Here is a 67,455-nt window from a genome sequence, read left to right on the forward strand (position 1 = left end):
AGGCCAAACTATTGAAAACTTGTTCATTCGAAATTTTAATTTTAACTTGGGAAACACCCACTTATATTTGGAGAATTTCTATTTTATGTTGGAATGTGATTTTCATTTGTTGATCACTGTTAATAATTACAAAAATCATGTATTTAAAATTTTGGATGGTCCGAATAATGTATGTATCGATATGAACAAATAAAACAAACTCTCTTCATCCATTTTTTTTTATTTTTCTTTGACTTTTGTGGAAATTAAAACAAATGTTTTGGTTTTGACTTACTTTATATTAAAAATTGAAAAATATTTTATAACATAGATGACGTTCAATATTTTTTTTACCTTTAAATAAAAAAAATCATGAAAAACAAATTATAATTAGAGTATTAGATGTCTTGAAAAATGGATTTCGTTTAGGGACATCCCAAAAAAAAAGACAAAGAAAAAGAGAGGAGAGAGTAATTTCGATGAGTTTGATGAAATATGCACAATATTTGACTTTAATGTCAAATTTAATTCCAATTTGTTAAGTTGATAAATTATCACAAAAATGTTCACATTGACTAAAAGAAAAAAGCGAAATGATATTGTTCTTCCTCTGGGCTTAGGCAAGGCCCAGTTATCAGTTGGGAACTTTCAGAGCCGAATTCTCAAGTCAGAACCTGAGAAATTTCATGGTAACCAAAACGAAACCCACAATGACCCAAATAGGCAAATAAAGTAGAAAAAACAGGTTGTGGGAAAACCCCCAAACTGCCCCTCTAAAAAGGCAATCCCTCTCCCAACCTTGTCTTGCTACAAAGGCCTCCCTCCATCCCTCCCCTGTACATACAAGAAATCCAACCCTGTCCGTACAATTCTCTCCACACCTTTGGTTTTTTTTTTTTTTTCCTCTCTGCAAATCTTCTATTTTCTTCGACCAAAATACTAAAAATAAATAAATTAAAAACGAAGAAATGGGGGCTGGGCGAGAAGTTGCAATATCACTAGATGGAGTGAGGGACAAGAACGTGATGCAGCTGAAGAAGCTCAACACTGCTCTCTTCCCTGTTCGTTACAACGACAAGTACTACGCTGATGCTCTCGCTTCTGGCGAATTCACCAAGCTTGGTCTGCTCCTTTTTTTCCTTTTTCCCCCTCATTCTTTTGCCTAGCCTTTTCTGGGTTTTCCTTGTTTCGTTTAAAACCAATGTTAATTTCTCTTCGTTTAGCCCATGTTGTTTGGTTTTGTCTTTCCAATGGATTTTTTGAATAATGGGTTTTTCGTTTCTGTTTATTAGTATATACCATCTATTGGGAAATTTATTGTAGCTCTCTTTTCCCCCCCACATATGTGGTTGTTATCTTATTATGGGATTTTGGTGATTGTTTTGTTGGTTTTGGCTTCTGCTTTTTGATTGTGGGGTTTTAGTTCTTTGCATTGGAAAAATGCTGGTTTTAGTGGGCCACTTTGATTTGTATTGACATCTGATGATACACATCATGGAAAAGTAGTTTAATAAGGTTTAAATAAAAAGAAAGCTTAAAATTTAGAGGATGTAATGAAGTTGAAACTTCCTTTTCATATATTCTCTTCTTAAAGACCCAAATTGCTAGCCTAGATGTTTAAGTTACGAGTGATGAAATTGGCAGAGTCTTGCTAGCAAGATTGTATTAATTATCAGTTTAGTGTCCTCCCATGTGATCATTGTTCAAAGTAATTTATTGTTAGATTAAAAAGTTTCAGGTTAGATAACCCAACATAGATTGAACTGCGCGTTCTAATTATTGTGTTACATAGCATTTGAGAACTAAAGCTTTTCTTTCCCTCAATCTTGAACTTTTAAGGCTTATTGAACTTAAGAAATGGGTGTCAACATTCTTACCATTCATCCTTTTTAACATGTGCCATTGACCATAGAATACATCGTTACTTCTCTTGTTGCCCTTGTGGTGCCAAAGACTCAAATATGTCACTAATCTTAATTGGTATGCTCAACTCTTCTATTGGTCCTGCACATATTATGAAATGTTAATACATCCATTCTTATCCTACCATTATTTTTTTTTAATTTCTAGGTAGTAGCTATCGTTATACTTTTTTGGGTAACTTCTAAAAGTCGTAAAATCTTAGACTAAAGATTTCCTGATTCTGAATAGGAGGTACTTGCTTCTTCAGCCTGATGATCTATATCTGTTTACAGAAACAGTAAACATTTCAAAACCTGTTAATCATAGAGAAGAATCATCCTATCATTTTCTTCTGTATACAGGATTGAAGTTTGAGTAGTTCTATTCTTGTCTAACTTTATGTTATTATGAAATGCGTAGAACATGCGATGGTGTCTTTGTCACAGTGCCTACAACGATGGATATTATGTTTTATTGTTTGTTTCTTTATGGTGCCTTGATAGTTAGAAAGATACAATTTGTGATTTTCTACAAGTATTTCATGGCTTTTGGAGACAAATTTGGTGACCTTTAATGTCCATAAATTATCATGGTATCCTAACAATCACTGCTTTGTTTGCTAATTCAGCATATTACAGTGACATCTGTGTCGGATCAATTGCCTGCCGGCTGGAAAAAAAGGAAGGTGGGGCTATCCGAGTGTACATTATGACATTGGGTGTTTTAGCACCATATCGTGGGCTAGGCATTGGTGAGTAGACAAGCAAATTTTTTTACAAGTGTAGGTCTTGTAAGGGAATTAATGGAAAAACCTTAAGCCATGCTTATTGTTTTTTAAATTGGTTATTTTTTTTTATACAGGGAATGGTCAACTATCATAAAAGATTCATCAACATGATGGTTGAGAAACTTGTTCATACATAATTAAAAGGACCCTGCTGGCTCCTTTAGATGGGGGAGAAGGGGAATAGGGGTGCTGTACCACAGAGCTGAATGCTTTGTTGGTGACAAGAATTAGTTAACTTAAGTAACCACCCCCAGCATGTTTCACGGAAATTATGTTTCCCTTGGTTCTGAATAAAAAACCATAGTTTGTTAGAAATACTTGAATCTTCAGTTTTCTGACTTTTCTCTTTTGTTGGATGGTTTTCTTAAAATCTGGGATTTATGTAGGTACGAAGCTATTGAACCATGTTCTTGATCTCTGTTCAAAGCAGAACATACCAGAGATTTACTTGCATGTTCAGACAAACAATGAAGATGCCATCAACTTCTATAAGAAATTTGGATTTGAAATCACAGAGACAATCAAGAACTATTACACAAACATTGACCCCCCTGACTGCTTTGTTGTTACCAAGTTCATCACTCCATCTCAAGTGAAGAAATAACAGTTCACAGCTAGTACTGTTCTCAGGAGTTATTGGTTATTGTTGTCTTATTGGATTTTATTAATTTATATACTTGGGGAATATTTTGATGATAAGGATGCTGTAAAGCATTAGTGACATGAGTTATGGCATTAATGAGATGAGTTATGATCGGTTTATCTTTGTGTCCTACTTTAAACTTATGTGTTGGAATATTGTTATTGTCTTGTTCAACACTCTTTTTGCTTGTATAACTGAGCATCTGTAGTCTGCCCCCAACAAGTTGCAATCAGTACATTTTTCCTTGTATCAGTCTGAATGTGATCCCCATTGATAAAACATAATATCCTTGATTGTAGGCACTGTGACGAAACATCATTACATGTTCCCTGTTACCATCTTTCACCATTCGAAATTGTAAACACTGGTAAATGGTTAATATGATGGAAATATATGTTTTTTCTACATCAATTTAATGTCCTCAATTGAAAGATCTATGACTATGCCCTCAGCAAGAATGGTTTTGGCTTGTATTGTTCGAGTAATGTACATGTAGCAATATTATGTGAAATAATTTTTCTTCACATGGGAGTTATAGAGTGGCTGGTTACAAAAGATTAGATTTACAGGTGACCTTGTCACTGTCCTATTTTTGGATAGATAAGACCTTCAACTTCCAGGAGGTTGATCTTGCATGGTTACTGGCTTGATGGCCTTCCATTTATATAGGTTCCAACTTGTAATAAAGGAATATGGGGCTGAGGAAGGGAACCGTGGCCCAAATTCACACAAGCAATTTCTCATGGAACAATCAACTTGCCAAATGACGAAGCTTCTACTCAATGCCCTATCCCATGTGTCAATGGAGAATCAGAATCCAAGTAAATTTATTTGCAGACTTTATAGCTTAGATTTGCACTCCACGCTAACACAGATATTCCAAATTGCTATGATAGGCTGTCTAGTATTTATGAGGTGTCCAAATAAATCCATAATTAATAAAACTTAGTAGGCTACAAAAAGATTGTAAAAAGAAAGCAAAAAAAATAAAAAAAAGAGAATATTACATTTAATTCTTATATTTTGAGAAAAAAGTTTAATACGGTACTTGAATTTAAGAGATGTTTAATATAGTACTTTATTTTGTATATCAATCTAATGATTTGTATCAAAATGCATCATATGATCAAATAAATGTCATATTATTCTTTGATCATAACACATGATTGACATGCGACATAATTTTATTGTTAAAAAATTTAGGTTTCTCTTTTTATAAAAAATTTGAAATTTTGAAAAATAAAATTATTTTAAAATTTTATTTTTTAAAAGTAAAAAATTTTAAAAAAATAATTTATTTTCTTTCTCTCGCTTTTCCTTTTCGTCTCTCTAGATGTTGCATTTTTCAATGGAATCCAGCCATTAGCCAATAAGATCTAGCCGACGACAACGCCAAAATGCTCGATGATGGGCCGAAATTAGCCATTAAGAGGAGAGACAAGGAAGGACAAGAGAGCGAAGTTAAGAAAGAAAAAAAAAAAAAAAGGATTTTTCAGATTTTTTTTTTTTCATTTTCAGAAAATAAAAAATTATTTTACAAACAATTTATTTTTTTTATTTTATTTTTCTTTTTAAACCTTTCACATGAGTAATTGAAACAAGAGATACTGCATTGAATATATTTTTAATACAAGTATCAGAGTAGATAGGTTCTTCAAGTATAAAGATTAACTATATTATCCTTAGAATAAAAACATAAAACTAGGAGACATTTGAATAGATGAAATACATGAACAAAGGAGCCAACAATTACTGCAGCTCCCTAACCTCTATACTTTATATATACAGGGTCAAATTTACAATGTTTGACAAGGCTGGACCTGATACACGTGGTGATGATTCATTGCACTATCTACATAATGGACACAAATAATTCAGAGTAGCTGCACTAATTGTTATCAGTAAGCCAAACCGCCAGCAAATGCATCCCCATCATGAAGTAAACTCTCTGTCAACCAATAACCATCCCATGAACCACCAATCCTCTGCCAAAAACAAGCTACTAATTGATATAGGATCAAACCAAAGTGTTTAGTTCTGATTTCTAATAACAAGCGAGATTCCGAAGTTTATTCTCAGTAAAAAGATTAGCAAATTCCATATTTATATAAAAACTCAGTAATTTTCTCAACTTAATTGACCATGCAGCATGATCATAGTTTGGAGATACACTACCCCAACCCGTATTTTCCCCTGTTTCTTCTCACATGTTTGACAACAAGCACAAAACATTAATTTGATAAACCATTAAAAGTTTTCTAACTGTTTCCGCATGTGACTTGACTTTCTGCATATGAACATGAATACACAAACTTTTATTTGATTCAATAATCATTCAAACTCTTAAAAGCACCAAATTTGCTACAACTATTGATAAGAGAGAGCAAAAGGGTTTTTACCTATTAAATATGATAAACATTGAAAGATCCGATTGAATAAGAAAGTTCAAAACATTTCTTACTAATGAAGTCCTTTAGAAACCAAAGATGGGGACATGATATATGCAAATGCTATTATCATTTCCTAGGAAGAATTGCAGATGACTAGTAAAAGAGGTCAACTAACAAACCTGCACCATTGTAAATTCAAATATTTCTTCCTCCTCTGGGCGACTTCCAAGTATCCAAACCCGTTGTTTGAATCGGTTCTGTTCAACAGTTCGAAAACACAACAACATGCGGTTAGAAAAACATGGATAACAAAGATGGCAAAGGTCTAAAGATAAATCACAAACAAACTGCTTCAATACCTCCTTCACAAACAAACTGCTCAAGATCTTTCTCTCCTTGTGACCAAGCAATACTCGATAAGTTGAATGGTGAAAAATTCGCCTAAAGCGTTCAAACTGTATTTCAAAGGAAAAAAGCATCAACACCTATAGCACCTCAAATCATAAAATTTTGAAAAAACATTAACTGACCTGCCCTAGATCAAAGAAGGGTCCAAAATATTTAGACCTTTCAAAAGGATCAAACCCAGCAAACTGTCAATTGAACGTAAAAAATTAAAAACAGCCCTTTAATAGCCACAAATTTCCAAGGGAAAAGTGCAGAATGGTGTCGTATTAGGAATTACCCTGTACATAACCTCGATCCCGTAATCCTGTCGAGGTTGGTCATTATACTTCAATGCATCAAGTTGGTGTTTGACAGCTTCTTCTGCACTAAACTATAACAAGAGTTTTAACTTACTTACTGCTTTCAGAGTTACTTTTACTACATTTGCTCTCCGCTTCCGGAAGCAAAATGTGAATGATGCTTTTGCATTCAAAAGCAAGTACTAGAATTCTTGAAGAAGAATCAAAATTTAATTACTGTAAATTGATTCCGATAACCAAATACATAATTTTAATAATTATCTTAGAACTCGGCTTTACGGGAACTTTTAGAAATAAAAAGTAAATAACAAAAGCCACAATCAATCCAACCTTTGTTTGCATATATAAGTATATAATTGCGAAGCTTGAAACTTACAGTTAGCCTTGGGCCAAAAGGCCTTTTCCTTCGAGATTCGAGCCTGAAATTTTTTTTTTTAAAAAAGTATGAATTATAGTTATATATTTACCGTGAATATATAAGGATTGAGAAACTGAAAATTATAGTAGTTAATGGCTAAAAGAAATTTATAGTTATTGGAAATATACCAATCAGCGGAGAGGAAATCAGGGACGTCAGCAGAAGAAGAAGAAGAAGCTCTGATGAAGCCATGGCTGAAGATTTTGGATCTTTTGGGGAAGGGAGACATGGATTTTGGAGTTGACAGCGAGCAACATAACGACATCGTTTTTGCTTATCCTCCTGCCTCGGAAATACACGTCGTCTTGTCTTGCTTTGCTGTCTTTCCCTCTTTTCTAGTTCCCCCTCGTTCGTTGGGAGTGTCGATTTGCGGGAAATGAAGATGAGGCGGAAGTTGGATTGGATTAATCTTGACCGTTTATTGTCGACGAAGGAAAATCCGACGGTTCGGGACCCATGAGTTCGCTACTAAATAAAAAGATGTTCACTTCTTCTTTTTTTTTTTTTGAAAAACACCTACTAAGACTTTTATTTGAGGATAGTCACAATTTAAATGTTTATATTTTTATCATAATAATCGAATATGAAACTTAGGGCTGCTTAAAATCATTCCGAATCGAAAATAAGTTTGATTCTTTTGGTTCGATTAGAACCAGTTTTGAGATATTTGATTTTGTAAATTCGATTATTTTAATAAATTTGATTCAGTTTTTTATAATTAAATTTTTTAACCAAAATATTAGTTAAATCTTTTAGATCTCAATTCAAAAGGTAAAATATTTTAAAATTTACAAATTTAAAGAATAATATCATGTGAAAGGGAAGATTTTTCTTTATGAATCTATTTTTTGATATCCTAGGGATTGCAAATTAGTCAAAAGCTGACGGCTTCCCAGCAGAGCTCTAGTCCAAACGAGGCAAAATTTGCCTTGAAAATTAAGTTTTCAACTTTCTTATATTGATTTTATAAATAAGAAGAAGAGGATTTGATTGTTTTTTCTTTTTAATATTGTCAATAAAAAAAGGGCAGAATTCCCTATTTTTATTTAAAAAAGGAAACATTAAGGACTCAGGTCTCCTTATCTTTACACGTTCTGACTTGTAAATTTAGTTAATGATTGAAAAAACAAAGCGAGGGTTGATCTGATAATGTTATTGATTCTTAATTTAATTAGTTCAATTTGATTAAAAGATATAAAATGATATTTGATTAAATGGTTAGTCCTTTAATTAGTAATTAAGAGTATAAGAATTTAAATCATATCGCTAATAAAATATGTTAAAAATAAAAATTTTAAATTCAAACAAAAAGTTTTAATCAGTTCAAAAACCTAATCAAAATGATTTAATCGAAATGTTAACCAAGTCTGGTTAATTGCTTTTTGTTTGATCGAATAGGTTACCAATTTTCGATTCAATCGGTTTGATCTAACTTAAATATGCAAGAACTAAGAAAAGAAAAAAAATATGAGGTCGATTCAAATTATGTTTTTCTTAATTATTTAAATAAAGTCCTTTGATAAAATATATGTTACATTCTTCTTTATACTTTATATACTTTCGCTAATTATTGTAAAAAGAAAAAGTATACTCTTTTCTGTCATATATTGATATTGGATTTATTTCTTTTATCAAAATTTCAATTTTGATCCTATTTTATTTTTAACTGGTTGTTTGTTACTTTTTTTAAATCATTTTAAATATGTATTTATTAAAATTTAAATTAACAACATATTTAAAATAATTTGAATTAAAATTTAAAAAATGGATTAAAAATCATATCATAACATTATATAACAAGAGGGAGTACTACTATTACTGTTTTAACTTGATTAAATGCTCGAATTGAGATTAAACATTTAGACACTTTTTTATTTAAGGGAAAAAAATCATTTTAAATATGTATTTATTAAAATTTAAAAAATGGATTAAAAATCATATCATAACATCATATAAGAGGAAAAAATACTGCTATTTTTTTTTCTATAATTGGAAAATAGGGAATTCGAACTTTACTTTTTAAGTAAGTGATTATACACTAACTAATAAGTCAATGCTCAAGTGCAAGTACTACTATTACTATTTTAACTTGACTAAATGCTCAAATTGGGATTAAACATTTTGACACTTTTTTACTTAAGGGCCAAACATTTCGACTGTAGTTATCAAGAGTTAAATGTTTTTGGTTTTAGTTAAGATAAGAGGTATCCAGTGTGTGGTCTACACGCGCATGATGTAAACATTAAATTTTCAATATAACGTGTAACAACTATATTTTTTAACATGATATATAATAATTAAATTTTTAATATGACGTTTATATTTTTAACATAATGTATAACAATTAAATTTTAAGACATAATGTGTAACATTACATTTTTTAAAGCTACCATGTCATTAGCTCATGTGATTTTTTATCAAATGTGATACACGTTTCATTTGCTTATTAATTTAATTCTTAGTTATAAAGAATAAAAAATATTTGACTTTTAATTTTTATAATTAAAATATTTAATTGTTACTTAGAAAAACTTAAAGAGGAAATTGTGAGAGAAGGACCTCGTGATAAGGTGATTTCAGAAATAACCACCCATATAAAGTTATCTGTTTCTACCCAAAAATAAACATGAGTACACCAAAATGTCTTTAAAAACATCGTTTCAAATAAATGTTCAGTTGTTTGAGCTATTTGCCTCCCGCTAGAGAGAAAATGAAAAACACTAAAAATAAAAACACGCAGCTGTTTGGGCTCGGTCATCTTTATCTGTCTCAACTCTGGCAAGTCTCTGTTGAGCACCATCGTTGTCAGCTCTCTCAGATCTCTGAACTGTATGAGCTCTGTCAACTCTCTGTTGAGCACCATCGTCATTGGGCTGTGGTCTATCTCTCGGCATCTGGCGACATTTTCGTAGATTAACACACCCTATAGCAGAGATGACATCAAGGTACCTGTTATTGGGTTTATTTCTGCAACACACTTAATTTTCTAAAATATTTTGTGTAAATGATAAGATGGATTATAAACATTGCCCAGAGTTGTTACACGCCATGCATCTATAACATGAGTGAACTGTTATTTTAGCGTGTCACGGCTGTTACTGGCGTGTTGTGGGTTAACTAGTTATTTGGGTTGTTAGCGTGTCACGGCTATTCCTGGGGTGTGGTGGGTTAACTGAATTTATGGGTTTTTGGTGTGTCATGGTTGTTCTTGGTGTGTCGTGGGTTAACTGATTTTTTAAGTTTTTAGCGTGTCACGGATGTTGGTGTAACCAATCAGTAATTACAGTGATTGGCGTGTCACGATAGTGATGCATGGCGTGTCACGACAGTGATGCATGGCGTGTAACGATACTGATTCATGGCGTGTCACGACAATTGACTTGATATGCATGACGTGTTATAACATTTTACGTTATTTGCATGGCGTGTAACAACACGACTGACAAATTTTTTATCACGGCATGTATTGTATAAAATGATTGACAATTTTTTTTTTCAAAATTTCAGTGGGGTTCCAATTGTGCGACTTGTGATAAGACACGGTAGTCAGTGGGTGGATGGCATTTACAAGGGTGGTGAGTCACGAATGTGAGGGGTTATGAGTGATTTGTGGTTTGTGGGCTTGATGAAGCTGGTTGAAGATGTTGTTGGGGTAAACTTAGAAATTGACGAGATTGAGTTAAATTCATTGATCAATACACCCGGAGAGCTATCACGGCCAATTATCAAGGACAATGAGGATGTGGCATTAATTTTGCTATAATAGAGGAATGTTCTGGCTGTGTATGTCAGCATTAAGGGACGCCAAACAAATGTCTTGTCACATGGAAAAGTTGGACAACATGGTAATCAGCTCAATCAAAATGAGATTTACAATGCTTCACGTATACCACAACATTCGGTCCGTAACCCACAACAATGGCAATTGAGGTACGCACAAGAGTTTGTGCAGCCCGGTAGACAGACGACATTCACAGAACAGTTGGCTGCACAATTTCGATCAGAATGTGCATCAAACCAATTTCTTGCTTCTCTTGAACAAATGCAACGATCGGGTGAAACTGTAGAATGTGTAATGCCATTGTCAAATGAGAATACGACAGTTGAGGACAACAATATGAGGTTAGAGGGTGACACTGCGACGCTGGAGTATAATACTGCATTTGATAGGGGAAATGAGGATTTGTTCGCTGCCGGTGAAGATAGATTTGATCACACTTCAGATGATGGGCTTGAACAATCGCAAGATGACAGTTCAGACGATGACTGTCTTTATGATAGTGACATTCCAATTTGCAATAATGTTGAAGGCGAAACGGAACCTGTTAGAGGTGTTGATGTAGGAGATGTTCAGTGTGATGACCCCATATACAATAATCCCATTGCTGGTGAGAACGAGATTCGTTCCCTTGATACATTGCTCGATGATAGTGATCAGGAAAGGGGAAATGCAAAGATATCTCGTACGTGGGTAATTGCAGGTGCAGAAAGGTTCCCCTTCCAAACAATTACCACTGAGGAGTCGACATGTGCCGAAGATCGCTTATACAAAGGAAGAATGTTTTCCTCGAAGGCCGAGTTGAAACGAGCTTTGAACATGCTGGTTATAAGAGAGAAGTTTGCGATAAGAGTAAAAAGGTCATGTAAAGCTCGTTATGAGGTTGGTTGCAAGGATAAGGCATGCAAGTTCAGTGTTCGTGCAACGAAGTTACCTGATAGAGAAGAATATTGGAAAGTTCATAAATTACATAAAGTACACACCTGTACCGTTGATGGTTTGCAAGGGCGGTTTCCAACTACGAGTGCGAAGATGATTGATGAACTTATTTCACACAAGATTCGGGCTAATAGAGTAGCATTAAGACCTAAGGACATAATTTGTGAGATGAGGGTTCAGTGGGGATTGGAATGCTTGTATGGTAAGGCTTGGCAAGTGAAAGAGTATGCGAAGAGGCTTGTTTTTGGTCCACCGGAGGAGTCATTTCAGCTACTACCATCATATTTTTATATGTTGGAACAAGAAAATCCTGGCACAGTGACTGCAGTGGCTACTGATGAGGAAGAGAGATTCAAATATTGTTTCTAGTCATAGGGGCTTGTATTCGGGGGTTTAGGGATGTAATGCATCCTACGGTTGCAATTGATGTGACACATCTAAAAGGCAGGTTCAAGGGTGTTCTGTTTGTCGCTGTATGCAAAGATGCGAACGAGTGTATATATCCAGTTGCATTTGGCATCGGCCATGTTGAGGACGAAGACTCGTGGACGTATTTCTTAGCAAGTTGCGTGATGCGGTTGGTTGTCCTGAAAACACTATGTTCATTTTTGATCAGCATCTCGGCATTAAGAAAGCAATCCAAAATGCATACCCAGAAGCGCACCATGGTTTATGCGGTTACCACTTGAAAAAAAACTTTAAAAACAAGTTCAAGCGCGACGATATTTGTATGTTTTTCACCCTTGCTCGAGATTGCTATAAGGTGGTCGATTTCAACAGACATATGAACCAGATACAGCAGATTTACTTGGGAGCCCACGCGGACCTTATGAGAATAGGGCTTGAGAAATGGGCACATGCATGTTCACCGGCAAGGCCATACTAAATGATGACATCCAACATTGCAGAATGTGTTAACTCATGCTTGAAGCATGCAAGACAAATGTCGATCACTGTTTTGATCGAGTTCATCAGAGACATGTTCCAGCGTTGGTTCCATGAACGGTACGAGGAGGCCGTCAAGGTGACGTCGCCCTTCAGCCCTTGGGTTGCCAAGCAGTTAAGTAAAAGGTTCAATGATGCACATCGCTTTCTAGTTAAGCCTATCAATTGAGTGGAGTTCGAAGTTAAAGACGGGAAGATGGACGGACTTGTAAACCTGTCTAGGAAGACATGTTCATGTTGTGAGTTCCAAACAGATTTACTACCATGCAGCCATGCCGTTGCAGCAATAAGGTCAGAATATCTTTATTTCTTATTTGAACAGTAATTGACATAGCATTTACATTGTGCTTGAAGATTGAGTTTTTAGTATTTTTCAGTAAATGCAATCGTGAAGCCATTGAATTTTGCGCTGACAACTACAAGACAACCATTTTCGTGGACGTTTATTCAAGATCCATTAGGCCGGTAGGGCATCTTAGTGAGTGGGACATCCCCCCTCATGTGAAACAAATTATCTTCTTACCCCCACCTTGGCGAGGCCAAGCAGGAAGACCTAGGAAGAGAAGGATTCCATCAGCTGGTGAAGGCAGCCGAGCACGGAGATGTTCGTAATGCAAGAGGTACAGGCATAACAGACAGAACTGCCCATACCCATTTGCAGTTCCATCCATAAATCCGGCACCATCTCCAAGTCAATCGACAACTCCACGACTGCGCCGACCCAAAGCATGTTCAAGTTGCAGACAAATTGGTCACTCACACAACAACTGTCCAATACGAAAGACAATGTCTGAAAATGTAGGGTGTGTTGTGAATGAAGACAGCCTGACAGCCTAACTAAATGTGTCTGAAAATTGTAGTTGAATTCGTTTTGCTTTACGGATTTGTTTGCTCGATCATTCTATGAGGCACTTTTAGTTACGGACTTTATTGCCAAACATTTCAGGCAGATAAGCATGTCAAGGCCTCTATCTGATCAAGATCGTGTTAAAGTACATTCTTACATTGTTTGTAAAAATGTTTCCAATTACAATCTCCATCAGACAAGAGCCATGTATTTGCTTATCTGCCTGAAATATTTGGCAACAAAGTCCGTAGCTAAAAGGGCCTTATAGAATGACCGAGCAGACAAAATGTCAAGATCCTCATACTATATGCGTTGGATATGCAAAACATGGTACAGATGCATCAGTGAGTTAAGCCATAATGTGCAACAAGGTATACAGAAGAAATAAATAAGAAATAAATGTGAGACACGCCATGCATAACAAGTAAAATGTTATGACACGCCGTGCATATCAAATAAAATATTGTAACACGCCATTCATAACAAGAAAAATGAAATGACACGCCATGCATAACAAGCAAAATGTTGTGACACGCTATGCATAACAAGATAAACTTGGTGACACGCCAAGGATAACAAGTAAAATGTTCTGACACGCCATGCATAACAAGAAAAGGTTGTGACACGCCATGCATAACAAGTTAAACGTTGTGACATGCCATGCATAACAATTAAATTGTTCTGACCCGCCATGCATAACAAGTTCTGGTGTGTAAATTTAGACGTACGATTTAATAATGGCAGGATATAATTTTGGCCTGAAAACAACTGGAAAAATAAGGGAGGATGGATATAGAATAATTTCATGCTAGAAGCAATTAGATGGATGGAAAAATCTATATATTCAATGTTAATCAATGTAATGTTGTGTTGGTGCAGCCGGTGTGCTTGGAAGAGAAAGACGACGAACCTGAAAATTAATTAATGCCAAACTGGGGTGACATGCGATGGCCCAATTCTTATGACACACCGACTGGAAGTAGATTAATGGCGTCACACGCTAAGTATCTGGAGATTTATGGCGTGACACGCCACAACCCAATTGTTCTGACACGCTGAGTGGAAGCAGATTACTCGGCTGACACGTCGAGTGTTAGTGGATTTACGGCATCACACGCTGACTTATTACAGAATTTTGGGGTGACACGCTGAGTGCAAGCAAATGTATGTTGGGACACGCTGACTGGTATCATGTTTAAGGCGTCACACGCTGACTTCTTCCGACTGTGTATCAAATTAAATATATTATATATAGAAAAGGAAAAAAATTCTTGGTATCAAATTAATTGTGTATAGGTAAAAAAATTAATTATGTATCAAATAATTGTACAAAGTATATTGTGTATACAGAAAGAATTATATCTGTTTACAATGAATTGTATACAATAAATTGTGTATACAAAAAATGTGTATAAAATGAATTGTATAAAAAAATTTATGTGTACCAAAAAAATTGTACAGACAAGGGCTTATATGTTCAGGGTTCGCTCTCACAACTGTTGGAAAAAATTTTCAGAGCATATTGTCAACGCATTTTTGCAATCATATTCTGCTTAATTTCGATATTTTCTGATTACAAAATATGCTCGATGTACCTTATCATGAACATACCGCAGCTGACACTATCATTCTGCCGATGCACTTTAGCTTTTGGTAAATGAATATCCAATGGCATTGGCGTCAAATCCCGTCTCTTCCGAAGTATGTTATTGAAATAACCAGCTTGGTGGCAGATGAATGGCATCATTGTCGTCAAGGGTGTCATCTGACCCGCACGAACTCCGTTATCCTTAGCATCTGAAGTTATTGCTGAGTCCACGACCTTGATCGTCCACCTCACCAAGTCGATCTTTGCAACCACCCAATGCCCACCAACGTTGCAAGGCGCGAGGATGAAATCAACATCTTCTCATTTTTTGGCATACGTTGGCCTTTCACCCTCCACATAGCCCCGCAACTCATCTGGAATTTGCATTTTGGCTCGGGCATCTTCTGTTGGAAATTTGGTGTGTAGCATACGGATGGTGTCCTGTGAAAGATGTAAACATTAGCTTACACTTCACGCAATCAAAAACTTAGTATTTATAGAATTGAATAATTTTCAAATAAACTTACGAAGAATATCGTGTCAACCATGCATGCACAGGTAGTGTACAGCTTCGACTTCGGCCCTGTCATTTGCTTGCAGAGTAGGCTGAGGCATGCGTCGATATGTTCACTTGTCATTTCCTCATTGGGATCCTCTAAGGTTATGAAAAAGTCAGCCCCTTGATCCCCTAAGATGCCGACGTTACGCCTGCATATGTAACATAATTAATTTCATAAGTCTTGGTGGATAATTGTTTCATTAAAAAATAATATTTGTAATTTTATTTACGAGCTTACCTCGTGGACTCCTCTTTCTTGAAAGCTTCGTAGTCTTCTACGATTTTATCCCTCACATCTCGACGGGTCATTAAGGGGTCGATGAATGGGCTTGCCATGTATTTGCTCGCCATTTTCAGCCGTGCCCGCTCAGTTGGGTCTGAAATTTCTACTGCACCATGATGGACAACAGATGACTCTAGTGACGATGACCGTATCTCAACTGCATCAAGAGTGCTCTCACGATAAAGAATGATAGCTCCTGCTGCTGCGTCGACGAATGCATCGACCGGAGGAAGATGCTCTCCTTCAGCATCATCTGACTGAAGGGTGACATCCATTGCCACAGCTTCTTCGACGACGTCATCTACATGAGTTACGTGCTCTCCCTCAGCACCAAGAACGTCATCGTCAATGTCAACACCAGGTTCATGATTCTGTCCATCATCGTGCTCCAAACCAGCACTGTGAGATGGACCGCCCTACAAAATTGGAAAAACCTTAGGGAGCTCATAAAATACCACAACTCATAAACTGTAAAATGTTGTGACACGCCATGCATAACAAGATAAACTTGGTGACATGTCAAGGATAACGAGGAAAATGTCATGACACGCCATGCAAAACAATTAAAATGTTGTGACACGCCATGCATAACAAGATAAACTTGGTGACACGCCAAGGATAACAAGCAAAATGTTGGGACACGCCATGCAAAACAATTAAAATGTTGTGACATGCCAAGGATAACAAGCAAAATATTCTAACACGCCATGCATATCAAAATCAAACGTTGTGACACGCCATGAATAACAAGTAAAATGTTGTGACACGTTAAAGCTGACACGGCAACAACTAACTATAATACAAATGTCCTGACCTGCTAATGACCAAAAAATAGTTAAACCACTACCACTTAACCCCAAAAATATCAAAACCATCAAGAAAACACAGTCTAAACAGTTGCTAAATGTAAACCATCAAAATACAAGCGAAGATAAAATAACGTACTTGTGATTTAAGGCCGTCAAGAATCCGACCAATGATACGGTCCTTAATCGTCTGCATTGCTACACTCAATGACTTAATTGAAGCCTTCAGCTCCAACATATCTTTTTCATGCTTGCGCATGATCCGTCGGAGTTGGCGGGTTGTGACTGCTCTAACATTGACTGTTCTCGACTGGGTTAACTACAATAACATATATAACTGTGTTATTCAATAATCATACATGAAATTGTTGAACATTAACCGTTACAACTTTAATATCGTAACCAGCGGCTCGTTAGCAATCTGCGATGGAGCCGGACCGATCGGTGCTTCAGGACCTGTCGTCGCTTCCACATACTGTAATTACATATTTAACTGTGTTATTCAATAATCATGTATGAAATTGTTGAACATTAACTGTTACAACTTTAATATCTTTACCGCCTGCTCGTTAGCAGCCTACGGTGGAGCCGGATCGATCGGTGCTTCAGGACCTGTCGTTACTTTCGTAAACTGCAATTACATATATAACTGTGTTATTCAATAATCATGTTTTGAATTGTTGAACATTAACCGTTACAACTTTAATATCCTTACCGTCGGCTCGTTAGCTGTTTGCGGTTGGGCTGGATCGATCGGTGCTTGAGGACCTATCATCGCTTCCGTAAACTGCAATTACATAAATTACTGTGTTACTCAATAAACATATGTGAAAATGTATAACACAAATCGTTAGAACCGATCTTACTGACGGGTCGTTTCCACTCTGCATCTGAGGAGGACCGGTGGGTGGTTCTGGAGCTGCCAGCCCATGGTCCAACTGCAAACACAGAAATGTTATTCGATATCACAAATGGAATTGGAGAACACAAAATCGTTACAATTGTCCTTATCGGCTGTTCATTGCCTTGACCATGGTCATCCCCTTCATCCATCAACTCATCAACTAAAGTAGCGATGGTGCACATCCTCGTCGTGCCACCAGAGGCTCTTTTCTCCTTCAAGCTTTTCCTTTTTTGCCTCGCACCTAAGCCCCAATCCGACCGATCCTCCATGTGCCCTATTGGCACTCGTTGCCCTCCGATAACGGGACATCAAGGTCCACAAAATACTCTTGGAGGGCCTCATCTGCAATGGGTTCCAAAGTCTCCAATGCCCATAACTGTAAATAAACAAATAAAATGTTGTCATTATCGAATAGGGAAAATTATTTTACAAATATAACGCAAAAATTAGCAGTTGTTCACTCACTTGGTCAAATGACTCTAACTTCTGAATTGTCTTGTGGAAGTCTTTTGGCTTTTGATTATAATCCCATCTGCACATTCGTGGGTGGACGTTGTCCTTCAGACCAGAGGGGGCAACTATTTTTTGGAAGGCCAAAATTGCCTCCATTGCCCAGAACTGCATGTCAAATGTAACCATTATCATATCGTTAATCATAAACGATTGCACCCATAAATTTTTGTTCGAAAGGAAACTGAAAAATGTTACGTTTTAGTACTTGTATCACCCATGCGAATCCGTAAATGTTGTAGCGTAACCGAGTTTCCTTTGTCACGTTCAAGTCAAGAACTTTGAACCCCTTCAAAAGGTAGTCCAAGGTCAGCTTCCAAACATAGTGCCCCAATGGGAAGACATTCCAAGCGTCGATGTCCTCCACCAATGACAACAACCAAGGCGTCACCCGTCTACGGTAATCTTGACCAAATAAAATGTTATTCGTGATCAAGAAGAGTGCCATATTGGTTGAGTCTCCTGGTCGCTGAAAGTTACCCTCGCGGAAGGTATCAAGCAAAGCCTGCAGCTTAACGATGTCTTGCCTATTCCAGTATCTTGCATGAATTCCATCCGCAGCAACCTCGTACGGTTGTCTGAACACATCGGGCATTGGACCAAACTTCAGCCCGGTGATGAGGCAGAACTTCTGCTTTGATAGCCGCGCCTTGCTCTTGCCAATGATAAACCATAGCTCGTGGTCCATTGACTGCCTCTCAGTGATCCGACGAATCATGATGTTGTGCAAGAGACTGGCGCAAAAGTACCCCTGTGGATAGACGTCCAAGAGCATTCTGAAGCAGGTACGCTTAACTGGATAGTACTCCCCCTTTTGTTGGAGAGTCTTTGTGATGTAATGCAGCTGCGACCACTTACAGTGAGTGCTAATTGCGACGTTGAACGCCCACTTCTCCCTCGGCATGATCAGCAAACTGTTAAGATCCTCATACTGTCTGTGCTAGATCTGCAAAATATGGCACACATACACCAGTGAGTTAAGCAGTTATGTGCAACAAGGTGCACTGAAGACATAAATAATGAATAAATGTTGTGACACGTCATGCATTGTAATCAAAATATTGTGACACGCCATGCATAACAAGTAAAATGTTATGACACGCCATGCATAACAAGTTAAACGTTGTGACACGCCATGCATATCAAGTTAAAGGTTATGACATGCCATGCATATCAAGTAAAATGTTGTCAAACGCCATGCATAACAAGTAAAATGTTGTCAAACGCCATGCATAACAAGTAAAATTTTGTGACACGACATGCATATCAAGTAAAATGCTGTCAAACACCATGCATAACAATTAAAATGCTGTCAAACGCCATGCATAACAAATAAAATGCTGTCAAACGTCATGCATAACAAGTAAAATTCTGTGACACGACATGCATATCAAGTAAAATGTTGTCACACGCTATGCATATCAAGTAAAATGTTGTCACACGCTATGCATATCAAGTAAAATGCTATCACACGCTAATAACTAACTATAATAACAATGGCGTCACACGGTAAACACCTAAAATCGCTAAAACCACTACGGCTTAACCACAACAACCATCAAACCAGCAGGAAAACACAGTCTAAACATTTGCAAAACAAAACAAAAAACCCGAACATATCAAACAAACCTAGGAAAAAACTAAAAAATTAACAAACACAAGAATGTTGTGAATTTGAGACTCACTGACCTCTTCATTCATGGCCGACATTTTTGCTGGTGCAGTGGTTTCGTTTCGCTTGCAAAGAGCCTTCTCGAACACTCCGGTACTGAAAAAAATGAGAAATGAATCACACAGACGTAACGAATTCTGAATAACAACTGTTTAAAATGAAAAATGGCATTCTAATATTCTTATTTATTCTGAAAAAGGGAAATTAATACAGTGAAAGTCCAAAGGATTACCACGTTAGCTGCTCGTTTTTTTTTTCTCTCTCTATTTCAAACCATGACGTGTCAGCTGCTCAAGCATTGCCGTGTCATGCACTATAAACCATGACCATGGCGTATCAACTTTTCAAGCAATGCCATGTCACACACTCTAAACATGACCATGGCGTGTCACCAACTCTGAACTCTAGCGTGTCACAGATTCCCTCCATGGCGTGTCACCAACTCTTAACTCTAGCATCTAACAGATTCAATCCATGGCATCTCACCAACCCTGAACGCTGACGTGTCACAGATTCCCTCAATGGCGTCTCACCAGCTCTCAACGCTGCCGTGTCACACATTCCCACCATGGCGTGTTACTAACTCTTAATTCTGGTGTCTCACAGATTTCCTCCATGGCGTCTCACCAACTATGAGCGGTGCCGTGTCACACATTCCCAACATGACGTTTCACAAACTCTAAACCCTGCCCTGCGACAGCCATCTAACATATGGCCTGCTATAGCAGGACCATTTCCTGCTTTGGATTCACATCTTTCTCCTTTCAATTCACCACCGTATCAAAGATTTCTGGTTTCACATCATGAGCTAAGCTTTCCATTCATGACGACCTGTTCCTCATTCGATTTAATATCTCTCTTCTCCTATTATTTGAATGTCATGTCCCAAATCTCTGAAAATCCATCTCATGCAATATTATTTTGTTTTGCACAACCTTCGAAAAATTTTTTTGGGTATTTTGCACAACCAATCTTTACATATTTTTTTTCTCATTTTTCACCTATTTGAGAGCGTACGCTAAAGAAGACGGCTCATAAAGGGCATTTTTATCCCAAAATCTTTACTGATGATTAAAAATAGTTAAAAGTATCTTCCGGTTATTTACAAAAATATGTTATTTATAAAAGCTTAAAAAAAATCCCCAAACTTAAACATTTAATCTCAATTTAAATATTTAACTTTTTAACTTTAATATAAGTATATAGTACTTATTTATTTAAACATGCTAAGTTTAAAGTGACTGGCAATCTGACATAGTTCAGCGCTCACTGCGTCATACTCAACGGCGTCTGAACAACGACAATGACCCTACCCGGAATTTGCTCTTTTTTTATTTTTAATTCTGGCAGTGAGAACAATATTATCTACATATATATTTTGTCATTTTCAATTTCAGACTTATTTGAAATCTCCCAACGGAACTGTGACACATGTAGTTGTACTTATCAATACTTTTTTCTCTTTTTCTTTTAATGTTAAAGAGACAGACAGCACCTTTCTCTCTCTCCTCGGCTTATCCTTCCACTGTCTCTCACTCACTTTCTTTTGTTGGAAACCTTTACCTTTCTTCCTGAAAACACAAACCCCAAATTTTCTTTCACATTTTTCATATCTTTCTCATCCATTTCCCCTCCATCTTCACCCCGTGGAACAGGTTATGAGATTGAAACATGAGTGATGTCATGTCTTTCAGCTGGAGAGCACCGTTTTCTGCAACAGAGATTGATACTAACTGACAGTTTCATGTAAGGTCGTGCTGTGCTCCAAATTTCACTTAGACAAGATTTCCCTTTAGTGTAGAAACTAGAATCAGTCTATAAGAATGAATGTAGTGAGTATCGTTATATGCAATTACTGATTTGATTAGTGTCAATGAGTTTTAGTCTTTGCTATTGCTTGATTCGCTGGCCGCTCTGTTCTTTCTCTATTTATCTATGAGACATTACTCTTTCGGTTTTCAGTTGGATGTTCTGCTTTGGGACGTACTGATCTAGTAGTCATCAAATCTTAGTTTTGCTTTTCTTTTATTAAGACAATAATTAGTAGTACTAAATGGCTACTTGTGTATGTTATTGAATCTGTTGTTTTAAAAGAATATTGATGTTTATGTTAATGTTTGACAATCTCATTAACCGATTTTAGATTTACGTCTACCTTTATTGCCTTTACATATGGGTCTTGACAAGTTTGTGTCTTTTCTCAAACAGGTTGGAAGTGGGGGCATGAACTTTAGAGACCCAATTTTTGAGTCAGATCAAATTCAAATTGAGCAAAAATCTGCTGTGCAATTTACTTTCATGGTCAAAACACAGTTCCCTAAGCAATAATTTGAATAATTACAATTCATTTGGTTTAACTTTAACTGCAATTGTTGCTTTGTGCCTAGAAGTGGTTTACTTACTCCAGAATACCTTAGGAACCTTGCTTTTCTTATTATCAAGTCTTCCTGTATGGAAAATTCTTTCTTATAAGAATCTAGCTTTTCTTATTATTAAGTCTTCCTAGCTATATGGCTATATATTTGTCAAAATCTTGAATTTTAACCAATGTCTCATCCCTTATATGCTACATAAACCACCTACACCTCCCCTCTCTTACAATCTTCTTTCACTAGGCAGTTTAAAACTCAACAAAAATCAAAGAGGAAAAGTTTTTCCATTACCTTCAATAGCCATGACTGCCATCTTCCTCCTCCTCGCCATATTCCTCCACCTCTTCACCACCACGACTGCCCTTGGAGTTAACTATGGCATGGCTGCAGACAACCTTCCTTCTCCCTCTGTGGTTGCTAACTTCATCAAAACCCAAACTATCTTTGATAGTGTCAAAATGTTTGATGCTAATCCCGAGGTCCTTAGAGCTTTTGCAAACACTGGCATTTCGGTTACAGTCACAGTCGGCAATGGAGATATTCATGCTCTTACCAATACTGTTGCAGCAAGGAGATGGGTTGCTCAACACATAAGCCCATTTTATCCTCAGACTAAGATCAAATATATCTGTGCTGGTAGTGAAGTCTTATTCTCAAATATTACTGATTGGATTAACAACCTTGTGCCCGCAATGAGGAGTCTTCATTATGCTTTGGTTAAAGCTGGAATTCAAGATATCAAGGTTAGATGAATGCATAATTTATATGTCTATCTTGTTCCTGCTCTTTCTCTTCCTATTATTATTGTTCTCCCCTTTAATTGTAAAAACTAATTTCAAGTTGTAATGATTTTAGAACATTTAATAACCATATGTTGTTGTTTCTTGTAACTTTTGACATTGCTAAGGAAATATTTCATGATTCATGCTTCATGCTAAAACGATAAATTTTTGAAAAATCAGTAATTCAAAAAAGATTGGTTTAAGATGAAAACAATGAATATTCTTTACTTCTATTTTCTTCTATTCTTGACTGATATGATAGAGAATGAAAATTCCTTGCTTGCTTTGAGCCAATTTTATGTTGCTCAAACTTGAGGAAACAAAAATGTTTCTTGTAAGTCTTGTTCAAACAGATGTCACAAATCTCATCCTAAAATTCCCATTACAAACGTCATTACTGTATCTTTTTAAATTTAATATGTATTATTCATACTGATATCGTATTTCTGATGTTAGAAACTTATAGGAATAGCTAGTTTTACATGAATGAAACTCCAAAGACATCAACAATTTTTCATTATCATCGTTCAACTATTTTAACCTTGTTTTTTTCTTTTTGAGTAGGTCACAACCTCTCATGCACTTAACATATTCCGACGTGAAACTCTACCAAGTTTGACCCGTTTCATGGTTGGCTATGACCTAAGCTTCTTTGCACCCATACTCCAATTCCATCGCCGGACCAAATCACCTTTCATGGTTAACCCATATCCCTACTTTAGCCCTGATTTATCGAGAAGATTAAATTATGCTCTTTTCAAACCAAACCGTGGAGTCTATGACAAGTACACTGGAAAAACATACACCAATATGTTTGATGCTCTCATGGACTCAACTTATTCGGCCATGAAAGCCCTTGGCTATGGTGATGTGGAAATTGTGATTGGTGAGACTGGCTGGCCCACACAAGGTGATTCCAGCAGTCCTTTTGCCACCATGGACAATTCAATTTCTTACAATGGGCATGTGATTAAGGAAATTCTTTCTGGCAAAGGAACACCTCTGATGCCAAACCGCAGGTTTGAGACATACATGTTTGCATTGTTTAATGAGAATCAAAAACCAGGTCCGCTTGTTGAGAAGTACTGGGGATTGTTTAAACCTGACTTAAGCCCTATTTACAATGTTGGACTTCTTCGTCATGGGCAGGTATGTTTATTTCTGAATGAAGATCTCTTTTTGTCCTTTTTATAGTTTACACAATAAAGGCAAACATTGTTCTTATTGCTTCCTTTCTTCTGCCTCCCCCTATCTAAAATCTGGAAAGACGACATGATTCAATCTTATTGATACAAGTATCACGAGAGTTTTTGTTAATTTAGTCTCAACTGACAGTCAAATATGCCGTCAAATCACTTTCTCCCAGGCACAATAGATTGATTTTAATTTCTAATAAGCTTGTAGAAAATGATAAGTTAAAAAGGTTCTATTGATTTTTTTTCTTTTTGAAATATAAGTCGGTGCCAACTCCTACAAATCCATCCCCATCAACTCCAGCACCTTCAGGCAAGAGTTACTGTGTTCCACAAAAGGAAGCTACCTATGCTCAATTGCAATCAAACCTGGACTACGCATGTGGCCAAGGCATAGATTGTACACCAATTCAGCCTGGTGGATTGTGCTACGAACCCAACACTATCCAGTCTCATGCTGCATTCGCAATGAATTCTTACTATCGAACCAAAGGTCAGAGTTATTTAAGCTGTGATTTTGCGGGCACTGGTCAAATCACCGCTGTTGATCCAAGTAAGTGAAATATGTTATCCAAGACTTACAATCATCGATGAATATTGAGAAACTTGCAAACAAAGTATAATTTAGCATTATGATGATAACTAAATTCATTGTCCATTACATTAAATCGATACGATATTTGCTAAAAACAATAACCATTAAGAATTTTAATATTCTTCATTCTGTGTTTATGTGCAGGTTATATCAACTGCCATTACCTCTAAAAGATTGGAAGAGAAGGATCAAGGATGAGCTTGACATATGCCCTTAAAAGTGTTAATCAGCAGAATGTTGCTAAAGTTCATTTGATTAGTCCAACTCTTCCTTCTTTGATGATTGTACTGCCATTGCTGTATCAAATGTGTACAATTTGTCAATGATAAAATGCACTGCTACTTCATTCTTTAACTAGGGTTGTGATTTTTCTTTCATAGATTATGAACTTATAAATGATAATTCAGATATAAACCTTACTCCTCCCTCTCCTTCAACTTTTTCAGATAAAGCTAAATTCAGCAACTCATTTTTTCCACATAACTTCCATTTCTTTTATACTTGAAAAAGAAAAAAAAAAAAAGAAAACTTAATTGTTCTCCCAAATGAAGAACTAATATTTTAATATAATAACATTTTAAACATTAAGAATATTAAACTTAATTGGTATAATATTATTTTTTAATTATTTAAAAAATTTTAAATAAATTTTTATTTTTTATTGTATTTAATTAATTTTTTATATTTTATTTTTAATCAAATATAATTATTGATTAATTGTAATTAATTAAAACATTATTAGTCATTTCATATTTACATAGTGTCAACATAATTTTAACATGAAAAATAAAAAAAATCACGTAATTTTATTATCATGTCACATAAATATATCACGTTATAATCCATAACATGTTTGTATTTTACGTTAACTTTATATAATATAAAAATGATAAATCAAAAATAAAAATATAAGAGTTTGATTGAATATAACAAAAAAATAATATTTATTTGAGTTGTGTAGAATAATTTAAAAAATTTTATATATTTTATGTTGATTTTATTTTATTTTATAAAATTTGATTCTGTCCATTTAGAATAAGTACCATTAACAATTAATTAGTATCTTTGAGAAAAAAACACATAATTAGTTTTGTATAGTCGTTACTATCAATTTTAAAATATTAATTTTTTTTTCAAAATTATACAATTTATAGGTGTATTTTATTTTAATCTCAAAATTCTAAAATTGTTATGAATATTTTTGTGAATATCCATTTATCTATATCTAGATTTGATGTAAATTGGGTTGGATTAGGATTTAATTCATCTAATCTTTTGCAGTATGCTTGGTTCATTGGAAGGAATAGAATGAGAATAGAATAGTCATTCTAAGGGAATAAAATAGGAGAAAAATAACTATTATATAAATTGGTTTATGAAAAGGGAATATGATAAAAATTATTATTATTACTTATTCCATTATTTGATTGGTAGGAACAATTTTAAGAATAGTTAAGGAATAATGGGTAAATGATAAAAATACATTTTATTAAAATTTAAAGATTTTTAATTTAAAAATAAAAATACTATGATGAGAAAAAAATACTTTTTATTAAAATTAAAGAATTTATTTTGTTAAAAGATAAAAATATTCTAAGTAATAACATCAAAATAACTTTTACTATAATTAAATAATATTTTCATCAAAATACAAATATATTTTTATTATAATTTAATAATATTTTGTATCATAAGATAATTAAACCTTTTATTATAATTAAATAATATTTAATATTAAAAAATAAAATATATTCTTCATTATATTTAAAAAATACTAAATAATATTCTTTATTACATTTATTATATTCAAATAATAATATTAAATACTATTCATTATAATATTTATTATAGTTAAATAATATTAATATATTATATAATATTTAAATATTTTTATTTCCTTTTTTTTTAAATGAAGTGAAAAATTTTGTGTTTTCTGTTCTTTAGAGAGAAGAGTGAGGAAGAGAGAGAAAAAATAGGTTTAGTATTTTTTTATAAAGTAATTTTTTGAATTGTAAAAAGGTGTATTTGTCTAATCAATTCTTTTTTTTATTTCCAACAATTTGGAATAGCCATTACCAAAGGGGACCTTGATAATGGCTATTCAGGCTTTTCTTGGAATGACTATTCCAAAAAATAACTATCCTATTTAACCAAATGCAGTTTTATCTCAAGAATAAAAATAGAAGAGGAATGGTTATTCTATTCCCCCCAACCAAGCATGTCTTACGTGTTATCTTCATTTTGTAAATTCTATCAAGATAAGGGGGTTATTTGTCTATAAATAAACTTCCTCAGTTCATTTGTAAATGCACATTTCTAAGATCTCTTTTCTCCTTCTAAATACTTTTTTTCTTTTATTTAATTGGTCTTTCAAGTTAACCTTATTTGTTCTTTTAAGTTATACTTTCACAACACGTTATCGACATGATCTTCTGATCTCTTAAGTTTAGAATTTGTTTTCATCATTTTCAAGCTTCAACAGAATTTCAGTAATTAGGTTTTATTTTCTAGTTTTAGCAAATCAGGTAAGTGTTAGTATTAATTTATTTTCATCCTCTCACAAAGGTTGTTTTTTTTTTTTTTTTGATTTTAAAAAATCAAGTAAGTGACTTGATATCCTTTTAGTATTTTCATTCCCTAAAAATCAACTTTAATATGAATTTTGTTATCATGTAGTATATATTATATTTTGTCCCTTGCTATTAATGAAAAATCATAATGTCCATTTCCTAAAATGAATGTGGCAAACGAGTTACTAATAAAAAATTATAAATTTGACAGTTCCTTTAAATGAATGCAACATCATTTAATAATTATGGTTATGATCATGAATTTGTCTATTCTTTGAAGTGAATGCCACATCATTTAATAATTATGATCATGGACATAGAAGAAATCGTTATAATAATTTATACTATTACGATTTTAATTAAGGATAATTTTACCACGAGATGTGGATGGATACCATTATCCACTAACCCACGAGAAATGAATAACCTATTAAAAGTGGATAATAATTGTATTCCACAAAAAGTGAATGAATACTTTCAACTTACCAAATATGGATCAATAATAAAAAGACAAAAATGAAAAGAATAAAAGGAATATAAAAAATTTATTTGTCATTGGTTAAGTACCTATTGTACATCTTGAATTTTATTAAGCATCATTGGAAACTAAAACATCTCGTGATGATTTTGACCATGGTCAAGTTGATACAGCACATCAAGATGCTTGTCCACCTTGAATGAGAAATTGATTATATGATTGGTAATGGAAATATCCATTGTTCATTTTCTTGTCCTAAAAAGGAATTGATCATTTGATTAGTGAAAACTAAAACATCTTGTGATGATTTTAACCATAGTCAAGTTGATGTAGCACATCAAGATGTTTGTCCACCCTAAAAGAGAAATTGATTATATGATTGATAATGGAAATATCCATTGTTGATTTATTATTCTGAAAAAAGAATTGGTCATTTGATTAGATGTTGCTACAACGCATACTATATTTAAAGACAAGAAATATTTTTCCCACTTGACAACTGAAAAAACTAATATCAATGCAGTATTTGATAGTACAAGATTAGTTGAAGGTTCCGAAAGAGTTAATATTTTACTACATTGAGGAATAAAATTTATAATAGAGGATTTATTATTTTCTTTTAAATCTCAAAGAAGTTTATTAAGTTTTAAATATATTCATATAAATAGATATCATATTGAGATAACGAATGAAAGAGAGATTTAATACCTCTATATTACATTTATTATATCAAGTAAGAGGTGTGTGTTGAAAAAAAATTACTCGTTTTGTTCTCTGGATTAAACTACACAAATATTAGAATAATTAAAACTCATAGTAAATCAAAAGTTTACTAATGATTTTAATATTTGGCATAACCGATTGGACCATCTTGGATCAATAATGATGCAAAAAAATTATTGAAAATTTATATGATTATTCATTGAAAAATCAGAAGATTTTTTAATCTGATGAAATACTCATGCGCTGCTTGCTCTCAAGGCAAATAAATTTTAAGACTATCACCAGTTAAAGTTGGGATTGAATTCTCTACGTTTTTTGAACGTATTTAAGATGATATATGTGGACCCATACATCCATCATGTAGACCATTTAGATATTATGTGATTTTAATTGATGCATCGATAAGATGGTCACATGTGTGCTTATTATCAACTCGCAATTTGACATTTGCAAGATTACTTGTACAAATAATTTGTTTGTGAGCACATATTTCTGATTATGCAATCAAGACAAGTCGTCTTAACAATGCTAGTGAATATACATCTCAAGCTTTTAATAAATATTGCATGTCAATTGGAATAAATGTTGAACAATTTGTTAGTCGTGTTTATACACAAAACGGTCTAGTAGAATCGTTTATCAAATGCCTTAAATTGATTGTAAAGTCATTACTTATGAAATCCAAACTCCCAATTTCTGCTTGGAGGCATGTCATTTTGCATGCAACAGCACTTGTACGCATCAAGCCACCAAGTTATCATAAATTCTCCCATATACAATTAGTTTATGATCAAAAACCAAATATTTCCAATATAAGAATTTTTGGACGTGAGGTATATGTCCCAATTGCTCCATCACAACGCATAAAGATAGATCCTCAAAGGAGGTTAGGAATATATGTTGGATATGAATCTCCATCTATAATTAGCTATCTAGAACCCTCAACAGGAGATTTATTCACTGTAAGATTTGTTAATTGTCATTTTGATAAAACTAAATTTTCAACATTAGTGTTAGAAAATAAGTAATTGGAAAAAGAAATATTTTGGTATACATTATCATTATCTTATTTTGATCATCGCACAAATCAATGTGAACAAGAAGTTCAAAGATAATTCAGTTACAAAATATAAAAAAATCAGTTGTCAGACGCATTTACAGACCTAAAAAGAACAACTAAATCTCACGTACCAGTTACAAATGCTTGAATTAGAATTGATGTAGGACAATCTGCTATTGCTAATGAGTCTAAGACATGCCAAAAGCGTGGGAGACCAATCGATTTTAAAGATAAAAATCCTCAAAAAAGAAAAAAAGTAAATATTCAAGATGGTCAAGAAGAGGAAACAAAAACTCTAGAAGATACCCTTGACATAATTCCAGAAAAAATTCAGGTACCTAAAATTAGTAAAAATGAAGAGATCTCAATAAATTATGTTATGACTCTTGAAGAGTCATATTTTTGCATACAATGTAGTGCTCAATATTATGAAAGAAAATGAGGATCTTAAACCTACATCTTTGAAGAATGTAGACATAGAAATGATTGATCAATATGGAAAGACGCAATCAAAGTGGCACTTACAAAATGTGAAGTTTTTGAATCTTTAGTCCGTACACCAAATGGCGTAAAATTAGTGGAACATAAATGGGTATTTGTGCGAATATGAAATGAGAAAAATGAGATTATGAGATATAAAGTACGACTTGTCACACAAGGTTTAATCCAAGGATCTAGTATTGAATATGAAGAGATATATTTTTTGTGATGGATGCAATTACAATTTTATAATAACTAGTCTGACAATGTATGAGAAGATTCAAATTCATCTAATGAATGTAGCTACAATTTATTTATATGGCTTATTTGATAATGATATCTATATGAAAATTCCTGAATGATTTAAGTTGCCTGAAGCACAAAATTTGTATTCTTAGGAAATTTATTCGATTAAATTAAATTAAATCTTTATATGGATTAAAACAATCTGAACGCATGTGGTAGAATCGTCTTAGTAAATTTTTGTCAAAAGAAGGTTATAAAAATGATCTTATATGCTCATGTGTTTTTATAAAACAATTCATATATGAATTTGTGATAATTGCTATTTATATTGGTGAACTAAACATTATTGAAACTCTTGAAGAGTTATCAAAAGCTTTTGATTATTTCAAGAGAGAATTTGAGATGAAAGACCTTGGAAAAATAAGGTTTTGTTTAGGTCTTTAGATTGAACACTCAACAAATAAAATTTTTGTTCATCAATTTAATTATATAGAAAAAGTCTTAAATGATTTTATATGGACAAAACACATTTATTAAGTTCATCAATGGTTGTAAGGTTATTAGACGTGAAAAAAAGTCTGATCTCATGAGGATAATGAAGAACTTTTTAGTCCTGAAGTACTGTATCTTATTGTAATTGGAGCACTGATGTATCTTGCTAACAATATACGACTTGATATATCATTTGCTATGAACTTATTAGCAAGATATAATTTTTCTCCAACTCAAAGACATGGGGATAGAATTAAACATATACTTTGATATTTGTGAGGAACAATGGATATGAGCTTATATTATTTAAATGCATTAAAATCATATTTAATTGGTTATGTAGATTTAAGATATTTATCTAATCCACACAAGGCTTGATCCCAGACAGGTTACTTATTCACATATGAAAGTATGACTATTTCATGACGTTCTATAAAACAAACTACAGTTTTTAGTTCTTTTAACCGCACAAAAAGTTTAGCAATTCATGAGGCAAGTAGTGAATGTGTTTGGTTAAGATCTGTAACTCAACATATTCGAGAAACATGTAGCTTGTCAACCAAAAAAGAAATTCTAACAACATTATACGAGGATAATACTACTTGCATAGTATAGTTAAAAGAAGAATACATTAAAGGCAATAAGATAAAACATATTTCGTCAAAATTTTTCTTCACTCATGATCTCCAAGAAAAGGGCAATATTAGTATTCAATACATTCGTTCAAGTGACAATCTAACAGATTTGTTTACTAAAGCCCTTCCTACTGCAACATTCAAAAAGTTGGTACAAAAAATAGGAATGCGCCATTTTAAAGATCTTAAATAATGTAGTTATAAAGGAAGTAAAATACACACTGTACTCTTTTTCTTTATTAAGGTTTTTCCCACTGAGTTTTTCTTGATAAGGTTTTTGATGAGATAGGATTTCAAAAATGTATTTTTGAAAAAAATTATATACTATTTTTCTTCTCTAGGATTTTTTTCCTATGAGATTTTTTCTTTATAAAGTTTTAACGATGCAAATTCTTAATATAATGGATATTCAAGGGGGACTGTTATAAATATTTTTGTAAATATCTATTTATATATATATATATATATATCTAGATTTAATATAAATTAGGTTGGATTAAGATTTAATTTATGTAATCTATAAGTGTTATCTTTATCTTGTAAATTCAATCAAGATAAGAGGATTATTTTCCTATAAATGGACCCTTTAATAAAATCTCTTTTCTCCCTTTAAATATTTTCTTTGTTTTGTTTAATTGTTCTTTCTAGTTAACGTTATTTGTTATTTTAAGATATATTTTTATAACAAAAATTTAATGATCAAAATACTTAGAAAGTCCTTATACTGAGGTATTTTCTTCAGTTTAATCTTTCTGGTCAAAATCGTAACATTTTAGTCTCTTAATTTTGAGAATTGTTTCAATTTAGTCATTTTAACGTTTTTCGTCCATATTGACCTTTACGGTGCTGACATCGTCGCTAACGTGGCCTAAAAAGGGAGTTTTAAGCATTGAAGTGGCAGTGTCACATCACCATATGGATATGGATTACCACGCGGCACATCAAGAGGCTACCACGTGGCAATTTATTCTTAAAAAAAATAACTAGTTAAGATTTGAATTCAAGACTTCTAGCAAATAAAGTAGTCTTTACCATCACACATAAATTGTTACTTTTAATAATATTTTACTTGAATTTTTTTTCTTCTTTCATTCTTTTTTTTATTCCATAAAGTTGCGTAATTTTGGAGGCTTTTTATACTTTCAAAAACCATAATCATGAAAACTCTTTGGAACCTTCTTCTTAAATGACGTAATTTTATAGGAAAAAAAAAAGGTTTCAAAACAATTTAGTTTTATAAAAAGAAAGAAAAAAGTAAGAAAGAAAGAGAAAGAAGAAAAAAAAAAATTTAAGTAAGATATTATTAAATATAAGAGTTTAGGTGTGATAGTAAAAACGTTTGTTTATTTATTAGAGATTTTGAGTTCAAATATTGACGAATCTTTTTTGAAAAATAAATTAGCATGTGTCAGCATATAAGAGTGTCACATGATAATCTTTTGGTGTGTCATGTGACAACCTCTTTTAAGTATCACGTGGCAATTCATATCCATAAAGTGACATGATAATACCATTTCATCATGATGGTAATGTGGCATTACGACATCATCGACTCAATCTTAAAGTGTGGTATGGCAATGTTATATCATCTTGACATAATGATATTATAGTACCACATCAGCATCCAAAATCACTTTTATATATCATATCATCAATGATGATGTTAGCATATTAATAGTTAATTTAGATAAAAAATATTAAAAAATAAATAAAAATAATTTTTAAAATTAAAAAATTATAATTTTAAGTAAAAAAATTAAATTAAAGAAAATATCCTTAAAGGGACTTCTCAAATATTTTGATCAAAATTTAATTTTTCTTTTCGCCGTTCTTACAAAAGCCTTAGCCCCTGTTCCTCTTCCACTTCACTGGAGCTCTCTCGCTCGATGTGGCGTCCTTCTTTTTCTCTCCGTCCAAATATCCTTGCCGCGAGCGCTATCGCCGACCCCGCCGTCATGTCCTCCTCCCGCCGTCCTGTACCTCTTCCATCGCCTTCACAAATTACATTGTTCTGCATATTAAGTCTCAAATTATATGCACTAACTTTCAGTTCTCTAACTTTAACAGTATCGAGGCCGCCGCAATCAGTGGTGCAGAGGCTTCTCGGACCGATCCAACAGCGGCGGAAGAGGCCAGCTAGTCACAGGAGACTCGCACTTAAACTCTGTTCGAGAAGCGAACCTCGGCTTCCGTCGAGGAAATTTCTCGAATCAAAACTCTTTTCAGCCTCAGCAATTCGGTTACCGCCCTAGGCCTCAGTCTCCTTACGACCAAAACCAGCAGCAGTTTCGTCAACCGCCTCCGTCTCATCCATACAACCGTTATCAACGGCCACGCCAATCGTTTGATCAAAATCAAGCTGCTCGGCCCTTCCGGCCACGCAATTCCAAGCCCTGGGATTACCGGGAATGGGAGTACGCAAAAACTCCACCGCCTTCGCATTCTGGTAATTGACATCTCTGACTTTAATTTCCGTATAGCTTTTGTTACTTACTGCAAAAAGAAAAGGAAAAGAATTGCAATGTTATTTAAAAATTAAAAATTAGAAATTTAACTTTTGAAAAGCAAAATTCGCTATTTTACTTATATATAAAACAATTAAGCCACTTGCTCATTTTTAAACAGGGGTCGTTTTTTTTCTTCTTTGATTTTCTTTTTTCCTTTTAGCAAAATCTTGAGGAAGCCAAAATGCATATAGCAGAAAGTAAGTGGTAAAAGTAAAAACCAAATTGAGAGGTAGTCCATTTAATTGGTTTAACTTTAATGAAGTTTGTTGATATGTATATATCATTTGCAGAGAGGTTTATTGTCCTTTCCTATAATATATTGGCGGATTACCTTGCTAGTACTCATCGGAATCTTTACTTTCATATACCTCTCCATATGATGAATTGGGAGTGGAGAAAGAGGAACTTAATGTTCGAGCTTGGACTATGGTCAGCAGACATTATGTGTTTCCAGGTTATCCATTCGCTTTCTGTTACATTTGAAAACTTTAATGAAGTTTAAAGATTTGCAAATGAAATATAGAAGCTGTGTAATTTCATTCTACCTTTTTCTTGAAAATATACGATAGATAGAAGCTTTCTCTACCTATAATGTAAAGTTAATACTTTCAGTTGGTAGCATCTCAGTCAAAGTTATATTACTGCTTCAATAGTTCAATTTACTTTAGGTTTGTCATTAGTGACTCAATTGTGGGCTATTGCTATTAGTTTTTTCAGCAAAAGTAATCATGCTAGGACGTTTTTGCTTTGTTTATTTTCATGCTACTTTGGTGGAGATGGTTGTATACGTATGGAGGCTCTGAGGCTCAGTGTGTCTTGAGCCACACAATGGGAGGTAGCTGTCTTCCCTACCATAAATCCAACCCCCTTCATTCCTAAGTTTTGAACTTGTGACCACCACATTAAAAATTTGTGTTTCCTGGGACTGTCAGGAGATTAGATCAATTTTTCCTTATTCATCTTAAAATGAATCGCATTGTCGTCACAAGGCATTAGGCTATTGTTCTCCTTGCCTCTTTGATATGATATAAACACATTCAAATTGGGCTCTTCCTGAGGTGATGATATTCACAGTTTCCGCTTGAGTGATAATTTATATATAGGTGAGACTGTGTGTGTCTGTGTTTTGGTGGGTGGATGTGTTGTCTTCAAATTTTGAAATAGTATGTTTCCTTTTACTATGATTTCAGGAGGTTGATAAATTTCATGACCTGGAGGAGCAGATGAAGTACAGGGGATATAGTGGCATTTGGAAGGTTTGTTGTGTGTCTGAAGCTGTTTCCATTATTAGTATTTGCCTCAGATTCATTTCAGATTTTGAAAAGCTATATTATATGAATGACATTTTATGCTTTTACTTGAAGAGCATGCAAACAACTTTGCCCTGGAGAACTGAATTCTGACTTATTTGGTCATTTTACAGATGCGAACTGGCAATGCTATGGATGGTTGTGCAATTTTTTGGCGAACATCAAGGTAATTGTACTTCACCTTTTATCATTCTATAATAGTCATCAATATGTGGTGAATTGCTACTTTGTTTTATTTGCTGCATGAGTCTTATCAATTCTCTCAATTATCATCTTAAGCAGGAGGTTAACTGTCCACCTTATCATTCAGCAGTTATGCATTTTTTTATTTTTAAGCTCCATGCTACAATTACTTGCTACTTCTATGTGCCTTTTAGTTGCTTGATTTCCTGGTTAGGGCACTGTCTATTAGGTATTCTTTTCCCTAGTAATGGTCATCGATGCTCGTTGAGAGCACATTCTGAACCATATTTCTAAATTTGTCCATCATTATTGTAAAAACAAGTGGCCACATTAGGAAAGCTACTTCAAAGATGTTTATTGCTGCAAAAGTCCCTTAATAATTGGGTATTGGAAACTACATCAACATTTCCATTTATTTATACAGTCAACATTCCTTTCAATTTTACATTTTAAAGGAAGGATATCAATGTACTTTGATAGTTGTATTCGATTGCATGCATGATCACTTGCTATGTACCCAAGTTACAAGTCAAGGGTTTAATCGCTTGATTGGTGTTAAGCTGCCTGGGATTTCTCGGGCTTTTACCAGTTTCAAGATTTTGATTTTTTTTTTGTTGGAGTATTTATTGACTCCCTGTTGATGCTATCAACATGACCCCTCATCAAAAATTTCATTTGGCACTGAAGTATATCAATTCATTTTATAATCTTCATATTAGGTTCAAGTTACTTCATGAAGAATATATAGAGTTCAACAAGCATGGACTTCGGGATAATGTTGCTCAGATATGTGTTCTTGAGGTAGACTACACCTTTCTATTTCAATCTCGAGTGGAATTGCCAATCTAATAGGGTTTTCTTGATTGTATTTCATCCCAACTTTCTTTGTTTTTCTTGACATGGTTATATACCATGCCTTGACTTCTATTTATTTACACTTTTCTATACAGTTGTTGAGCCAACATACCCCTGAAAATACATCAGCTCCACTAAAAAGGTAACAAGAGAAATTTTATGCTTTAAACTTGTTTAATGCTTTTCTCTCAAAATGAATTTAAAACAATCTGTAATTGTTTTTTATTTATACTTGAGATCAAGTTTTCTTGTGAAGGTATATTTTGAAAGAAGTATTTATTTTCAAAGATATTACGTACTGAGTCCCAAAGGGTACACCCCAGTGGTTAAGAATTTGAGATTCCAGCTTGGAGTTCTTGGGTTTGAATCTTGGGAAGGGACATGCTACTTCCTATTGTGTAGTTCAAGATCATATGCACTAGAAAAAAAGATATTATGCACTGAAACAAAGAGTTAAAATTCAGTTGCTGTCAGGACATCATTTTTCTTCCATTTGGTACTTGTGCTTTCTCATTACAATATGCATTTGGTCCTTGCTTGCATTGAGTATTCTATTAGAAATTCACATTGAACTTTTTGGTCATTTCAATTCCTAGTTAAATGATTAGCATTTATTTGCAGCTCAGCTAATAAAGTTGTCGTGTGTAACATTCATGTGCTATATAACCCAAGAAGAGGAGAAATTAAGCTTGGCCAGGTATTTACTTTTCTGGACATTTAGTTACTCAGTGGATGGATGTAACAGTTCGTTGCATGCTCTAGAGGTTTTTCCTTGTCACCTCCTCTGTGGAGGCCATGATTCCTGATTGCACCAGCTTCACCTAAGGATCAGTCTTGCTGCTCATTTGCTGGACTTTCACAATTCATCACAGTGCACCTTATAAAACCTGAGGTTAATCTGCCTCGAGGAGTTGTATTGCCATGTCAAATTCTTTCTTTCTGTGTGAGTTCAGATTTGATGAGTAGTTCTGCCTTGTGTGCATATAACTTATGTTGCTTTTGCTGAACCTCATCTTGCTTCTCGACACTTTATATTTTAGATACCTTTGCCAATTCATGCAAAAGCCCTAAATCTGATGCAAATTGAAATGGTTTTGGACCCATCTTATGTTTCCTTACCTGCTGTAGATTTCATTACTTCATATTTTAACTTCCCAGCAGTCTCTCTCTCTCTCTCTCTCTGCTTTGCTGGTTTGCGTGATCAGCTGTGCTTAGTCTGGCATGTTTATAAAATTTTTGGAAAAATTGATCCTGAACTGGTTTAGTAATCAGACATTATTCAGTTAACCTAGAGGTACCTAAATTTTAAGAACTCTTTGGCATTGCTTGTTTACCTTGACACACCCACATACATGCAAAGATTTATCCTTGTATTTTTCTTCCCTTGCCAACCTCCCCCTGCACACAGATGCCGTTTCTTCTTTCTATTCACTAATTTGGCCCTCAATTAATTTTTATGTCTGCATGCTATTCTGCTTTGAGCCTTTATTTTCCTAAAGCACATGTATCAAACTCATATCTGACGCATCAAAGTGGACATGGGTATGACCTATGAGGGTATGATGCTCTAATACAAGTAAAATTTCAGGAAAATGTGAACATACCCACATCCTACATTTCTACCTAAGTCTGAGCACCAGTTTATAATGGTAGTAGTTATTCTAACCTCTGCACCTAAGTTTTCCTCAAACAGGTTAGGAGGCTCCTAGAAGGAGCTCATTCTGTTTCAAAGAGTTGGGATGATGCTCCCGTAGTTCTTTGTGGGGATTTTAATTGCACTCCCAAGGTATTCACTTCGTTTACACCTTAAGCTTTAGTTAAGCATTATCCACATGGTTTATGCCTGTTTTGTATTTGTCTTTTACAACATCTTCAACTTTGATAAGTTACAACATCAGATCTTATTTTTGTAACAGAGTCCATTGTACAACTTTATATCAGAGCAAAAGGTAAATGCATTTTAACTTTTTCTCTCTTTGTTTCGACGATGGATGGTCAAGTAAGATTGTGATTATATCATTTGAGGCAGTTGGATTTGTCAGGAGTAGATAGAGATAAGGTATCAGGACAAGCTTCTGCCGAAATTCCTCCACCAATGCCATATAATCCTAATTCCGGGTAATGTTTGTACAAGTTTCTGTCTATGACACTCAAATGACTTTTCAGTGCACTCCTGATTGTTGAAGATGAAAAGCTTGCAAAAATATTACAGGGTTCAGTCTTGTGATAATTCAGTACAAGTTCCTTCGACAGTAGATATCAAGGAAGTTGGTGTGGATAAGAATGATTCTCACTCTGACACACAGAAACAAAATAATCTAGACAGAAATATCAAAGATGCTCCTATAAACAACTTGCCTCGTTTCAGTGAGACAATGCAGGATTTCTCAGATATGTCTTGCAACAATTTGCTGACGGATGGCAATGGCAGTGCACAATATGGTGAAGTGACCACAAGAACTCACCAGAATGTGATTGATGTTGCAAAAGCTGAAACTGGATCAACATTCTTCATTCCAATTGATAACTCAAAAAAAAGTTCAAGCTGTTGTCATAATGAAGTCAAATTTCCTATAGATGAGATGGATGATGATAAGCAAAGATTTTCTCTTGCTAATTCTTCCTGTATTGAAAATGTATGCTCCGATGTGACTGAGATGGAGCATACAGGAATAGATATCACCATCCATTCTAATGAAGACACATGCATTGTGATGGATGATCATTCTAACAGGGTCAGAACTGACCCTGAGTTTTTGAATACCTCCAAGTCAACTGGGTCATTATGCCAGACTCACTCTCCTGATTCAGTTGTAGTTTCCCATCTTGGGATCTCAGGCAGTCGGTCATCCCAGTCAATTGCTAATGACGACAGTGTTAGTCCTTCAATTCCTTATCAAGTCGACTTCTCAGGTCTATCTGCTGGCATTGATATTGAAGTAGAAGAAAAAATGGATAATTTGTCTCTTGAAGAGCTTAGTAAAGCTATGGTAGAAGGTGGAACCATTGTTGAAGACAATAATGCATTTGTAGCTGCATTGTATGGTAATGAAGATGTCAATCCAACAAACTCTGGTCTATCAGTATCATCAGATTTGGATCATTCCTCCAAGGAATTTTTCAGTTCCCAAAACTCCCAGTTTCTATTACCAAGTGATGAAATGCTGGATGATTTATCACCTTCCTTGGATTCTGAAGGCTCTGAGGTTGAGCAGGCTACTTATGATCCATCAGTGTGGAGCCCAATGGAAATAGCCACTGCAACTGGCAGTGAGGACTGCAATTTTCTAGAACACCCTCTGCAGCTTAAAAGCACATATACAGAAGTCAAGGTACATCATTGCGGAGCTTTACTTTCTCAGTCTTTTCAGTGATTAGATATGTGGCAAGCATAATTACTATAAATGAATTCAAATTTGGAATTTTTTTTTTCCACGCCTTTACAGGATTTTTCAGGGACAAGAGACTTGGATGGGGAGCCTCTTGTAACCAGCTACAACAGGCGTTTCTTTGGCACCGTTGATTACATATGGTAAGTAGTTATAGTTGTCCCGCTTATTAGATTTGAATGTACTTGAGAGTCATCACAAATAAGGCATATTCAAATGAAGTTGCAGCATTACTAATGTTTTTCCATGTAAAACTATGGACACATCTGACATGGACTTGGATATAGTGTCTGAATGATATTTTAACCACCCCTTCTCTTTTTCTTTTTGGTACCATACAAAGTTCAATCAGGAGCTGAGATCAAACCTTAGAACTTGACCTCTTCCTACTTTATCTTCCTTCATTGTGGGATGGTATGAAAAGATATGTTGTCCAAGCTATACATACTTTTTTTTTCATTGTACCACATTAATATGGGATCATTTCTTAATGGAGCTTTTCAAATGAGCCCTTATCTTACATTTCTCATGGTTTAATCTAGTCAATTAAAATAAGCCACTAGCTTTGACTTTTATTTAGAAAAAAATTTGGTTATAGAATTGTGCTTATGTGAGGGTTAGAATTAATTAAATCTTTTACACTGCTCTGACTTTCAGGCGTTCTGAAGGTCTCCAGACAGCTAGGGTGCTTGCTCCAATTCCGAAACATGCTATGCAATGGACACCAGGATTCCCAACAAAGGTATGATAGCAAAACCTAGTTTGAATAGAAGCTCTATTTCTCAACTTCTTTGGTAACAATAAATTATGCAGTGCTTTTGGGAAATCGTAAGAGTATTAATATAAATAAGAATTGATAATGACTTTTAATAGGAATAAAAGAAAATATAAGATTTTTAGATTCAAATTTGATTGAACATTTCTGATTTAATACAAGAAATGTGTAAATTACGTATACTAAAATTCTCCCCATCTTTTCAGAAATGGGGTAGTGATCATTTTGCACTGGCTTCAGAATTGGCATTCACAAAAGACTATCAATTAGGACCCAAAAAGTAAAGTGGTTGGAAAGATGTTTGTATTTGCGGTTTGTAACATTCAGTTTTGCCTCAAGTTTTATCTCCTGTGTTATTGCTGTATATATTTGAATTTTGTTTATTTATTATAGTTGGATATATTAATTCATCAATCCTCAAATTTTAAATAAGAAAAACTGTTACCAGATTTGTAGTATTTTGCATCATAGTATTCCTGTGATCTATAACGTAACTCGGTATACTTTTAGCCACTAACGGCTGGCATTTATTTATTTTTCCTCAAAACCTTGTAAAATATGTGACCCTGATCCTGCGCATTCTTGGACGCAACAGCAAAGTTTAAGAAACATATGCCCGTAGATCTTGCTAGAACACTTGAATCAGTTTCAGCAGCTCACAAGTGGAGCCCGCAGTTGGTGTTACTGTTAGCCAATTTGTATTAGCGGTTGCCATTTGTGTATTTAAAATTCGAGTAATATGTTACTATATGTCGTTTAAATATTAATAATTTAAAAGAAAAGACTTGGAGTTTAAGTGGGTTAAATATATTGAAAAATGTTTAGTTAATATATTAATACAATTAATTAAATGTGTCAAATATATATGCACTGCGGATCAACTGCATGTAACTTGAATAATTTTATATTTAAAATATAAGATCATAACATGAATAGGATTAGGCAAAATTTAAATTTATTTGATTTGATATAAAAAATTATGAAAACTGGCATGTTTGGCAAGATAAATCTTCATTTCTTTTCGCTCATGTTGATCTCAACATGCATGTCTTTGCCTGTGGATCTGGGTAATGACCAGGCTCTGCTGTTGCAATTGAGTCTCCAGGGTTGTCCATGTTGCTTCTCTGCGGCATCATTACGGAACTGGATTTCACTAGTTGGACTACATTTTTGGGTTTCAAGGCAAGGCAGGGCAGAGCCCAGTGCGGATGGTTTCTGTTTCATCCACTTGTGATAATCTGTTATCTGTACGAAACGTGCTGCATATGGATTTAGCTTGGCTGGGGACTTGAAAGGCTCTCGTTCTGACAGTTTAGCAGTAAAAAAGCCAGACTGGTTTGGTTGGTTTGCACGTGACTCACTGATATTGAAGCATCGACCTCAGTTATTTCTCTCTTTTACCTGGAAAAGACCAGAGGACCGATTCTGCCATTCACACGCACAACCCCAAACAGCTCGTTTTGAGGGACGGACAGCTTCCTCTTTTTTCCATTCTATCTTTCGCTCCCCCTTCTCTTCTCTTCTTCCCCCAAGATTATACATACCGGCATGCTCCATCTAAACCCTTGGTTTATTTTTCTTCTTTTATGGTAATGTGTAACATTGAGTATAAATCATTAAAAGGGTACCAACTTATTAAAGCAACTGATTTTCTTTTCTCACGTCTTGCTTTGAATTATTTGGTTTTCTCGGCAGACTGAAAGGAGGATGGACGACGATGAAGAATCGAACAGCACGTAATACATTCAGATGTAGCGGTGTTTTTGTCCAACGCTTGTAAAGGGACAAAAGAGGAAGATTTTGGGTGTCAAGCTGTTCGCCTTTTGGTAGTGGTCGACCGCAAAGTACAATCGTGCCTTGATGTTTTCAAACTTTGAGTGCTTCAACGGTTTTCTGCTAAATGTTTTTTCGGAAGCAAAAATTCACCCCATGCATTTGTCATGTCCTTTGGGTAAAGGAAGACAGAGACAACACATTTTCATATGGTAATTCCAAATAAATATAAATTACAAAGGTTGCACATGCATTGCATGTGCTCTTAACGTAATATGTGCGTTTTAAAAATGAGGTGAATAAACCCGTCGCAAGAGAGATTTTTAGCGACTGCTTGCTGAACAAGAGCTTAAGGAGACCACAAGTTTCTGACGTAGAACAAAAAAACAGCCAAGTTTCCAATTCAAACTGGACAAGCAAAGCTTTAATAGACCTGTTGCCTATTTATTTACATTAAATTCCCATTTGACCGCCGTATCAGTGCAGTTTAGGAGTTGCAAGCAGCTCCTTTACAGAAGACACTGTCAAATACTTCCTCCGCTCTTTCATTCTCTTTCTCCAACTCTCTACACTCTAAGGTCAGTTTTTTCTTCTGGGTCTCCTCCCATATTTCCTCTCGTCTCTCTTCCGTTTTGGTTTTTTTTTTTTTCACTTTTGGATCTCTTCTAGATTCCAAAAATCAGCAATTTTTTATATGCATAGCTGCTGAAGTTTTCTTTTAGTTTCTTTCTGATGAAGGGTCTTATCTCTTTCATTTTTGCAGGGATTCCAATGCTGATAAGAGCTGCATTAGCTTAGTCTGTACCTCGAAGGACCTTTCTTGACAGTCTGAAATTTTAAGTAAACCAGTTCCAATTCCATTATAATTCCTTTGCTGTTCAAAATCCCAGGAAAGCTTTACCCAAGCTCAACTACCTTGTCTTTTGTTTGATTTCTACTTCATCATCAGAAATTCCTTCAAAATGCACCCTCCTCTTCGCTACTGTTTCATCTATATTTCTTATCTATAAACTTTTGTTCATTTGTTTTACCAAAACAACCCATCTGACAAATCCCCACCAAAAAAGAAAAAAAAAATGTCTGAATCTAATCCAAAATTACCTTCTAACAAGCTTCCTGATTTCAAGCAATCTGTGAAACTGAAATACGTTAAACTTGGCTACCATTACCTGATGACTCATGGAATGTACATATTTTTAACCCCTCTTGTTGTGGTCATTGCTGCACAACTCTCCACTTTCTCGCTTCAAGATCTCCATGAGCTTTGGGACCATCTTCGTTTTAATCTAATGTCTGTGATCCTATGTTCCACCCTTCTCGTTTTCTTATTTTATTTTCTTACTCGTCCTCGTCCTGTTTACCTTGTTGATTTTTCATGTTACAAGCCAGATGATGCTAGGAAATGCACCGGGCAGATCTTCATGGAAAGGTCTGTTATGACTGGTACTTTCACAGAGGAAAACCTTGAGTTTCAAAGGAAAATTCTTGAGAGGTCTGGTCTTGGGGAGTCCACTTACCTCCCCGAAGCTGTTATAAGAGTTCCTCCTAATCCGTGCATGGCAGAGGCAAGGAAAGAAGCAGAAGCTGTGATGTTTGGTGCACTTGATCAGCTTTTTGAGAAAACATCTTTGAAACCTAAAGATGTTGGAATTTTAATTGTCAATTGTAGCTTGTTTAATCCAACACCATCTTTATCTGCAATGGTAATTAATCATTACAAGCTTAGAGGGAATATTATTAGTTATAATCTAGGTGGGATGGGCTGTAGTGCTGGTTTGATATCCATTGATCTTGCCAAAGATCTTCTTCAAGCACATGCAAATTCCTATGCTTTGGTCATTACCATGGAAAACATTACTTTGAATTGGTATTTTGGGAATGAAAGGTCCATGCTTGTTTCCAATTGCTTGTTCCGGATGGGAGGGGCCGCAATTTTACTTTCCAATAAAAGGTCTGATGGTAGGCGGTCCAAGTATAGATTGGTCCATACTGTTCGAACTCACAAAGGTGCAGATGATAAATGCTTCACTTGTGTTACTCAGAAAGAGGATTCTACCGGAAGGATTGGAGTTTCTTTGTCAAAGGATCTGATGGCGGTTGCTGGGGATGCTCTGAAGACTAATATCACAACCCTTGGCCCTCTTGTTTTACCAATGTCTGAGCAGTTACTCTTCTTTGCCACTTTGGTTGCCAGGAAACTTTTCAAGATGAAGGTGAAGCCTTACATCCCAGATTTCAAATTGGCTTTCGAGCATTTCTGCATTCATGCTGGTGGAAGAGCTGTACTGGACGAGTTGGAGAAGAACTTGCAACTCTCAGATTGGCATATGGAACCTTCAAGAATGACACTGTATCGATTTGGTAACACTTCAAGCAGCTCTCTTTGGTATGAATTGGCTTATACAGAGGCCAAAGGGAGGATTAAGAAGGGAGACAGAACATGGCAAATAGCATTCGGTTCAGGGTTTAAGTGCAACAGTGCTGTTTGGAAGGCTCTGCGGACCATAAATCCAGCTAAGGAGAGAAGCCCATGGATGGATGAGATTCACCAATTCCCAGTGGATGTTCCAAAGGTTTCAGCAATCTAGAATCCATTTAACCACTTTGCTTTTCCAGCATTAGATTAGTGATTGCTCTCCAGGTGATAAACACCACTTGTCTCTGTTGTTTTACTGCAATTTCTTTCTGTAGGGACTAGTTGGTGATCGACTAGGATTTGCATTTAGTCTTTCTTGTTTATTTGTTGAAAAGATGGCTGCAGTTAGGTCTTTTAGTCGATCTGCTTATGCTTCCAGTATGCATGGGTTGTTGTGATGGCTTGGACTAATGTTTTCTCTATCTATTCATGATTTTCTCATGTTTGAGATTTGATCATGTTCATTGCTGATTAATTCGGCTAACTTTTCATTGTGTGGAAAAATAACCAGTTCCAATGTGAATTGATAAAACAGAGTTGGCATTTCTACTGGACGGTTAATTGATTCTCATAACAGTGCAAATATTAGGCCAACCAAACAGAGAAATCAACCCATCCATCCTGTAAATACTGATAAAAATCATCACAAATCAGCAAACATACACAGAAATCAATCTTTCCAAGACTTTTGAGTTCAAGATCAAGAAAGACCTAGTTATTAATCCTTACGGCACTTGTTTGATAAGAGCCTTGTGAATGTGAGGGATGACACCAGGACCAGCTATGGTTCCTTTGATAAGGGTATCAAGTTCTTCATCACCATAAATTGTTAACCGCAGATACCTTCAGATCATTAATTACTTGCAGCAGTACCTGCCAACTCTACGACTTGTACAGTCAGGTACTCTAAGATGGCAGAAGTGTGGACAGCTGCAGTTGCGCCAACTCTTCCATTTGCTTTGACCCTTCACTTAAGAAGACGGTGAATTTGGCCAACACTGAACTGCAGGACAAGTTACAAGGTTGGGTAATTAGGGAGAAAAGGCACTAGTGAATGGCGACAAATTTATCAATGGAATACATACAGGGAAAGAATTCAAAAACAATTAAGATCGTGGTCTTGATTTTGATTAATAGTTATTTTTTAAATAATTATTTTTTAGTATAACATTGTATAGAGAATAATAAGAACAATCATTACAAATAAAATATTATTTTATATAGAACAATATCTATAGCAAGTGAAGTATTATTTCATACAGAACAATTAAAACAAGTGAAATGTTATTTCACGCAAAACAACTAGAGTAAGTGTACTTCACTCTATGCACAATAATCACTTCACACAGATGATAGTGAAAACAATTTAGAATAGGTGGTAACATTCACAAGTTATTTTCATCTTGGAATGTTTTGTAGAGTTTGACTTGGTGGCTCAGATATGGAGGTAGTTAAGAGGTCTTCCTTTTAACCTTTTCTTAAGTTACAAATAGTATAAGTGTTTCCTCCTCTTCTCATATTTTTTTGTACTTGTTCATGTACATCTTATTCTCTTAACTTGTTCTCGTATAGCTCTTCATGTATAGTTTTTCTTTGTTACCTGTTATTTGAGAACAAGTCTTATTATACCTAATTACATCAATGGTTACATAATGAGTTTCTAACCATTACTCATTACATGCAATAAAATCATTATTTTAATATCCATAAATTATAATAATGGTTACTCACATTAAAACTCTTTATAATAATATCATTCATTATGTGCATTAAAGCTTATTCTTGACTAATCGTCACTGTTGATATTATATATAAACCTTCACAATTCATTTAAGGGAACTTTATGTTTCCGAAGTTAGCTCACTCTTACTCAAAGTTTTTCTCTCTAAATTCTCTCACTAGCACTTTTCTACTTAGTACTTTTTAGCTTCACTCTAGCATTCTCCTATTTTCTACCTATTCTCAATAATTACTTCACTATTCATATATTCTTTTCTATTTATCATGACATTAAATATTTTAGAAACTGCTTCAATCTTCCTCTTTGTACTTCCAACAAATCATTTACTTATTTATAATACTTTCTCTTTCTATCGCAGGAACCCTTTTACAATGGTAATCAAATTACAACTAGAGAGAGCAATATGTCACTCTATAGTTAAGGCGACATGAACCTAATGGAGAACATTTCATAAAAGCTACTAACCACCTTTCCATGGTGGTCATCTGGCCATCCTAGACTTCATTTGACGAGGCACATTACTGAGACCCACATAGTACAAGATGCAAAGACTAGTCATATCTACTTTCCAACTTTCCACTAGATGCTACCACCCTTAGTCCTAGAACTCGTGAGCAAGCAAAGCAACTTATTATTCTTTCAATTTGCTAATATCCATTTCAAAGTTCGGCCTAAGTCGGGCCAAACCTATGGGCCTAGTAAGTGGTTAAGCTCATGGAAAGGTCTACCTACCGCCCACACCGATAAGGTTATTATTTTGTAGTAAATAGACCCCAAAGTTGTGGCTTTGATTATGCAAATTAATGAAAAGCAGAAGAATTCAAAAATACAACATCCCATTAACTGTTGCGCTTCCATGTTTATCTAGAATCTTGTGTGAGTATAACTTTATCAAATTTACTTTTTTTTTATTAAGAAAGAAGAATTTGAACTTAATTCTTTAAGCATAACATATACATTTAATATTAAATCAAATGATTTTCATAAAAGTCACAATATTTTGACTCAAAATTCTTAAATTTCAAGTATGAACAATAACTGTTCAATCATATATTACTCTAACATGTTACAAAATTTATTAAAATTTCAAATTGGATATAATCTTAATTTTAACAAAAAATCATCAATTTGGGTGCAAGTAAATATCAATTTGTAATTAAAGAGCATCAAACTATGTTCTAGCATCGCATCACCTTGCTTGGCCCATAGGCAGCATATACATCCTTTAAGGAAACCAAACTCATGGCATAAGAATGTATAATGAATGGCGAATCAAGGATGGACCTCGTTTGGACTTCCTTGATGGTTTTTGTTTGTAGGTTGTAGATAGTCGATTTTGGTTAATACCTATTCTCTAAAGAATTATTTTATCGCATAACATTATATAGAGAATAATGAGAACAACCATTACAAGTAGAACAACTGCTTTGCACAGAATAACAATTTCACACAGATGACAGTGAAAGTAATCCATAATAGATGGCAGGGTTCATGGGTTACTTTCATATTGGGATGTTTTGGAGAGTTTGGCTTGGTGGCTCAAATATGCAGTTAGTTAAGAAGTCTCTCTCTTAACCTTTTCTTGAAGTACAAATGTTTCTTACTTTTACCTTATTATCTTGTACTTGTTCACGTACAACTCTTCTCTATTAGCTCCTACTCGAGAACAAGTCTTATTAAATATAATTACTTCAATAGTCACATAATAAGTTTCTAACCGTTACTCAACATTAACTCTTAGTAACGATTACCTAACATTAAAATTATCCTTAATGATATCATTCGTTACGTATATTAAAGCCTTTTCTTGTAACCGTTACTTTTGTCACTATATATAGAGCCTTCTCAATTCAAAAAGAGGCCTTTTTCATTTTCAAAACTACTTGACTCTCACTCAAAAGCTTTTCTCTCTAGCTTATTCTCACTTAGAACACTTATTCTTTGACATTTAGTACTTTAGAGCTACTCTAATCTTCCTCTCTGTTACCTTTGGTACATCCCTTACTTGTTTGCAACGCTTCTTCTTCTTATCACAAGAACCTCATTTACATTTTGGCAACTCCACTGGGGAGAAGTGATTGCATTAGGTAAGACTTTTACTGCTACAATTTCTTGTTACCGAAAAGATAGAAAGTTCCACTAGCAACCAAGATGCACCTATTCCTTCCTACATTTAAGATCTGATGAGAATGATCCAAGCTTCTTAAGAGAGGATGCAAACATTGGAAGACAATAATAGGCGAATGATGGACACTATATCTCAACTCGCGTCTTTTACTATCACCACTTTTCAAGCCCAACTTGTGCACCTTAATGAGAGTGCACCTGACGGAGTCACTCATCTAATTACAAACACTGAGGGGAATAGAGGAAATGGAGAAGGTGCAGCTGATGTAGTAGTTGTTAAAACCCTAATCCTACCAACACCACTGCTGCAGTTACCCTAGCAATTACCTCTACTGCAGTTACTCAAGGATTTGTGACAATGGAAAAGCTCCAAAGGCTATTGGATCAGAAAAACAAGAGCTTGAATTTTTTTGAGTTTGATCTCAAGTTGCCTTACCTGGCCAGTGTAGCTACAAAACCATACCCTAAAGATTATATTAGCCTCAAGTTCAAAAATTTAATGGAAAGACTGGAGATGCATGCGAACATGTCATGAAATTTGTGGAGACTCTTAGAGTTGCTAGATTGGATGATGACCTGAAGTTGAAGGAGTTCTCCAAGTCTCTCACTGAGAAGGCTTATACATGGTATGTTAACCTCACTCTTGTTTCTGTTCAATCTTAGAATTAGATGTGTAGGATGTTTAGGGAAAATTTCTTCTTTACTCTAAAAAAGGTTACTGTAGTTGATCTTGGAAGAGAGTTTCAAAAGTCTAGGGGAGGATCTAATAGAGTATATCCAACCCTTTTGAAAGAGGGTGCTAGACATACAAGAATCTCATGATGAGAAGGAGCTAGTAGAAATGTGCATTCAGGGGATGTTTGATGAATACATGCTACATTTGGAGAATTTACCTTTTCTAACCTTTGCTACACTAGTGGAAGCTGCACGAAGGACTAATAATACGGTTCTTAGACAAAAAAGAATCACTCACTTTGGTAGAAGGAATACCCTAATGGTGAATGCCATCCAAAGCAAAGGTAGAGAAAGAAAGGGTCCAGTCCAAGCAAATTTACGTCTCAGAAGAGATGTCTCAAAGAGAAGGCCAGGTGAGGAGAATCACTATTCTCCACCATTTTCAGTACCTTTAGATGCAGTGAGAGTTGTTTTCCAAGAATGGGTTAGGTATGGACAAATAAACTTACCTTATACTCCACGACCACTAACAGCAGAGGAAAAGGCTAACCCAATATATTGTGATTATCATCAAGTAGTTGGTCATCCACTTTCTATATGCAGAAACCTTTGGAGAATGTTCCATAGATGAGTGCAAGCAAGAGAGTTATTGATTGGAAATGACAAAGTCCAAAATAAGTCTCTTCCAATTCATCCAAATCCTCGAGGGCAAGTAAGTGCATTAATTCATGCTCGCCATGATGTCTCTTTTTCTTTAAACACCCAATTTAATGATACAAGTAAAGTTACTGTGGTTACTTCTTCGATTGCCAATTCACTCATGAAGACACTTAGCTTTAGGCATTTCTTTGACCAGCTTGGGTTTTCAGAAGAAGTAAGGAAAGAAGCAGCTATATCACTAGCTCAAATAGCTGGTGAATAGTATGAAGAGTGTAACATAGCAGTACGACCTATGGGGAAGATGGTTGGTGCGTATCAGAATGCTATTGTGTTTATAGAGGCAGACATGTGTACACTGTATCCTTATCATAATAAACACCTATATGTGGAAAGTAATATTAACAGATATCCTATTAGGAGAACGTTTATTGATGATGGTTTTTTTATGAATCTCATACCTTTATCCACTTTGAAAGCTGTAAACATAGATTTAAAGAGTTTACTTCATCCTATGGCTATCATTTACTTTGATAACAAGGAGATTATGACTTTGGGGCAAGTGACAGTGAACTTCAAGATAGGGCCGATTCAAGATCAGACATGTTTCCATGTTATTGATGCAAATGTGGCTTATCATGCTCTAATTGGAAGAAAATTCCTACACATGCACAATATCATTCCTTCCTTACGCCATCAATGTATTAAAGGACATTGGAAAAGGAAGGAAATTTTCATTCCAGCCACTAAAGCTCCATTTGAACGGCATGAGGTGAGTTATACAGAGGCTTTTTTCTTTGAAGATCTAGTAGAAGAAGGAGAAATAGTTATTGCTAGACCTATCGGTGTTCCACTTCCACAATGGGAAGAGTATGTTGGGAATAAGGCAGAGAGTAGTGGCAAGAAGAAAAAACATTGTGGGAAGAGAATAAGGGAAAACACTTCCACATATAGAGAAGTAAATGAAGAAAAGACGTCTTATGGGGTAACTTCTTATGCACGTGAAGATGGAAAAATTGTGTATTGCTTATGATGGGACGTGGGGTCTAGGGAAACATCTTCTCCTGATCTTAAACTTTGAAAGCCATCGGATACATCACCATCATATTTTCAAGGGGAAGCAGAAAAGAAAAAAGTACAGGAAGTATTACCCACGAAAGAATAACTCCCAGATCAACCCAAGCCTCCAGGTGATGAGTTAGAAGAAATAAATATGGTGGAAGAAGGAGAGACAACTAAGCCACTCTTCATAAGCAAGAGTCTTTCTAGTGAGCAAAGGGTCGTGCTAATTGAGTTGTTGAGAAAATTAGAAGATGTGCTTGCTTGGACTTATGAGCAGATACCTAGATTGGATGAGAATCTTATTACTCACGAGTTACACATTTCTCCATAAAGTAAATCAGTGAAACAACATGCTCATGTATTTTATCATGAGATAGAAAGCCAGTTAAAGGAGGAGATTAATAAACTCCTCAAGGTTGGATTCATCAAACCCATACATTATTCTACTTGGTTAGCAAGTGTAGTTCCTATGAAAAAGAAGAATGAAATAGTTCGAGTGTGTGTAGATTTTAAAGATTTGAACAAGGCATGCCTAAAAGATGATTTTCATTTTCCTAATATTGATACATTAGTGGATGCTGCAACTGGTCATGAGATGTTTTCCTTCATGGATGGGCTTAGTGGATACAATCAGATATGCATGGCACAAAAAGATGTAGAGAAAATAGCTTTCAAAACTCTATTCGGTAATTTTTACTACACTGTAATGCCATTTGGATTAAAGAATGCGAGTGCAACCTATCAACGTGCAATGACAGCTTTCTTTCATGACATAATGGTTGACTGTATGGAAGATTATGTGGTTGATATAGTGGTGAAATCCAAGAAGGCTTTTAATCACTTTGAAGATCTGAAAATAGTATTTGAACGGTGCAGAAAGTAAAATCTTCACATGAATCCTTTAAGTGTGCATTTGGAGTAATAGCTGGGAAATTCTTAGGTTTTGTGGTTTACAAAAAAGGTATAGTGTTGATCTTGCAAAAATAAAGGCTACTCAATCCATGCCATCTCCGGTGAATCAACAACAACTCAAAAGCTTGTTGGGAAAAGTCTTTTATATTAGGAGATTCATTCTAGCTTTAGGAGAAATCATTGTGCCTTTTCAAGTTTTGCTTAAGAAAAGTGTTCCATTCACATGGGGTGAATCACAACAACAAGCATTTGAGAAGATTAAGAAGATTCTTGCTTCTCTTACAACGATGATTATGCCTATCAAAGGAAAGCCAATGATATTGTATTTGACATCTACTCCATATTCAATTGGTGCCTTACTCATATAGGAAATGGATGGAGAAGAAAAACCTATGTACTACCTTGGTAGATGCTTAAACGGAAGTGAGTTAAATTATCCACCTATGGAAAAGTATTGTTTGCTTTAGTGCACACAACTCAAAAGCTTCGACATTATTTCTTGGCACACAAGCTCATAATCGTGATAAAGTCAGATCCCATCAAGTTCTTACTTTCTAAGCCAGCTCTATCTGGAAAAGTAACAAAGTGGCTTTTTTTATTAACAGAATTTAATGTATCAGCTGTTCAGCCAAAATCTATCAAGTCTCAAGCACTTTTAAATTTGTTAGCATATTTTCCGTCTTAGTTTGAAAAGGTTATTCTTGATGCCATTCTAGCCGAATTTCATGAAGAAGTATGCGCAGTAAATATAGAAGAAGGGGAGTGGAGTTTATACTTTAATGGTTTTTCAAACAGTTTTGGAAAAAGTGCTAGAATAGTTCTCATTCCACCGGGTCGAGAAGATAACTCCTTGATACAAAGTTCTGAATTAACTGTTTCTCATTTGAGTTGAGATCACATCTTTCAGGAGGGAAAAGGTCTTCGTGTCTTGGAAGCATCAAGTGAAGATGGGAACTTCTTGATTTCAGGTTTAGAGTTAAACTTCTTAGAGTCAAGTAAAAAACCTATCTCTTTAGCTTTCAAGCTAGATTTCCCATGCACAAATAATCAAGCTGAGTATGAAGCACTAGTTTTGGGGTTGTATCGGGTAGTAACGATTGGAGTAAGCAATTTTTGCATTCATGGAGATTTTAATCTTATTGTAAAGCAGACTAATGGTGAGTTTTCTTTGAAAGAGCCAATGTTTGCTTCTTATAGAACTCTTGTTCAGTCATTGTTAGAGAAATTTCAAACAGTGAAATGTGAACATACTTTGAGAACAACGAATCGTTATGTAGATGCACTTGCTACTTTGGCTTCTAAAATCCATATTTCAGAGAAAGAACGAAGTATTCCTGTAGCTGTACTTAAGAGAACTATCCCATGTCCATCTAGTGAGCTATTACAACCTCCAATTTATAAAGAAGAGGATTGGCAAAAACTTATCATAGAAGAGCTGTTTAATCCTTGTTCTACTACTATTCTGCGTTTGAAGCAATACATTTTGATTCATGATACACTTTACCATAAAGGTAGTAATGGAGTTCTAGCAAGATGTGTTTTTGAGGAAGAGGCAAAAGAAAGATTGAGAATAGCCCATGAACAATGGTGTGGGGAGGAAGAACCACCTTTACATTGATTACTCCAAAGGGCAGAATATTTTTGGCCATCTATGTCCAAAAATGTTTTACAACTTTAAAAGGCTTGCATTAGATGTTCTGATCCACTAGATGTACAAGAGTGTAATTTTGTGAGAAGTGCTAGTGATTGGCGTAGGCCTTATATTGATTTTCTCCAAAATGGAATTTTACCAGCTAACTTTCAAGATGCAAGACAACTTAAGAGAAAAGCTCAACATTTTTTTCTAAAAGGAAATGACTTATTCAGACTCTCATTTGCAAGAACACCATTGAAATGTGTTTCCCTAGCTGATGTCAATCCATTGTTAGAAGAAGTGCATGCAAGTAGTAGTGGAGAACATGAAGGTGGAAGGAAGCTTTATCAGAAGCTTTTGGATTTTGGGTATTATTGGCCTACTATGGAAGTGGATGCAGTGAATTGTGCAAGCAAGTGTTATCCGTGTCATATTTATTGGAATGCTATGCATGCTCCGGTTGTACAACTTCATAACATCATTACTCCATGGCCATTCCATACTTGGGCGTTTAATTTGGTTCGACCTATCAATTCTCCTTCTAAAGGATATACTTGGATATTAGCAACAACAGAGTGCTTTACTAAATGAGTGGAAGCTATTTCTTTGAAAAATGTGACTGGTCCGACTGTGGCAAATTTCATCAAGGAAAACATCATTTGCAGGTTTGGCATACCTAGACGTATTCTTTTAGACAATGGTACTCCATTCAATAATGCTAATGTAAAGGAATTACTTGCCCTTTATGATGTGGATCATGCGAAGTCTACTCCTTACCACCCCAAAGGAAATGGTCAAGCTGAAGCTACTAACATGACTTTACTTAAAGTGCTTAATAGAATGGCGCATGAAAAACCAAAGATGTGGCATGACGCACTTCCAGTAGTGTTATGGGCATATAGGACTTTCAAGTATGGACTTACAAAGGCCACTCTTTTTTCACTAGTATATGGAACAGAGGCAGTACTACTTGCAGAAATTCTAGTTTCGTCTACAAGATTGGCCTTAGACGTTAAACTTGATAATGATAATTTACAGATGTTAGAATTAGAAGCGCTAAAGGAAATAAGAGATGGAGCAAAGAAGGATTTATCAATTTATCAAAGAAGGTTGAGTAGAGCTTATGACAAGCTAGTGAAAAGGAGGAATTTTGAAAGGGGTGATCTGGTACTACGCATAGCTGAGCATATTAGAAGAGAAACCCCAACTTATAAATTCAGCCCAAAATAAGAATGACCATATGTTGTTCGTGAGGTGAATGAGAGTGGATATTGCAAATTGATAAATCTAAAGAACAACGCCATCACTGTTGCAATCAATTTTCAATATATAAAGAACTATCATGTATGAGATTCTAACTCCACTCTTTGTTGTATGCAAATAAATGATTTACTTCTTCGTAATGAAAAACATTCCAGTCGCAGCTTCACCGTTTTTATATTGGCTTTGTTTTACTATTTATACTTTAGCCGTTAGCTTCATTGCTTATATCTTGGCTACAATTATACTATATTATTGGTCACAAGCTATATCGCTCAATCTTTTACCATAATTTATCATCAATGTTTTAGTCGCTAGCTTTATCGCTCATAATTTAGCTGTAATGATATTATGTTATTAGTCGTATGCTTCATCGCTCATCTTTGGCCTTAGCTTAGTACTCATAAATTGGCCGTAACTCTGACGCTTGCCTTCTTCACGTCAAGTTAGAGTTAATCTCTTTAATGAAAAGTTGAGAATTACCTTTTGGCCGCATATAATAATATGAAATGTGACTAATTACGCAACAAGCGTGTGGTATCATTATTATTGCAAAAGAAAAAGAAATATGATATATCAATAGTGATGTACTAGCTTAAATGAGCTTTCAAAAAAAAAAAAGAAAAAAAGTAAAGGAAAAGAAAAAGACTAGCCAACTACATACTCCATAGAGAAGAGCTATTATTGGCAAATACATTTAATTATTCTTGTATTTTAGCTTCACGTTTTTTCAATGAAGCTATCTTCACTGCAATGTCTTTTAACTCATTTTCCAACGAAAACTTGTTGAGAAAAACCTTGGCTTTAGATTTGCAATTATTAAGGCACTCAAGCTTAAATCCAAAGTTACAAGCATCATCGAAATCCTATAACATTTATTGCAATTTCCCTGGTGAAGTACTCATTAATGGAGCATGGGAAATGGCTAAAGCTCTACCCAACACTTCCATCATTAAGCAAATGACGTCTACGTTCTTTACAAAGGAGGTATTCCAAAACTCTCCCTCTATATTAAAAACATGCTCCAACTATGCCACATACTCCAACGAAACTTGAAAACCATGGAAATTAACTTTCTTACCACTTTGTTCAATATGTGCTACTTGTGTGCTAGAAGCACTATTGGTATCTTTGTGTTTTGGCATTGGGGAGGAAGAAGCACGAGGATTAATTGGAATAGCTCTAGCATCATCATCAGTATCAACTCCAACATCATGAATAACCTCAATATTTAGAGTAGCCTTAGGGAAAACCTCAATAGGAATAGCCTCAATGTCAGGAACAAGCTCATCTCGAAAAACCTGGAGAGTAAGAATAATCTTAACTTCAAAAAAAAATGGAACAACATCAATCAGAGTAACATAGTGATATGTTTATACTTGGTTCATAGTAGAGCTCTGAACATGATTTGGCAATAAAACATCTAAATCAATGAAATCATCAAAAGGGGTTAGCTCACTCTCAACTTCAGCTTTATCAACATCAATTGATTCATTATCAGATTCATCACTACATTTAAAGTCACATGATTCCTCAGTCTTTACTTTAAAAGTTTCTTCCTCTTAAACTGAATTAAGTTCTACTCTTGTAGTTGATTCTCTCTAAAAAAAAATAACAAATAAAATGAAAAAATAAAAAAAATGTAAAAAAAATGAACTTACTTTTCGATAAACGTGTTATCTTTTGTTTGACGAATAGGAGCATGAGGTGCAGCATCTTTTTCTTCAATTATATTTTTCTTCTTTTTAAGAGGAATCAAGTGTAAGGATACATCACTGTTACTTACATGAGGAGTGTAGAGATGAGCATTGGGATTAGTTAATGGCACAGTAAAAGATCTCCATTCTCCAAGACACTCTATCCAATAAGCAAACCATCCAGAAGTATGGATACCAACTCTATCAAGAGCCAGGATAGTACAACTCTTAAGGTTATCTAAATGGAGTAGAAGTCTTGCCATGATAAGTGAAGAAACACAAGAAGAAAAGCTGATTGACGAAGCAAAGTCAAATAGAATTGGTTGGTCAAATCCAAATTGACGTGCCACTCTATAAACAGAATACACTTCGACAAAACGAAAGTCCCTTATCTCCGTCAGAACTAGAACTCTCAATCATAGAAGGCGATCGGGAACTATGAACCCATATACAAAAGTTAATACCTCGTGAACTCATTATTTCAGATTGTAGAGGGTGAAGGTTATAATAAATTGTAGGATCACCAAATACATTTATAGGTTGCACATAAGGTCTGGGATTGAATTCTTTTGTAACATCCATCACTTTGAGATCATTACCCATCGGTAATCGATCATGCCATGCCCAAGCTCTATAGTTGTTCCTGGATAAAAGGTTATTTACAGAAAAAGATACAAAAGGATATGCATTAGGCATAAAAGCGTAAGAACCAAACCTTTCCCATGGGCACATCTGAATTAAGGAAGCATTCATATAAGTCAAAACTTTGTAACGCCCAACTGACTCAATAGTTTGAGTTGGTACAAGTTTAATCTCTTATATAGAGATCTTAAATATAATGGAGTAAGAGGAAAACGTATTCCTTTAACAATTTTTATTACTTAAGAAAAAACTACTGAAGAGATACCTTCATTTGGACACCCTGGGAGTGTGTGTCGTGCTAACCAAAAAATTATTAAAGCCACTAGCTCATGCTTATGGTATGGGTACTCAGGAGAACCAATTTTAATTCCTTTGGCATTGAACTTTTTATTAAAAACCCTATCCAATTAGAGAATCGTGCAACCTTCGAGGTTTTACTCAGACTCTTAAGTAGATCAAAGAAAAAAGCTCGAATGCATACCTCTTCTTCAGAAAGCTTAGTAGAGTGAAAATCATGCTTTCCTATACAAGGAAGTTCCAAGAGAACACATACATCTTCCAAAGTGAAGGTAAATTGCCCCTATGCTGTAATCATAGTATGAGAAAAAGCACTCCACTTTGCAACAATAGCACGCCATACATCCATCATTTTTTCTCTATTGAGCTTGGAAGTGACATGTATAGCATTAAGTATTCCAGCCAAAAAGAGAAGTTTAACATAAGTAGGATTCTTCAACACCTTATTTATCCATTTATCCTAACCATGAATAAATTGAGAATTAGAGCCTAACTTAGTAGTAGAAAGGGGAAAGTAATCACGCTCAAACCAAAACTTTAGTACAGATAGTTATGGAATACCACTTCTGTTATGAGGAGGTGCTTGTGAGTATAGACGATTCTAATCATATCCAACAAGCTCAGAGAGATGTTCATCAACCTATCTGGCACTAACTTCTTCTAAAAAATGATCTTATCCTTGTACTCTTATAATTTCATCTTCTCAGTTTTCAAGGATAAGAGGAATTTCACCACTCTTGCATATTCTAATTTTCTTGGGAGTAACTAATTTGGAATCATTATTCTTCCTTTTATGAGCAGTGGTCTTGTTCTTTGTTGCAACCCTTTCAAGTTCATTATGATGGATCTTCGGAGGGAAACACGTCCTAGGCATAAGGGAAGATGGAAACTTTGTAACGTCCAGCTGACTCAATAGTTTTAAGTTAGTACAAGTCTAATCTCTTATATAGAGATCCTAAATACAGTGGAGCAAGAGGAAAACACATTCCCTTAACAATTTTTATTGCTAAAGGAACAATTGTTGAAGAGATACCATCACTTGGACACCTTGGGAGTATATGTCGTGCCAACCAAAAAATTATTAAAGCCACTAGCTCATGCTTATCGTTTGGGTACTCAAGAGAACCAATTTCAATTCCCTTAGCATTGAACTTTTTATTAAAAACCCCTATCCAATTGAAGAATTGTTCAACTTTCGAGGTTTCACTCAAACTCTTAAATAGATCAAAGAAAAAGTCTCGGATGTATACCTTTTCTTTAGAAAGCTTAATAGAGTGAAAATCATGCTTTTTGATATAAAAAAGTTCCAAGATTACACATGCATATCCCAGAGTGAAGGTAAATTGCCCTCATACTGTAAACATAATATGAGAAAAAGTACTCCACCTTGTAACAATAGCACACCATACATCCATATTTTTTTCTCTATGAATATTGAGCTTGGAAGTGACACGTATAGTATCAAGTATTCTAGCAGAAGAGAGAAGTTTAACATAAGTAGGATTCTTCAACACCTTATTTACCCATTCATCCCAACCATAAACAAATTGAGTTAGAGCCTAACTTAGTAGCAGAAAGGGGAAACTCACCACACTCAAACCTGAACTTTAGAATAGATAGTCCTAGAATAATATCCAACAGGCTTAGAGGGATGTTCGTCAACCTATCTAGCACAAACTTCTTCTTAAAAATGATCTTCTCCTCATTTTTTAATAATTTTATTTTCTCAATTTTCAGGGATAGAAGGAATTTCACCACTCTTGCCTACTATAATTTTCTTAGGAGCAACTAATTTGGAATCATTATTCTTTTTTTTATGTGTAATGGTCTTTTTCTTTGTTGTAGACCTTCCAGGTTCACCATAATGGATCTTTGGAGGGAAACGTGTCCTAGGCATAGGGGAAGATAGAAACTTTGTAACTCCCAGCTGACTCAATAGTTTGAGTTGTTACAAGTCTAGTCTCTTATATAGAGATCCTAAATACAGTGGAGCAAGAGGAAAACGTATTCCCTTAACAATTTTTATTGCTAAAGGAACAACTGCTGAAAAGATACCATCATTTGGACCCCTTGGGAGTATGTGTCGTTCCAACCAAAAAAATTATTAAAGCCACTAGCTTATGCTTATGGTCTGGATACTCCAGAAAACTAATTTCAATTTCCTTAGCATTGAACTTTTTATAAAAAACCCTTATCCAATTGGAGAATAGTGCAACATTCGAGGTTTTACTCAGACTCTTAAGTAGATCAAAGAAAAAGTCTCGAATGCATACCTCTTCTTCAGAAAGCTTAATAGAGTGAAAATCATGCTTTCCTATATAAGGAAGTTCCAATAGAACACATACACATTCCATAGTGAAGGTAAATTCCTCCCATGCTGTAATCATAGTATGAGAAAAAATGCTCCACCATGCAACAATAGCATGCCATACATCCATCTTTTTTTCTCTACAAATATTGAGCTTGGAAATGACACTTATAGTATCAAGTATTCTAGCAGAAGAGAGAAGTTTAACATAAGTAGGATTCTTCAACACCTTATTTACCCATTCATCCCAACCATAAACAAATTGAGTTAGAGCCTAACTTAGTAGCAGAAAGGGGAAACTCACCACGCTCAAACCTAAACTTTAGAATAGATAGTCCTAGGATACCACTTCTTTTATGAGGAAGTGCTTTTGAGCATAGACGATTCCAATTGTATCCAATAGGCTCAGAGGGATGTTCGTCAACTTGTCTGGCATGAACTTCTTCCCAAAAATGATCTTCTCCTCGTTCTTTAATAATTTCATCTTTCCAGTTTTCAGGGACAAAAAGAATTTCACCACATTTGCCTACTCTAATTTTCTTGGGAGCAACTAATTCGGAATCATTATTCTTCCTTTTATGTGCAGTGGTCTTTTTCTTTGTTGTAGCCCTTCCAGGTTCACCATAATGGATTTGCGGAGGGAAACTCATCCTAGGCATAAAGGAGGATGTAAAAAAAAAGCGTACAAACATGATCATGGAAAAAGAGATAAGTATATATACACAATAATATTTATTATTTATGTATTTGTCAAAATAATAATAATAACAATAAACCTACAAAGTAGAACAATAAAATTTATCAAAATTATAAATTTTGTTATTAATATATATAATAAAAATAATAATAACAAATGATCAAAATTTAAAAAAAATAATAAAAAATAAAAAAATTATTATTAATCAAATTAAAAGAATTCACTTAAAAGAGTACTTAAAAGAGCTCGCGGAACGTAATTGAAAGAGCTCACGGCACTCCAAAATAAAAAGCTCTCTAAAACAAAAAGTAGAGCTTCAACATATTAAAAGAACAATATATATATATTTAAAAAGAAAGTACCACAACTTGTGACTTTCAATGTTGGAAAAACCCTTTTCTATATATAAACAAAAAAGAGAACTGCAACTTGCAGCTTTTGTTGCCAACAAATCAAAGAAAAAAAGTTTGACAAGTTAGTCAGCCTTTATTTGCTTTTTTTACTTCAACCTTTATTTACTTCTTTTATTCTAATGTTTTGCTTTTCCAAGGCTGCTTTGTTTTAGGCTTTAGCTATAAACTATAATTTATGGGTTATAAAGTGTTGAAACAAATTCTTGTATCAAGCAAGATTTTTTTTCTTTTTCTTGTGCTTATCAATTTAGTTTTCTTTTGAACATAAAAATTCTTGCTTTGTGTTTTTCTTCTAAAATCAAATAATTTATTTATTTGTTTGAACACACACCACACACACACACCACACACACACACACACACATTATATATACATAAAAAAAAGAAAAAAAGCATCATCTCATACATGAAAATTTTTTTTCCTCATATTTNGACCAAAGCACACACATCACAACACACACACACACCACACACACACACACAACATATATATATACATAAAAAAAAGAAAAAAAGCATCATCTCATACATGAAAATTTTTTTTCCTCATATTTCAATTAAAAAAAATTTCATGCAAGGGGCAACAAGCAAAAGAATTCAATTTTTGTTTTGAAAAATAAGAAAAATACAAGAAAAAAAAGTCAAACAAGAAATTATATTAAAAAAAATTACTTACTCAAAAAGATTTGCAAAATAACAAACCTTGTTATGAATTTTATTTTGCTTTGAATTTGAATGAAGAAAATTGTTCATAGTAACTTGATATTTATAGGCCACATAGAATCAAGATTTTTATGAAAAAGATTAACTTTCCTTTTACCATTTGTATCTTGAAAATCTTATTTTATATGAAAAAAATTATTGCACAATCAATCAAATATTACAAAAAAAAAATATTGGCATTACACCTTACACAAGATAGTAACATGTTACTACCTAAAGCATTATTGGCTAAGGTGTTATTGTCTAAGGCATTACTGTCCAAGGTGTTACTACTCAAAGTGATACAGTACAATATGTTATGGTACAAAATAAAACTTTTACATTCTAAATTAATACATAAGAATTATTTTTAACAATTAATTCTTACGCAAGGGGCAAAATGTAGATAGTCGATTTTGGTTAATACCAATTCTCTAAAGAATTATTTTATCGTGTAACATTATATAGAGAATAATGAGAACAACCATTACAAGCAGATCAATTACTTTGGACAAAATAACAATTTCACACAAATGACAGTGAAAGTAATCTGGAATAGGTGGTAGGGTTCATGGGTTACTTTCATATTGGGATGTTTCGAAAAGTTTGGCTTGGTGGCTCAGATATGGAGGTAGTTAAAAGATCTCTCTTTTAACTTTTTATTGAAGTACAAGTGTTTCTGCTTTTACCTTGTTCTCTTGTACTTGTTCACGTACAGCTTTTCTCTATTAACTCCTACTCGAGAATAGGTCTTATTAAATATAATTACTTCAACACACATGATAAGTTTCTAATCATTACTCAACATTAACTCTCAATAACGGTTACCTAACATTAAAATTCTCTTTAATGATATCATTCATTACGTGTATTAAAGCCTTGCCTTTTTTATTGTTACTTTTGACACTATATATAGAGCCTTCACAATTAAAAAAAGATGCCTTTTTCATTTTTAGAACTATCTAACTCTCACTCAAAGCTTTTCTCTCTAGCCTATTTTCACTCAGAACACCTATTCTTTTCTTATTCTCTTTCGTCTGCCACGACATTTAGCACTTTATGAACTACTCCAATCTTCCTCTCTACCAATTTCGGTACATCCATTACTTGTTTGAAACACTTCCCCTTCTTATCACAAGAACCTCATTTACATAGGTCATATCGAAATACTCCCCCAATGCTCCAAGGTAGTAGTGCTTTCTTATTCTGGATATTCTCCACAATCATCCAACGACTATAATCACGTTAATATTTGAGAAAGGGATATTGCTTCACATTCCAATCAAGGTCTACCTTCAAGACCCAAACATTTATCACTTTAGGATAAAGAAAGCAAAGTGATAGACCGTATCTTTCCATTTTTGAGAGACTCATACATCTCTAACACCGTTCGAAGGAACATTGCTCGCTTGGATGAAGCAATGCTTTGAATTCTTCAGTATCTGTGTTAAATAATACGATAGAGTTTGTACAAGGAGTAGAAGGTGTTGAACGGATTGAGCCATCCATGGAGACTTATCAAACATTACTGAGTGCCATGTAAATGTTTCGTAACTGAAGCTGTCAAGTCTTTTCCAGGATTTAGACTTTAGACTATTTATAAAGTATTCATTGTACCCTGATCTCCGTCGTGAATAGATCAACCTGTATCCCTTGGTCAATGAGTGAAAAAGATTGCAAAGACCAAGCCTTTAGGATATGATTTTTCCTTAAGGTTACTACTTTTTGCGTGATAAGGTTACAAACGAAGAAATATAAACTTAAAGGATCAGTAGCTCTGCAAAGTATTAATTTTAAAATTTATTATTATATAATTTTATTAATATAAAAAAGCTCCACTAGAGCCTCGATTTTGGTGCTCCCTTGGGAGCTCCGATGTTTCCTTGGAGTGCCTCATTAGGGCTTTGGTGCTCTCAGGGAGCATCAATCTGGTGCTCTCCATGGGTGATCAGTCGCTGTAAGGATGTCACCGGTCAACTAGCTTGAGAAAGAAAACACTAAAAAAAATTATCATTTTAAACATTTCATATTGAATATTAAGCCGTTTGGAGTTTTGTTTTAAAGCAGAGTATCCATTTTGAAAACTAATAGACCTCCGAGTAATTTCGATTAAAACTTAAAGAACAAGAATATTTCACCCAAAAAAAAGTATATGGATTTGTACTTCTAAATATATGTGATGCAGTATAGTAGAGAAAGAAGAAAAGACATAAATAGGTTCAGATGGAAAAAAGAAAAGGAAGAGGATGAATGTGGGGAGTTTGTGTTTAGCATATCAATAAACAGCAATGTGCTTAAACAGTTACATTATCTCTTATGCCGCAAAGTGTGTAGGCCAAAGAGTTTTATAGTGATTGCCTTTCCAACTGTTTAGGGATATTTTCTTAGTCCTTAAAAGTTAGAGGTGAAGATATTTAGTAGGTAACAAGATCAAAGGGTAATTTTGAGATAAAAAAATATATTGTGATTCTTTCAACAATTTTTATTTGTAAAAAGATTTATATGATACAGTTAATAACTTCTATGCACTGTCAATTTATGAAATGTTATCATCTCATTAATGAAACAAAGTAAAACTAAAAAACTTTTAAGAACTCAAAACTAAATATTAAAAATTTTCTTAAAAAATATATAAAAAATTAAAAAAATTTTGTTTGTTTCAACTCCTATCTTATCATCTTTTTCTTCCATTAAAATTAGATTTGGCTAACTTCAAGAACAAGATAAAGGAAAAATCAATTCTTTCCTTTTCACTTGTAACTTCCTTTCTGAAAAAAAAAAAAACTTATTGGGTTAAGATGTTGAAGGATGAACAAGATAATGGCTTTGAAACTTGAGTAATAAATATAAAACTTAGAATCAAGCCAGAAATCGAGCTAAGATCAATATTTTTGCTCTTTTTGTGGCGATTCTCAGAGGTAATTAAAAGAGATAACTTTTAAAGGAATTAAAAGCGTAAAGCTTCTTAAATTGAGAGAGATTCAAGGCTGGCCTTTGGGTAAGGTCACCTAAGCAAGAATTTTAGGTCTCAAATTTGGAAAGATCCTATATTTTTAAAATAATAATATAATTAATTATATTAAAAATATATAAAATTTAAAATAATTAATAAAATATTTATCTGTTGTCTCATGTTTAATAAATATTTATTTTCTCTCACTTGCACATTCTTATTAATTCTCAACTAATTATCTCATTTTCTATTAAAAATATGTAAAAGTCAAAGATAATTAACAAAATGACATTTTTTCTCATTTTTCTTCATTATGTGTCTAATAAATCTCCATTTTTTTTATCACTTTCCAATTTCTACAATGCTGTTAATTTTCATTTATTTATTATATTTTCAATCAACTATTAGTAATATCTATTTAATGATTTTCAACATCTATTTTTTCTCACCTATTTCTTCTATTTCCAATTAACTAACGATAATACGTATCTAATATTTCTGGCATTTATTATTTTTTTATATATAAAACACTACAAAAAATCATTGTATTTGCAACGGATTTGCAATGGAATTTAATTAAAATTTTTATCTACTAGTTCCGTCGGATTTCCAACGGATTTCTGTTGGAAATTTTCTGTCAAACCCTATTTTATAAAATAATTACAACATCATTTACATGCTCAATAGAATGTTTGCATGTTTAGGAAGTTCAAAGAATCGTTAAAAGACGATATTGCCCCTAATGGTACCATTAAGCAGATTAAGCTTCGAACTAGTTCAAATAGGAATTTTGAGGTGAAATTAAGAGTTTCACAATTCAGGGATGACTCAAAATGGTAATTCGGAGTTCGAGGATCAATTTGGAGTCAAACCGAAATTTTTACTATCCAAGGGCAAAAAAGTCATTTGCCACTTGAGGATAAATTGGGAATTTTGAGAAAAGATTTTTTTTTGACCCCATTTAACTTATTGGAGTATGATTTGAGTATTGGAGTATAATTTGAGGGTTTGGCAGTGAAAAAGTTTAATTTCGGTAATTTGTGGAGTGTAGGGGCAAAATCGTAATTTTTTCACTCGCGGACAAAATTTGAGATTTTGAGAGAATTTACATCACATTTGACAAATTGGAGAATGGTATAAGTATAAGGGATGAAAAATTTGTCTATGAGCAATTTTTCAGTTTTTGGGGTAAAAATGTAATTTTTGACTTTTACGGGGGTAAAAGTGTAAATTTTAAAAATTACTCCACCAAGACTTTGGATAAGTCTGAGAATTTTATCTAAGCTATGGATATGTGGGACAAGTGTATGGTGAAAATTTGGAAATAAATGGATGGCTAGAATTTAAGGAATTAATAAAATAAATAAATAAAATAATATTATATTATTTTAGCCTTTAAAAAGGTCAAAATTTTCAGAATTCTCATCTTCTTCAGCTGTCCAAACCAGGAGAGAAAAAGGGGGAAAAGAAATAAGAACCCTAGCTGAAAAAATTTGGGGAAAATCAAGAGAAATCAAGAAATCAAGCATTAAAACGGTAAATTTCATTTCTTTTCCTTGTGATTTTCACTACCCATGCATTTTTTTCTCATTTTCATGCAAAATTAGAAAGTGGGTATGGACACCCATGCTGGCCAAACCTCCATGGATGAGTTTTGAGCTTGATTTTTGGTTGATTTTAATTGAATTAAGTGATTTTAGTTAGGTTATATTGAAATATAGCAAAAATAAGCTAGAGAAATAATTTTCTCCCATTGAAATCCATTATGCTGAATTTTCTAAAGGAATATTGACTGCTGATCTTGATGATTATTTGAGGAATTATGATGAATAATGATGAATTATGAGCCTAGAAAAATAATGGGAATTTTCGAAGCAAAAATACGAATTTTTACCAACTAGGGGTATTTTCGTAATTTGCTATCGAGACTGATAATTTGCACCACAGTGAGGAACATTAGGTCAATTTGAGTGCAGTTGAGGTATAGAAATTGAAAAAAAATCAATTTGAAGTTTAAACGGACACGTATATCGATTTATCAGGTAAAAGACCGAAATAGGCTAACACCGTTTAAGCAAAATTTAGACATTTTGCACTTCATATCATGCATTAGTAGTATAAATTAGTTTATTTTGGTTTAGTACCAAAGTAGTAAACCTCTTAATTGTGCAATTTGTCAAGGTGGCGAATCTTGTGGCAAGGGCAAAGAAATCGCACCCGATGAGTAATAGTTAGAGTACCCGAATTTAGTTTTTGAAAACAGTGAGTGAACTTTTTATCGTCTTAATTATCTAGAGTAATTTTATACAATTGTGTGATTTTATGAAAAATGGGTTTAAATGGTAAATTGCTATGTTTTAAGAGAAATTATGATTTTATAAAATGATTTTATAAATTTTTTTGAAAAATCGAATACTGGTTTTGAAAATAGAGTAATTGGAGACTGTGAAATACCCCATACTTTGATATAGTGATAAATAAAGTTGATCGAATGCAAATTGAGGTCAATTAAAATGTTTAAAAGTGATAAAAGACGAAAGGAGTAGTTTAGGATAAAATATTTCGCAAGTGAGAAAATAACAATAAAATAATAATAATTTTATCAGAGGAGAATTTGTGAGATAAAAGGCAATTCAGAAGTCAAGTGAGGCATAATAAGGTATTTCAAGTACCAAGGAGACAAGATAAAATTTTTAAAATATTAATATTTAACCGGATTTCGAAATCAGTCAAGAAGAAGGATCATATGGTGGATCCAAGTGGGGGAGAAGATGACAAGCGCGACTCTATAAAAATATTTGTCATGACATACACGTGATGGATAGCATGTTTGCATGCTAAGAGAGTCCCGAAAAAAAATTTATAAAAGTCGGTATTGCACCTAAAGGTACAACAAAGTTGAGTTAAACCTCGAACTAAATCAAATAGAGAATTTACGATGAAATTAAGAATTTTAAAGTCCCAGAATGGTTTAATATGGTGATTCGAAGTTCGAGGATCAATTTGAAGACAAACCGAACTTTTCGCTATCTAGGGGCAAAATGGTCATTTGCCAGCTAAGGACAAAATGGAAATTTTTAGAAAAGATTTTTGGCCCCATTTGACTTATTGGAGTAAGATTTGAGGTTTAGAAGTGAAAAATTTTAATTTCGGTATAATTTGGAGTAAAAGGGTAAAATGGTAATTTT

At 34.3% G+C, this 67,455-nt stretch overlaps 5 protein-coding genes across 11 annotated transcripts; 4 read left to right on the forward strand and 1 right to left on the reverse strand.

Annotated features, from left to right (window-relative positions):
* LOC18588966 (N-alpha-acetyltransferase 50) lies at positions 756 to 3,443 on the forward strand. Its single transcript, XM_007013733.2, has 3 exons — positions 756 to 1,101; positions 2,510 to 2,632; positions 3,055 to 3,443. Exons 1-3 carry the CDS (start codon positions 948 to 950, stop codon positions 3,270 to 3,272), a joined length of 495 nt encoding a protein of 164 aa, XP_007013795.1. The 5' UTR covers positions 756 to 947; the 3' UTR covers positions 3,273 to 3,443.
* LOC18588967 lies at positions 4,901 to 7,211 on the reverse strand. Of its 2 annotated transcripts, XM_007013734.2 has the most exons (7): positions 6,955 to 7,211; positions 6,785 to 6,827; positions 6,387 to 6,479; positions 6,232 to 6,294; positions 6,061 to 6,156; positions 5,881 to 5,958; positions 4,901 to 5,296 (listed from the first exon to the last, which is right to left on the reverse strand). In XM_007013734.2, exons 1-7 carry the CDS (start codon positions 7,089 to 7,091, stop codon positions 5,210 to 5,212), a joined length of 597 nt encoding a protein of 198 aa, XP_007013796.1. In that variant the 5' UTR covers positions 7,092 to 7,211; the 3' UTR covers positions 4,901 to 5,209. The 2 variants fall into 2 exon arrangements, with proteins under 2 accessions (XP_007013796.1, XP_017983332.1); XM_018127843.1 differs by lacking the exon at positions 6,232 to 6,294 and having other exon boundaries at positions 6,955 to 7,193.
* Positions 21,149 to 24,974, forward strand: LOC18588968 (glucan endo-1,3-beta-glucosidase). Of its 2 annotated transcripts, none has more exons than XM_007013736.2 (5): positions 21,149 to 21,408; positions 21,866 to 22,772; positions 23,376 to 23,960; positions 24,269 to 24,557; positions 24,744 to 24,974. In XM_007013736.2, the coding sequence occupies exons 2-5, from the start codon at positions 22,221 to 22,223 to the stop codon at positions 24,767 to 24,769; spliced, it is 1,452 nt and encodes a 483-aa protein (XP_007013798.2). In that variant the 5' UTR covers positions 21,149 to 21,408; positions 21,866 to 22,220; the 3' UTR covers positions 24,770 to 24,974. The 2 variants fall into 2 exon arrangements, with proteins under 2 accessions (XP_007013798.2, XP_007013797.2); XM_007013735.2 differs by having other exon boundaries at positions 21,149 to 21,403.
* LOC18588969 (carbon catabolite repressor protein 4 homolog 6) lies at positions 33,109 to 42,242 on the forward strand. Of its 5 annotated transcripts, XR_001929529.1 has the most exons (16): positions 33,109 to 33,259; positions 33,351 to 33,729; positions 34,081 to 34,244; positions 34,981 to 35,046; positions 35,214 to 35,266; positions 36,003 to 36,084; positions 36,234 to 36,280; positions 36,760 to 36,835; positions 37,832 to 37,924; positions 38,055 to 38,087; positions 38,168 to 38,256; positions 38,333 to 39,470; positions 39,585 to 39,670; positions 40,185 to 40,269; positions 41,408 to 41,891; positions 41,998 to 42,242. XR_001929529.1 is itself a non-coding variant. In XM_018127793.1 (15 exons), the coding sequence occupies exons 1-15, from the start codon at positions 33,170 to 33,172 to the stop codon at positions 41,534 to 41,536; spliced, it is 2,610 nt and encodes an 869-aa protein (XP_017983282.1). In that variant the 5' UTR covers positions 33,109 to 33,169; the 3' UTR covers positions 41,537 to 41,948. The 5 variants fall into 5 exon arrangements, 4 of the variants coding, with proteins under 4 accessions (XP_017983282.1, XP_017983283.1, XP_017983284.1 ...); XM_018127793.1 differs by lacking the exon at positions 41,998 to 42,242 and having other exon boundaries at positions 41,408 to 41,948; XM_018127794.1 differs by lacking the exon at positions 41,998 to 42,242 and having other exon boundaries at positions 38,351 to 39,470.
* On the forward strand, positions 42,422 to 44,949 carry LOC18588970 (3-ketoacyl-CoA synthase 11). The gene is made up of 2 exons (XM_007013739.2): positions 42,422 to 42,653; positions 42,839 to 44,949. The coding sequence occupies exon 2, from the start codon at positions 43,152 to 43,154 to the stop codon at positions 44,661 to 44,663; it is 1,512 nt and encodes a 503-aa protein (XP_007013801.2). The 5' UTR covers positions 42,422 to 42,653; positions 42,839 to 43,151; the 3' UTR covers positions 44,664 to 44,949.

The sequence above is a fragment of the Theobroma cacao genome, chromosome 9 (genome assembly GCF_000208745.1).
Source record: "Theobroma cacao cultivar B97-61/B2 chromosome 9, Criollo_cocoa_genome_V2, whole genome shotgun sequence".
NCBI lineage: Eukaryota > Viridiplantae > Streptophyta > Magnoliopsida > Malvales > Malvaceae > Theobroma > Theobroma cacao.

Excerpts from the sequence above, each read along its gene's own strand:
- LOC18588966 (XM_007013733.2), top strand. The coding sequence starts at position 948 with ATGGGGGCTGGGCGAGAAGTTGCAATATCACTAGATGGAGTGAGGGAC. Across the intron at positions 1,102-2,509 it reads TGGCGAATTCACCAAGCTTG|CATATTACAGTGACATCTGT; the intron begins GTCTGCTCCTTT and ends TTGCTAATTCAG. Across the intron at positions 2,633-3,054 it reads ATATCGTGGGCTAGGCATTG|GTACGAAGCTATTGAACCAT; the intron begins GTGAGTAGACAA and ends GGATTTATGTAG.
- LOC18588967 (XM_007013734.2), bottom strand. The coding sequence starts at position 7,091 with ATGTCGTTATGTTGCTCGCTGTCAACTCCAAAATCCATGTCTCCCTTC. Across the intron at positions 6,828-6,954 it reads GATTTCCTCTCCGCTGATTG|GCTCGAATCTCGAAGGAAAA; the intron begins GTATATTTCCAA and ends AAAAAATTTCAG. Across the intron at positions 6,157-6,231 it reads CCTTCTTTGATCTAGGGCAG|TTTGAACGCTTTAGGCGAAT; the intron begins GTCAGTTAATGT and ends TTTGAAATACAG.
- LOC18588968 (XM_007013736.2), top strand. The coding sequence starts at position 22,221 with ATGCTACATAAACCACCTACACCTCCCCTCTCTTACAATCTTCTTTCA. Across the intron at positions 23,961-24,268 it reads GACTTCTTCGTCATGGGCAG|TCGGTGCCAACTCCTACAAA; the intron begins GTATGTTTATTT and ends TTGAAATATAAG. Across the intron at positions 24,558-24,743 it reads AATCACCGCTGTTGATCCAA|GTTATATCAACTGCCATTAC; the intron begins GTAAGTGAAATA and ends GTTTATGTGCAG.
- LOC18588969 (XM_018127793.1), top strand. The coding sequence starts at position 33,170 with ATGTGGCGTCCTTCTTTTTCTCTCCGTCCAAATATCCTTGCCGCGAGC. Across the intron at positions 33,260-33,350 it reads TGTCCTCCTCCCGCCGTCCT|TATCGAGGCCGCCGCAATCA; the intron begins GTACCTCTTCCA and ends TAACTTTAACAG. Across the intron at positions 33,730-34,080 it reads TCCACCGCCTTCGCATTCTG|AGAGGTTTATTGTCCTTTCC; the intron begins GTAATTGACATC and ends TATCATTTGCAG.
- LOC18588970 (XM_007013739.2), top strand. The coding sequence starts at position 43,152 with ATGTCTGAATCTAATCCAAAATTACCTTCTAACAAGCTTCCTGATTTC.